At 44.8% G+C, this 69332-nt stretch overlaps 2 protein-coding genes across 4 annotated transcripts in view; both read left to right on the forward strand.

Annotated features, from left to right (window-relative positions):
• The window catches only part of LOC144110399 (uncharacterized), a 10679-nt gene extending 4658 nt beyond the window's left edge, over positions 1-6021 (forward strand). For all 3 annotated transcript variants that reach the window (XR_013309831.1, XM_077643252.1, XM_077643251.1), the window contains exons 3-4: positions 74-122; positions 5833-6021. Coding sequence is in view for 2 of the 3 variants with exons in the window: in XM_077643252.1 (XP_077499378.1) it covers positions 74-122; positions 5833-6015 (232 nt within the window). In the remaining variant the exon portion in view is untranslated. The remainder of the gene's footprint in view (positions 1-73; positions 123-5832) is intronic.
• Positions 6022-43112: 37091 nt separating this feature from the next.
• Positions 43113-57185, forward strand: LOC144110284 (uncharacterized). Its single transcript, XM_077643125.1, has 4 exons — positions 43113-43312; positions 52866-52895; positions 53224-53272; positions 56966-57185. The coding sequence occupies exons 1-4, from the start codon at positions 43257-43259 to the stop codon at positions 57146-57148; spliced, it is 318 nt and encodes a 105-aa protein (XP_077499251.1). The 5' UTR covers positions 43113-43256; the 3' UTR covers positions 57149-57185.
• The last annotated feature ends 12147 nt before the right edge of the window (positions 57186-69332 follow it).

Here is a 69332-nt window from a genome sequence, read left to right on the forward strand (position 1 = left end):
CATCAGTACTATTTTGCTTTCACAGCACCGTCAGCACTCTTACTGTAGCCTTTTTCTTTCTTTCTTTTTTCAGGATACGCCTTCCTTCGGTGGTACCACGTAAGCCTTACTGTCCTCACTGGGTAAAGCGATTTCAAGATACTTTTTGGGAAAAACATTTCTGTAAACAGCATTCAATATGAATAATACGCGAGTTGTCTTGCACACGCATTCCACTCTGCAATCGCAGTTCCTGCTTCTAATTTGTGTATTGATAAGACCGGGAGAAAAATTCTCGTTCAGCCAACCGAAAGTGCCGCTTAGTCCTGGCACGGATCCTGTCCAGCTTCATGTGGAACTCACAGCTCAGTTCTTCACTACGGCGTCCCTCATAGCCGTAGTCGCTTCGGGACGTTAAACCCCCTAAACCACACCATACAAAACTAATTCTGAAATGTAATAATAATAATAATTGGTTCTTGGGGGAAAGGAAATGGCGCAGTATCTGTCTCATATATCGTTGGACACCTGAACCGCGCCGTAAGGGAAGGGTAAAGGAGGGAGTCAAAGAAGAAAGGAAGAGAGGTGCCGTAGTAGAGGGCTCCGGAATAATTTCGACCACCTGGGGATCTTTAACGTGCACTGACATCGCACAGCACACGGGCACCTTAGCGTTTTTCCTCCATAAAAACGCAGCCGCCGCGGTCGGGTTCGAACCCGGGAACTCCGTATCAGTAGTCCAGCGCCCTAACCACTGAGCCACCGCGGCGTAACAGTGGCAACTATGCAGCCGGTACACATGCACCATGAATAACAACGGCTCACTCACATGCTAAATTAGTTTTTCTGCAAGCAATAAGGGATGAATACAAACCTCCAAAAACTTACTAAGGTGGCTATAATCCCTAAATCAGGCGTAATGTAAAAACTTGGCAATTTGCCTGCACATCTATATTCAGAGTAGATTAAATGTAGCCGTATGACTCAGCTTGGGTGGATGCCGATGAGCATTACTCCCTTATTATTACTAAATAAAAACATTCTTCATTTTCGAATGTACAAGGCAGTGCATAAAAAAATATTTGGACCGATAGGCGTGTGGCTAGTGAAATGATCCAGAGCAGAATAGAAAAAAATTCACCAGGCAGCCGCAATGAGCAAAAATGTTTTAATAAAAAATAAAAGGAGCAAACAGGAATAAAAATGGCTCGTAACAAAACTACGCTCTTGAAGTAACACTTCATACTAAAAGAATTTTAAAAAGCCAGGAAAAATAGAACCACAGTGTGGTAAGAAACAAGAAGGAAAAGTTCACGAAGGTCAACAAACAGTCGAAAAAGGTGGGGGTCAGGGTCCTTCCTGGTTGCTGATTAAGAAACATGTGCAGCAGAGCTTAAAGCTTTTTGCAAGCTTCACATTAATAGGCACTGTGTTCCAGACTTTTGCTCTAGAAAATTGAACATTACATTGCAACATGCACGCAAACTGAAATTTGCACTTAATCCATGTCTTGTGCTACGGCACGGCAATAAGAATAAACTTAGTGGTGGAGAAGTATTATTATTGCTAATATTATTTACAAATACATACAGTTTGTAATAAAGCATAGAGTACTTTTATTCGGAGCTCTTCGCGCCGTATAAATACAAAGTCTATGTCACGGTCAAGCTTATCGACTCTGGAACACCAGTCGATCCCAACTGAAAAATATGTATAGGTTTGAATAGGTTGGCAAACAGGATTATGGCACACCTTGTTTGAATTTATACGATTAAGCTCCCAGCGCGACTGAGGCTTTGAGGGATGCCTGGAGTGCTCCGAATAATTTCTACCGCCCATCGCTATTTAACGTGCACTAACACGACACAGTGCACGGCAGTCGCGGGTTCGTAACCTCCCGCTGGGGCAGAATTTCGATGGAGGAAAAATGTTAGAGGTCTGTGTACTTTGCTGTGTCAGTGCTGGTTAAGATCCCCAGGTGCTCGAAATTAACCGCAGCCCTCCACCACGGTGTCCCCATAGCCTGAGCTGCTTCGGGACATTCATCCTATAAAGCCAAACCAAATGTGCCATAATCCTATTTGCTGACCCATTCAAACCTATATACATTTTTCAGTGGGGATATCTTTGAGCTCTTGTGCGGACCGTTTACCCCGGACTACAAGACGGAAGATAAAGTAGTTTTCGAACTGAATTGTTAAGGGTGAAGAATGCTAAGCAGAGGCGCGGATTGTCTTGTGCATGCTCAAGAAAATATTTTGTCCGCATTATAGGAGAAAATAAAACATTAACATTAACGTAAGGAAAAAGCAGCCTGAGAGAAAAATACATTCAGAAGCAATCTACTTCAGCAGGGCACTCCGAGCACCAAGGCGGAGCATTTTCGAAACAGTTATTCGTAGGATTGGAAACTGGTGGGTAAGCGAGTACTTTTCTTGAAGACCCCGAAAAGGGAGGGAGAGTATTAGATGCGAAATGGCGGTTGGCTAAAACCACAATTCACCAGCATGGTATTTTGCCATGGGCGCTCATGAAGACTGTGGACTGTGAATAGAAGTATTGAGAGACCCAAAACGCTCAATAATGAGAGTATAAATGCGGCAGCATTACAAGAATGTCAAGGGAGTTACCGGACGCAGGTTATCGAGTAACTTTTCCAACTCCGCGATGATTAAAGCTTAAAGCATCTCCGAGTCTTTCAGCCATAAGCCTTGAGAGTTTCTTGCAATGAAAACCCAGTAAGTTGCTAGGACTGTATATTTCCAAGTAATTGATATCCCAATTATACATATATTGTTAGAAAACTGTTTTCATGCTCCCCTGCATTTGGCGTGTTTCAGTTTGGGAGGCACTGTGCATCCAGTTTCGCAGTATTCCCAAGGTAGCTGTCTGGCGAGATGACCGACTTGCGCGTAGTCGGATGCAACAGGCTCCACACAGGGGCCCGGGGCGGAGAGCACTAATGAGAGTAAGAATACGTGGTGCCCTAGAACGGATAGGCAATACGTGAAAAGGCTCGTTTGCGCAGTGGTCTTGGATGGGTGTCTGTATGGCGATCGGTGGAGGAGAGAATACAGGCTGGTGTCTTGGGGGAAATTGAAGTCGATCGTCTGCATGGCAGGAAGTCCCGCAAAAGAACGTACCCATAGACTATGCGGAATAACGTCACGATGGAACCCATTCCCCGGATGCGGCCTGTAAGCGAGACGCACGAGGTGGAAAGCGTGTTCCAGGTCAGTGGGAAAATGGTTTGGCGCCTGCCGTTGCTAACGTATACAGACATCAATGCGAAGCGAAACGCGAACGCCCGTGCATCACGATCTCGAGGATCCGATACCGTGATCCGGCTCCGCGGGGCACCACTACGTACGCGCTGATTGGTCCTGACGCGGAAGGCGCGCACGCAGCTGACAGGAACGTGGCGCCATCTGGCGACCCCAAGGCGTTCTCAGCACGCGCAGTGACACCTCGGAAAAACGAATCATGGTAGCGGATTGCGGATCGCGCTACGCTCTAACTCTCTATCGTCCCTAATCTGGATCCGCGTAGCTCGTCCTTCCTGTCGGTGATTCTGATTACAGGGTAAGAAAACGTCTTTAAACGACCTTCTACGACGTTGTGTTCTAGGCAAATTCTGAGTTAGCGTTGCGTCCCGCAACACAAAACCTTATTTGTTCAGGCAGCGGTCGTGTGTGAAAGCAGTCACCAAGTGAACGTCTACTTCCTTTGATCACATAGCCGCCGTCTCTCCTACTGAATGAACCGAAGGCCTCACCTACAACACGGCAATTCACAGAGCACCTATAGGCTCGTATATACAGCAGTGCACAGCAATGAGTCATCCCGCCAGTAACAAAACATGAAGTAAAGAAATCCTTAGAAGCAATGAAAAGGGGAAAAGCAGCTAGGGAGGATCGGGTAACAGCAGATCTGTTGAAGGATGGAGGGGACATCGTACTAGAAAAACTAGCCACCCTGTATACTCAATGCCTTCTGACCTCGACTGTACCAGAAACTTGGAAGAATGCAAACATTATCTTAATTCATAAGAAGGGAGACGCCAAGGACTTGAAAAATTACAGGCCGATCAGCTTACTATCCGTTGCCTACAAAGTTTTTACTAAAGTAATCGCTAATAGAGTCAAGGCAACGTTAGACTTTAATCAACCAAATGATCAGGCAGGCTTTCGTAAAGGATATTACACAATAGATCATATTCACACTATCAATCAGGTGATAGAGAAATGCGCAGAATATAACACACCTCTATATATAGCTTCCATTGATTACGAGAAAGCATTCGACTTGGTGGAAACCTCAGCAGTCATACAGGCATTGCGTAATCAGGGGGTAGAAGAGCCTTATGTCAAAATACAGGAAGATATATATAGCAACTGCACAGCTACTATAGTCCTCCATAAAGTCAGCAATAAAATTCCAATAAGGAAGGGCGTCAGGCAAGGAGACACGATCTCGCCAATGCTGTTCACCGCAAGTTTACAGGAGATATTCCGAGGACTGAATTGGGAACAGTTGGGAATAAGAATAAATGGAGAATACCTAAATAATCTGCGATTTGCTGATGACATTGCCTTGCTGAGTCACACAGGAGGTGAACTGCAAATCATGATCAATGAGTTAGACAGGCAGAGCAGATCGATGGGTCTAAAAATTAACATGCAGAAGACAAAGGTAATGTCCAACAGCCTATCAAGGGAACAACAGTTCACAATTGGCAGCGAGAGCCTAGAAATTGTGACGGAATACGTCTACTTAGGGCAGGTAGTGACAGCTGATCCGGATCATGAGAGGGAGATAACTAGAAGGATAAGAATGGGGTGGAGCGCATATGGCAAATTCTGGCAGATCATGAGTGGCAGTTTACCAATTTCCCTCAAGAGAAAAGTGTACAACAGCTTTATCTTACCGGTACTCACCTACGAGGTAGAAACGTGGAGGCTAACGAAAAGAGTTCAGCTTAAGTTAAGGACAACGCAGAGAGCCATGGAAAGAAAAATGATAGGTGTAACGTTAAGAGACCGTAAGCGGGCAGAGTGGGTGAGGGAACAAACCCGGGTTAATGACACCCTAGTCGAAATCAAGAGAAAGAAATGAGCTTGGGCAGGGCATTTAATGCGAAGGCAAGGTAACCGCAGGTAAGGGTAACGGATTGGATTCCAAGAGAAAGTAAGCGTAGCAGGGGGCGGCAGAAGGTTAGGTGGGCGGATGAGATTAAGAAGTTTGCAGGCAAAGGGTGGATGCAGCTGGCAAAGGACAGGGTTAATTATAGAGTCATGGGAGAGGCCTTTGCCCTGCAGTGGGTGTAGTAAGGCTGATGATGACGATGATGATGATGATGATGATGATGCTTCGGCTTAGCTTCATGTTTGTTTTTTATACATGTACATACTGAGGGCATGACTAGGGGCAAGCATGAAGGGCATCTCACACAGTGAAGAAAGAGTACGGAAAAATTGAATGAAAACTTGAGACTTACACGGTTCTTATGACGCACAGTGAGCTACAACATAGCCAGCAACATTCTTAGTGGTCATCGGATAACAATATCTACAGGCTATTTCGCTCATCTTGGGCGCTTTTCGCGGCAATATTCGTTGCAAAATTCTTAATTTTTTTCAATTTGGATATGACCTAAACATTCATTTTCTCAGCACCTTCTTGCTATTTTATTATCGGCACGGTTAACGCGAACACTGCGTACTAATGGCCATGTCGATTAAAACGTTGAGCGATCAGACGTCAGTTCAACTTTTTGATTACTTTTAGCGATGTATGTTTTATTCGAAACATTACGCTCCTAACTTGCTACTCGGATTTATACTCTCCCTTTAGTGCGATGTTGGATCAAGAGTGGGCGTTCATTGCGGACCCGACTGCAAGTGCGTGGAGCCCGCCCCCGGAGCTCCCCCACGGCCGCTTCCTTGCATATGGTCTCCAGCAATGGAACACATCCGAAACCAACGCGGTCGCAAACGGCAAGCACGTCTAAGGATGGCAATAAACCAGGGACTATAACAAAAAGATATCCTTTTTTTTGCCCATATAACCAAAATGGCTGGGACTTAACTGAGCTGTACCTATGAGACGAGCGAAAGATCGGGCTTCTTCGCACCGCCAACTCGAGCCTCCAAAGGCAACGACTGAAGAGAGCGCAGTGAGGCGCACGCTGTATGCTGCTAATCACGTGATCATGTCACGTGGTACGGTGTAGGCTCTGCGCAGGCGAAGCTCGGCTCCAGCTGCGGCCAGTCACGTGGCATGACGCCAGGCGTGTGAAGCATGGCTTTAGGGCAAAGTGAAACCTTGTTCACCTTGAAAGTTGAAGCCCGGAGATTAGAGCTTTCGCTGCGAAAGAAAATCAACCCAGTTGCATAAAACAATAAAAAGCAGAGTGATATTTTGCACTCACCTTCCTGCGCCTTCCGGCACTCATTTCTTAATTGCGAAAGATATGAGGCATACTCGATCTCTCGCGGGCTACAGCGTTTGTCGTCTGGTGGCCGAGTGCAAAATTGTGGTGAAACGAACATGTGTCTACTCATCGTGAATACGAAAGCCAGTCGTGCTTTACATTTTACAGCTGAAAAATCAACTGCTCCCATGCTGAGCCTGAAAGTCATCTGGCTCTTGGATTTGACCTCTAACGGGAGGCGCGCCACATGTGCAATATCGCGCATGGCAGGCCCCTCGATCTTCATCTTCACCTTCGCCACCACACCTGCGCGCTTGGCAGTCACGTCCGCCGCCGCGTCGACCACTGCTCTTTCACTCGCACTTGTGGAACGTGATGCGTCGCTTGATTTGCTTGAAAAAATAAAGACGAACCAAAGCTAAACCGTGTCTAACCATGGTTAACAGAGATCTCGCTCTGTACACACCCTGGCTGAGGTGAGTTGAGCCATAGCCATGCTTCCAACTGAGCTGTATGTAGAGCTACAGACAAAAAATTTGCGAGATGTGGGTTCACAGAAAAAAAAAAGATGATGTCTCTGCGGTCCGGAAAGGAAGGCAAATGAAAAGTATTGAATCAGGAGAGGACACGCGCGCTCCAGTCAAAGGAAAAATATCAGGTGAACTAGTGGCGAGGCAACGCGGAAAGAAATTTTTTTCTTTTTTCCATGAATCGCCAACCCACAAACTTTTGTCCCTGGCTATACTTTTATGTGGCTGCGATGCTCATCGGTGCAGACAAAAGGCTATAATTCCTGGTGACCGTGTAGATACACTCTATGAAAGGTGCAAGGGCGTTGTTCACGCTAACCAAGCTTCCAATACAGTAAAACCTCGTCCGTTGAACCTGACTGCTTGAGAAAAATGTCTCGGATTAACCAAATGTCCAGTTCCTAGGACGTCTAACAAAAAAACACCGAAAAAACAACACCAACAGGGTGAAGAAGAGTTCTACGTAGGGTACAATAAATTTTTTCTGTTTTTTTGAAGCGGCCGTTGGTCAACAACGTGAGCTAACAGAGAGCTTTCTAACGATCGAAATTGGTCTTTACATATTGTCACCGAAAGCCGGCAGAAAGAGCAGAAGGGAACACCAGGAATAGCCTGGCAGACACACTCAGCGAACCAACGCACGAGCCGGGGAAGACAAAGAAGACCAGCGGGTGCTGTCCCACCGCATGGCGGCGCCAGTAAATGGCTAACTTTGTGGCATTGCCCCTCCTCTTGGAAAGGGCATCGCCGCGATGCCGCGGAGTCACGGAAATCCGGAATAAAGTCTGCGGCTCCGGACTTGGCAGAATAAGTCCTAGCGGGCGTGGTAGGGCTTCATCCTGGCAACGTGGACGATTTCGGATTCCGACTGCCGCCTGGAGGAGCGAACAGACTCTTACGGGAACACTTCGTAGTTAACGTCACTAAGTTTGCGCAGTACGTCGTAGTGGCCGAAGTATCGGCGCAGAAGTTTTTCGGTGCGACCCCGCAGACGGATTGGGGTCCAAACCCAAACTTGATCGCCAGGGTGGTAAAGCACCGCCCGGTGATGAGGGTTGTAACGTTGAGCGTCGCTTTCCTGCTGGGTACGGGTTCGCTGTCTAGCTAGCTGGCGGGCGGCTTCTGCGTGCCGAATGAACTGTTCAGCGCCAGCGTCGGAGCGACGTGCAGCGTCTGGCTGTAAAAATGCGTCCAGCATAGTCGTGGCTTCGCGACCGTGCACTAAACGGAACGGCGTGAAGCGCGTCGTCTCTTGAAAAGCAGTGTTATATGCGAACGTGACGTAAGGCAAGATCTGGTCCCGGTTCTTATGGTAGGTGTCGACGTGCATGGAAAGCATGGAAAGAAGCTTTTCGCTTCAAAAAGAACGCGCAGTAGACTATTCAAGCCTTACGAGCGGTGGTGCAGAGCAAAACCCCGAAGACATTTGTGCGCTCATCTTAATGGCTATGCTTATTTGTGGCGCCCACGCAGGTGCTGCACCAAAGGTCAGTCATACCAGCGACAGAGCAATGGCGAAATACCCCGTGCTCGCACACGCTGCCATTCAGCACCCCCTACTTGGTAACTCGCTCCTGCTACCTCTCTCCACCGACCACCTTCTCTCCCGTTCATATCTCGGCGCTCGACGAATGCGTTCCATGCTGTGACGCCCTAAACAGCGCACCAAGATCTCTCGCTGTAAAACTGGCCTGGCATTTCGCCCACATCAGAAAAACCATCAGATATTAAGCGGTTCGTTTCCCTTGGTTAAGTCATGCCCTTCCAGCCAGCTGCAAAAGCTGACTGGGGTTGTTGTTAGGAAAGAAATTTGCAAATAAAAGCATGATACAGAAATTTCACCGTTAATCTTATTTACGGTCGCTTAGTGGCCGATGTGACCGAGAAACGACTGCTGCCGAGGCAAAACGTAGCGCTCGTATCAACCGTACGTATCGTAAATTTTGAATTACGAGATTTAAATCTCTCAGCTATCGGTTTTTGTTAGTATCATTGAAACTTTCTGTCTGCTTATTTAGCTTCTTTACGGCCAAACTTGCAGACCGATCAGCTTACAGTCCGATTCCTACCAGGTTGCCATTAAGGTAATCGCTAATAGGATGAGAAAAAGCTTAGGCTCATTCAACTAAAGGAACAGGCCGCCTTTCGCAAAGGAATATACCATATGTTAACAGAGAATTTGTTCATGGAAAATTGCGCAGAACAAACCCACACCCAACATATAGCCACCACATCTTAAGAGAAAGAATTTCAATAAGTGGAGAAATCACAACAGTTAAACACGCATTAAGGAATCAGGGTGTAGAAGAACATTAAGTCAAAATGTTAGAAGCTGTATACAGCGGCTTCACATCGACTATAGCTGTTCAAAAAGTCAGAAACAAATTTCTAATAAAAAACGGCGTCAGGCAGAGTGACAGTATCTCACCAATGCTATTCACTACCTATGAAGACCACGTATCCAGAGACCTGCACTGAATACACTTGAGGATTGGAGTAAATGGAGAATACCTTAGTAATCTGCGATTCTGATGGCATCGCCTTGCTGAGTCAGTATGGAGGTGAATTGCAAAGCATGATCAATGACTAAACAGGCAGAGCAGAGCGGTACATCTAAAAATCATTATGATGAAAACAAAATTAATATTCAACAGTCTCAGAAGGGAACAGCAGTTTACAGATGGTAGCGAGACGCTGGAAGTGCTAAGATACATCTTTTGAGGAGAAGTTGCAACCACAGATCCGGATTGCGAAGGTGAAATAAATAGAAAATTAAGAATGGGGCACAGCGCATTTGCAAAGTGCTCTCGGATCAAGAATGTCAGTTTACGAATATACCACAAGAGAAAAGATTATAACACGCGACCATCCGTTACTACGACCGGTACTCCCGTATAAAGCAGAACCTCGGAGGCTATCCAAAAGGGTTCAACGTAAATTTGGAAAACCGCAGCGAGGACTGAAAAGAAAGATGCTAGGTGTAGCCTTAAGAAGCAAGAGAGAAGAGTGTGTAAGGAAACAATTTATAAATAATTTTAAAATTAGAAATAATTTTAAAAAACCGCTGCTCGCAGTAGCTCGCAACCGATTAGGGCGACACATAGATCACGTCAGTGGGCAGAAGGGCCAGCCTTCAAGCTGGCCCCGTCTGCCCACTGACGTCATCGGGGCAGGGGACGCGCGGTGAGGTGTGTCGCCCTAATCGGTTTCCAGCTACTATGAGCAGTTATTTGCAAAAATTCTAAATTATAGGATCTACGCAGACATTTCATATATGGCTCAAATTCCCACAAAGACCACCTCTCCAGATAGAAAGACTCGACGTAGTATTTTTTTTATAGTTCCTGAAGCGTCTGTACAAAATATCGCTATTGAAAGCATTTGAGGGTCCCTTTAATGACGCCCTAAACAAAATTAAGGAGAAGCCAGCGGCATTATCAGCACATGAAACACGAAGGCAAGACAACCAAAGGTCTTTAAGTGCAACGGACTGGACACGAAGAAAAAGCAAGCTAGCAGAGAACGGCAGAGGTGGGTGAATGACAGCAGGAAGCAGGTCGGGATAAGGTGGCCGCCGCTTAAACAGCACCGGGTGAATCTGTGAGATGCGGGAGAAACTGAAAATTGAAAATTGGTTTTTGGGGAAAGGAAGTGGCGCAGTGTCTGTCTCGCATATCGGTGGAAGGAATAAAGGAGGGAGTGAAAGAAGGAAGAAAGAGGTGCTGTAGTGGAGGGCCCTTGAATAATTTCGACCACATGGAGTTCTTTAACGTGCACTGACATCGCACAGCACACGAGCGGCTTTAGCGTTTATAACCAGTTTTATCCTGAAATGGGCGTAGTCAGGCAGACGATGATGATGATTCATGTAGCAGAAAACACAGATGTCACGCTCATGCGCTAGTGCTGATAAATGGGGTTGTGCACTCATGCGAGGACGCCAGAGCAGACCACATGATCCTTTATAGATGTCTTGGTTTGGTTTACTGCGGTTTGACGTCCCAAAGCGACTCCCGCTATAAGGGACGTCGTAGTGAAGGGCTCCGGAAATTTCCACCGCCTGGGGTTCTTTAACGTGCACTCACATATCGCAGAGTACACGGGCCTCAAGAATTTCGCCTCCATCGAAATTCGACCGCCGCGGCCGGGATCGAACCCGCGTGTTTCGGGTCAGCAGCCGAGCGCCAAAACCACTGCGCCACCGCGGCAGTCTTTATATATGGATGTATGGATGTTTCTCAACGCAAAAACAGTTCCGTGGAATAAAACCGACGTCTCGATAAAAAGGAACAGAAAAGAAGCCTAGAGAATCAGCGAAGCACATGAAAAGATTCGACGTAGTCCTTTTTTTTAGTTGCTGAAGCGTCTCTCTCTCTCTCTCTCTATATATATATATATATATATATATATATATATATATATATATATATATATATATATTCCTATTCATCCTGAATGTTTCGTAGAAACCTGTAGCTTGTAATGTTTCCGCTTCGTTACTACTAATATCAAGTAGCGGGTTTCCTCGTAGCGAACATCCTCCACTGTTGACAGCTTAGGAAAGCTTGGACATTTCTGTGGGCTATGGGTGTATTTAGGAGCATGATCCCTTTCTGATCAACCTTAGACGACAGCTACGGCTAGGTTGATGCAGTGCCTCCGTTATACTCGCGTTAAATGCCAACAAACGTAAAATTCGACATTTCTTTCATTTTCAAAGCGGCATGTAAATATACGGCCTCTCAACTTTTATACGAACCCTGTTTATTCAATGTTGGTCAAACGTTCAGGGGAAATCTCCGAGGTGGTGCAGATTTTTAAAACGGAAGCAATTACTCATTGGCTACCGCCCAAGCGCAAGCCATACGACTACCAATGAAAGCGATGCAGTTTACACAGAAACTTAGCAGTCAAAGAAAAATTCGATTTGGTCCGGTGTTCGAACCCGAGACCACCGCATCAGCGAAGCAGTCGCTCTACCATCAGCTTACCTGGACATATTGCATATCGTAGATCAAAGGCGAATTGCTCTATACCTCGAAGTGGGAACAGTGTCGGTCTTATGTTTACGGAAAACCCCCAAGGTAGAGTTGAAATGTAATAAGGAAGTAATCACTCATTGGCATCCACCCAAGCCGATGACGATTACGAATTTTTTTATGGCGCAAGGGTGTCTAGATCAAAGAGCGCCATTGAACAAGGCATTCTTCGATTACTCAAGGTGGGGTCAAAGACCCTTTTTCCAAGCATTTCACCCCTTACTAGCCCAGCAAAAGGCTAGGGGAAAGCTTGTACCGATTGTATCACCGATGGGTACCCGGCGGCACTGGGGATCGAACCTCGCACCTCCCGCATACGAGGCGGATGCTCAACCACTCGGCCACAGCTGCGGTCGCATCCACCCAAGCGCTGCCATACGGTTACAAAAGAAAGCTTACAGCTTCCACAGAAACTTCCTAGTCAAAGAAAAATTACTTATCCGGATTAAACCGGTGTATTTTATGCTGACTTTTGGTGCGTCCCTCGTCGGCGACACCATGGATGGTGGACCCCATTCTCTGGAAGGCGAGGTCTTCAGTTTCAAATCAAAAACTGCCGCCAAACACAGAAACGTTTCTTTGTACGAGAACAGGGGCATCATTCTGCTGGTCGGTGGACTTTCAGCGCATTATATTTTTTCTCAAAGGTAAAAAAAATTATCAGTGAATCGACGTCTTCCTTAACTCCCCAAGAAGATCAGCTAATTGGCACAATAATGGACATGTATTGGCAGATGCCGCTCTTGCAAAGTGCCAGAGTGAAACCATTCATTTCCACTACCGGTTACCTGTGCTGCTCGGCTCCTGCTTTTTTTCTCCATGTACTCGTACATCTAGTGCTAATTCTGCTCCTTCTGAAACTTCTACTTCGGTAAAACCACGCCAAGACAATCTCACACATAAAATGATAGGGAGTGCAGCCTTCATGTTTTAAATAACATAAACAGCCTAAGGAGAGGACTTTTCCTAGCTACACTTGATTTGAGAGGCTAGCCAAAAAGCTTCGATGTGCTAATATCCGGACATATAAGGAATCGTGATTATTGTTATCAGAGAAAAATATTTCAGTTTACAGCCTCCAATAAAGCATATTCAATGTTGCGCAACACAAGACTGCTGACCATGCACTTCTGGCTGAAATAAATCAAGGACTCGTTTTTTGTCTGATTCTTACAGGATACGTTTCTCATTATATCTACACACTTAGCGCCTGTCCTGTACCCCTCGCAGTTTTTTTTTTTATAGAGAAGTCGGCCATCTTGTCTTTGGGAACATAGTTATGTGGGAAAGCGCACTTGTGGAATTTTGAATATCCCATATTAACTCGAAAAATGCTACAAAATAATGGTTACATCTAAAAAAGAGCTAAGAAAATAAAAAAAACCATGACAGCTTCTATGTCCTGTGCTGCCCTCGATTAATGTCGTGAGTGACCTTCGCCCAGCCGAACAGCTCCAGCCGAACACTCAGCCCCACTGATGGCGAGAATGTCGAGTACTCCTTCTGAGAACCCTTATTAGACTTTATCCTAATGTGTACCATCGGTTGTCATAGATGTGCGTTTATTGTATGTCCCGTAATAAAATCAGAATGAGCTGCTAAGCCTGTAGAATTTCATTGTTCGATTGCCCCGTTCTATAAAGTACAAAACCTTAACATGATTCTCTGATACACACACACTTAAGGTTGTAAGTCACTGCGTATTCAATTCGGTAATTTTACAGTTTAATACGGACCTACCTCGCGTTCTCCTGTCTTCGTGCAATCGGATGCGAAGGGGTGTGTATGCGTCCGACGGCGAGATCGGCCGTAAAATGAGAAATATGCCTCTGCGCAGCCAGAAAAGATCAGCAGGAAGATGAAATCCAGGCGAGTGCAGGAGAGCTCCTCAGCTCTCCCATCTGGCGAACATGGACGCTGGAAGCTTTGGAGCAGTACAAGCAGGGTGCTGGTTCCCGCGTCAACGTGGTAAGAAGTCGATGTGGACCAGCCTCCTGATGATGATGAACTATATAGGCGCAAGGGTTGCTTTGACAAAATACTGTCATGGCACAACGTATTATTCTGTACACAAGGCGGGTCAATGACCTGGCCACGCGAAATCGTGTGTTCATTGTAAACCGTTACTAACGTTACAGTGTAAAACCCCACACCTCCCGCATATGAGGCTGATGCCCAAACAACTAGGCTATACACCGTCGCAGAAGACCATTCTCCCCATTCGCAGCACTTAAGATATGCGCACCCATACTCTCTTAAGAGCATGGGGGGGGGGGGGGGGGTATTTTTTTGGGTCACTCAGGAGATGCCTTTATTCAGCCTTTTCCACAGCCGATTGTGCATGAGGGCCTCTTCTCTAGCTCGAGTGGTTGCAAACAAAACAGCCAGTTCCTACTGCGCCAGCGCAGTTCATGTTATTGACAGGCGCGTGCGATAGATGGCGGCAGCTGTCAAGCTCATACCTGCCATTTCGCCGGTGCACTTGGCTTCTCGTGGAACAGGATAGCGCCTACGTCTCCCACGTGCGTTTGTTTTCAACCAGTAGAAGAGTTTTCGCCACTCCCTAGATGGCGCCACATTTCGTGAAAAATGTGGATTTGCCGTGCAATGTAAGCCGGAACCCAATTGTCATCTCTCGGCAAAAAGGGGTATTAGCTTGGAGCCTGCTTCAGAGAATTTAAGTCGGAAGGTTCATGGATAAACGTTTTTGCAGGAGCAAGGCGATATAATGTGTGTACTCTCAAAACAGAGGAACACAAGCAAAGCAGTAAACTTGAAGGCGGCCACAATATACAAAGAGAACTCCTAGGACGGTTTCACGAGAGAGGAAAACAAAAGAAAAAAATCGTACCCGTTTTCTTGGCACCCCTGGCTTTCATCGTACTGCCATCTTTACTGTGGACTAATAGCAGACGCCATACAACGTTCATAGTTGAGAGTAACGTTTTGTAGCATTTCCAGCATTCTTTGACAATATTTGTTATAAAACCAAACATTTTAGGTGCTGTTAAAGGAATATTGAAATCTACTGTCCATTCCTCCAATGCATAGCAAAATCTTTCCTTTAAAATTTTTCCATCGCCCGCTTCGAGCCTTTAACGTTCTCAGAAATAGAATGGGGAAAGTTTTTTGACGACCGCAGAAAAGTTAACTGTAAACAAAATAAAGCCTGCCGAAGGAACATCTGCGGGTATGATGATTTTGCAGTGAAATCATACACACACACACACATATATATATATATATATATATATATATATATATATATATATATATATATATATATATATATATATATATATATATATATATATATATATATATATATATATTGAAAAATTTTCGTATTAAACTATTTCCCGTTCAGAACAAACGTTTTTGTCCGGAATTGCAGGGTATGATCTACACTTACAAAATTTAGACAAAAACTTTCACACTTATCTCCCTGCTCATCCTGTTCCTAGTTTCCAGCGCAAGCTCATAATTCCTATTTATTTCCAACATTTAGTGCCATCCTTTCGCAAGAGTTGGAATTCATTGCGCTGCTGACTGTTTGTGCGTACCGCCAGCCTTTGGAATGCCTCCAAGTCCGCTTCCTTGCATATGGTCCCCCGCAAGCGAACACAGCCGATACCAACCCGCAAAGCGACCATACCCGTATTAAGGAGGGAATAAAGTTGTGGTTTTGAAGAAAAATCGTTTTCTCGCGTCTACTTACGACACTCACAACAAACACCCATTTGTTAAGATGATGATGATGATGAATTTTTATGGCGCAAGGACTGCTTTGGCCAAAGAGCGCCTGGCACAAGGTAGGTTCCATTGAACTAAGTGGGGCCGGAGACCCATTTCCCAAGCACTTCACCCTAATGAAGCCGTGCACCATTCTTGTACCCAGTGTATCACCGGTGGCACTGGGGATCCAACCCCGCACCTCCCGCATACGAGGAGGATGCTCAAACCACTAGTCCACCCCTGCGGTCCTAGTTGTTAAGAAAAGCACATGAAAAGTGTACAAACCTGTTCCTGCACAATGCGGTATCATCGTATTTGTTATACAGATATGAGGTACATTTGATTTCTAGTGTATGCAGCTCGCAGCGGATGATGGACAGTTTGTAGACTGATGGATAAAAGTAGACCTATTCATTATCCAAGACCACGCTTCGTGGCTTGCTTAAAACTCTGCCCATCCCCTCCTATCCCTGCTTTTCTTTTGATGCCTCATAAAACCAAGCAGTCGAGGTGGTTGCAAAGTGTGGATGCCAGCGTTTATCTCCGTGCACTAAGTACTTTGATGCCTACTGTAATGATCAGCTGTGCGTGCAGAAAGCTATAATCATTGCCAGTCTGCAGTGGCCCAATTACGGGCGCTACGCCGCCACAGAATTTATCCCAGCTTTCAATACCAGGGAGGTTCCACCACACACAAAAAGAACACTCAGACGTTTTTCCCACACAGCTTCCTATATGTGTGCTTTCGAAGACAACTTGCGCTCAACAAATTGAAGGTCGTACGAAACAAATATGTTAAAATTTTTCTTGTTTCCTACAGGGAGTAACATAGATCAGCAAGGAGTGTAAATGTACGTGCACATCTGGAGAAGCTCTCGCCGCTTCACCACCGTCGCTGTACTGTAACTTTGGTAAGGGCCAACAGGTGGCGGCACTGCCGCTTCCCACGTGACCATGGGAGGCGCCGTCATTGGTCTCCCTGCTCCACGGCACGTGACAAGCCGCCTAAAATCATAGAGGAAGGAAAAATTAGTTTTCACGGAAACCGTCTTGGCGCCGCCGATTAATAACTGGACGCCCCACTCCAGTTGTAGCTAACACAGTGCTGTGCGCGTGTGTGATTTAATTCCTCTAAAATGAACTAATCACGCGCACAACCTGGACACATTTCTTATTGTGTAAATAGTTTGTACATATTACTTCTCCACCCATCCTCTCTTCCTGTCCCCTCACCTCTTTCATTTAATTTCTTCATTCTGCCTGCTATCGTTTATTTCCGCTGCCCCAGCTCAGGTGCTTCAGTATCGATGGCAGATGCCGGGGCTAGCAAATATATTTTTCTTCCTTTTACTATTAATTTAATAAACAACCACTACCACCACCACGGCCGGTGCGACGTTCATGGTTTCCCGCTGTCGTGCCGGTACATTAATCGATCAAACATCTCAAGAAAAGCGATTTTTTATGTATTGTACTCTACGTGCTTTTTGTGATTCTGAACAGACACGTGGGCTTTGAAGGACGCAGGAGTGAAGGTTTCTGGAAATAGTGGGACCGCCTGGTTATTTTAGCGTCGTCTGAAATGACACGGCACACGGCATATTTTGCATTTTTATTCCGTCAAGATTCGGCTGAGTTAGATACGGTGACCTTAGAATCAACAGCCGAGCGCCGCACACACTTAGCCACCACGGCCGGTGCTCCCTACAATATTTGGCCCTCTTAAACAACAAGACGGTGAATAAGCACTTGATTCACATGAATAACATGTTGCAGCCGTATGCGAATTACCGCTCAGCTCAACGCTTGTCATTAAATGCAACGTGTGTGCATATATTGACGCTGAAATTATCGTTAAACAAAACCGGTTGTGCACGCAGGAAAAGGAAAGGAAGGTACTCATGGTTCACGGGCAAAGTGACTAACCTATGAACAAGGGCAACACGTACTCAGTACATTGACTCTAAAATTATGTTTCGACGAAGCTGGCAGTGTACACAGGAAAAGGAAAGGAAAGTACTCTTGGTTCACGGGCATAGCGACGAAAGTATGAACGAGGGCAACACTCCGTGTGAACGGGATCCCCTCAACTTGTGTAGTAACGTCGCAGTGAGCGTAAGTACTGATCAAACAAACGAGAAGGTGACGTACTCTGCGGCTTCAAGTACAAGCCGGGAAAACCCGTCAATACAGAGAAAGTGCAAGACGTAGGAAGCGCAACTGTGCATGAAGAAGAAGTTTGTTCAGAACGGACGTCAAGGCGAACGGTAATGCAGTGCCGGTCGTATTTTAGAAAGGTCAACCGCACGTTTGTATGCGGGTCACAGATCTTGACAAGAGATGGCCACTGTTTGACAGCTGAGGCGTCGCTAAGTCCGCTGCATAGGACAACGACTCTTGGATTAGACGTCAAAGTTTTCCTCAGGCTTCGGCTGAGGTTGGATAAACGACAGAAGGGTGCGCTTTTGTATCTGATAAGCACCGTAACGGGGACACAGCCTATGCGGACGGCAAGCGAATTACTTTTTGTGGGAGAACCAAACAGGAAGGTTTTAGAAGGGTTCGTAATGAGAAATCACCTCCAACACAAGAACGCCAAATTCTTTTGCGGACAGCGTACGTAGGAGCCTGGAGATGAGAAGCGAGGGCATTTGGAGAAGTTCGACTGGCGGATCAGACAGAGGTGAGCAACTGAGGAGAAGAATCTGAATGTCGTCGCTTGAGCTTGGAGGGTCCTGAGGGGTGAGAAGGCATGAGCGCGAGAGCTGGAAAAACAGGACCTTTCATCTATGCAACAATCGACAGCGGTTGCATCTGGCGGTGTTAACAACGCGGGAGCAGTAGAAAGCAATGGGCCGTCGTGGAGTATTCCGCTGCCTGATGGCTTGCGTTACGCTGACACGGGGAGATTTAAGATGGTAGGAGAAGACTGATAGAAAAAGCTTTTTTCTGTAGGGGGAGGCCTCATCATATTGGAAGAATGCTGACATCTCCTTAAGACAGGTATTGACAGCTTCGGTTCATGAGAGTGAAATAACTAGGAGGGTAAGAATGGGGTGGAGTGCATAGGGCAGGTTCTCTCAGATTATGAATGGCAGTTTAGCAATATGCCTCAAGAGAAAAGTGTACAACAGCTGTATCTTACCGGTACTTACCTTCGGGGCAGAAACGCGGAGGCTAAAGAAAAGGGTTTAGCTCAAGTTGCTATGGAAACAAAAATGACAGATGTAACGTTAAGAGACCGGAAGCGGGCAGAGTGGGTGAGGGAACAAACGCTGGTTAATGTCATCCTAGTCGAAATTAATAGGAAGAAATTGGCTTGGGCAGGGCATTTATACGAAGGCAAGATTGGTTACTGGGACGGATGAGATTAAGAAGCTTGCAGGCATACGGAGGGTGCCCCTGGCAAAGGACGGGGTTATTTCGAGAGACATGGGAGAGGCCTTTGCCCTGCAGTGGGCGTAGTCAGGCTGATGATGATGATGATGAATCAAGTATTGTAAATATTTGGTGGACAACAGGTTCGATGAAAGGAACAACGGAAACAGGTCGGACACCACAAAATGCAGCTGCAGGATAGCAACAGACATGGCCATGAGTTGTGGGGAGGGGGGGGCGGGGAGGTTTCATGCGCGTCACGTCAGAAGGAGAATACGACGGCTTGGTGAGTATATTTTCGCGGACATATTAGTGAGCCGGCAGACTGGTGACTAATGGGTCGGCTGTTAGCGTCGTTAAGGCGTCGACATTCCTTTATAGTAACGACAACTGTTGCGCAGGTTTTGTAGACCCCCATGTTGAAGCATTGTCCGCTATACCTTTGAACGCGTAGACGACTTTGTCCAATTGAGGCATCTTAGTGTCCTCATTTTGGTAAAGGGCCCGCAAATCTATAACATGCGCGATGTTAGATTCCGCTGAAATGCAAACGCGCCTTGCAAGGCCCCGATTGGAGTCAAGCTGCCGAACAAAATGTTTTTCAATGAGGTCACGAGTCATTGGTTGCAGATGTCTTAATTTCCTAACTCTTCCTTGAGAGTGTCGTACCACTTTAGGTGTGCCTTCGAGATAAAAATTTGTTAGTAAACATTGAAAGGGGGGGGGGGGGGGGGCAGTACGCCATCGCAGTGCAACGATAACGTAGAGGTAGAGCATCCGCCCCAAGAGGACCGTGGTTGGTATCTCTGTGCCGCGCAATTCTCCACTGGATTGAAAAGAATAAAGCCGCGTGTCAATGCAATTGCACAACCAGGCCTGATGTGCGGCCTGATCTCGGTGACCAGAACTGACAACGGACTCTCTCACTAGAACAGGATTTGGCCACACTAGTTTGGCGCTTAGCGACAACCTCCTACACGATTAAACTAATTAACCGTGGGCCCCTCAGTCCCTAGCGGGTGCGGACCAACTGACATAAGCGGCAGACATGGGTCATTGCATGCCAAACGTACCAGAGTTTGCACTCGACTTTCTCCAACCATGTTGGTAAAATTCATGACTTTTTTTTGAACCGGCTAAAGAAACTACCCTTAAGAACTTTGGCGAAAACAATTTTCTGCTCATGTGACAACCCTTCGAATTTTTTGAAAGTGCAAAATTTGGTCTCATTGAAAAAATTACAGAAAAGCTAATATTTAACTGTTGCGCTTGAAAATATGTTGACATAATGAATATGCGTTGTGGGTTTTAATGGCACAGCGAAAAATTTCTAGCGAAAAGTTATTGTGTTGCTTAATGTCATCTTTCCCGAAAACATCGATTTTGATATTTTTTTATTACTTTTTCGCTACATTGGCGAGCCACCATCACAAGTTTCGCCGCTTCTCTATAACACTTACTATTTCATAAATGGTTTAAAGTATGATACACAAGTATCTTTCAGAAAAAAGATGTCTAACTTAAAAAATGTGCTGTGAAACGTTTCAAGGCGTAAACTTCTTAGAGCCATTTCTAGTAAAAATATAAATTGTAGCTCAAATATTAGCAAGCTGCAATGAAATTTTTCTCGCGCTTTTTTATCGGGAGTATTTTGTTTTAAGTAAGAAAAAAAATTGAACTGCATCGCTGCAACCCGCGCCACAGTACCTCAACTGCACTGCAGAACACGGCCGTATTAGTGGTCGCCGCGGCCACGATAGAACCTGCTTCTGTACAATCAGCAACTGACCACCCTAACCACTCGACCAGCGTGGCGGCTAATAGAAAGAGAAAAGCTACATTGACCTAGACCTATCGAGTATTAGTTATTAATATCATCAGCGACTTAAATATAGTTAGCGCCACTGCGCTTGTTATAGTTAAAATATAGTTAGCGCCACTGCCACGAACGCCGAGCGCGCTCTTTGCTACGCCGCCGCCGAGTGATTCAGTCCATTATGGGCGCAAGTCAGCCCAAATAGAGTTTTGTTTAGACACCATTTTCGCAGCCTCTCTGCTCTCCGGACTGCAGTCACCACATCGTGACAATATTATCAAAGAGAGATTTTCATCATTGATTTTATCAACCCTCATGAGGTACTAGTGGGGTCATACATTCTTCATAACGCGAGACGCATGAACGTTGCAGCAGCAGCAACAAATGCTACAGTGAAAACGCGCTGATTTGTAGCCAAGGCTCTTCGCTTCGTGGCGTGTGCCAGCAGCACACGGGCACCATCGTACATGGCGTCGCGAGGAGCATAGCCTCATGCAATTCCCGTTTAATGTACAGTCTAAAGTACGCTTACACCTGGAGGGTAATCGAAATAAGTGGCTCACCTCCTGGCGAAATTCAAGGGCCGCCGATTGACTTGCTTGCATTCGTTATTGAGTCGTCTCCATAACCCCTGCCGAAGTCACGAAGTAGCTGATGTCTTAGCGCACAGACTACTAAAGCTACCTAGGGTTCGGCCCATGTAGCAGCGGTGAAGACAAAATTTAGTTTCCCTACGTCATGCGTACTCAGCCACTGCGGCTAAGCCGTCGCGACACTAGTCATGGCACCGTGGACCGGTTTTGAGTTTCCAGCAGGCCAACACACAGGCGTCCGCTGACGACACAGAGCCCCTGGAGCACTCTTATCTCTTTTTACTGCGTGCTGAAGCGCGTTTGCCAGGCGGCGTACGACTCTCGGGAACCGCAAAAGCATGCCGAGCAGTGCTGTGGCGTAACGGGGCAACCATGGCTCGAAGTGCAGCGCTGAAATTCAAGGTCGTTTTCCCCTTTAAAAAAAGGAAGACTCCGATAAAAATTGCGGAGAAAAATTTCAATGCAACTAGCTATCGATTGAGCTATAATTTATAATTTTACTAGGAACGCCTCTATAAGAAAGTCATGCCCGAAAACGCTGCACAGCACACTTTCCTCTAAGCTCGCCATTTTTTTTTATTGAAATGAACTTTGTTATGTCATAATTTCAACCATTTAATGAGATGTTACGCATTATAGAGAAGCGGCGAAACATGTGATGTTGCTTTCCAATGTCCGAAAAGGGTATAATGACTATTGCAAGAAACGGCGTTTTGGGGGAATGTAATGGAATAAAGCGACACAAAAATTTTGCGATACAAATTTTTTTACTGTACGAATAAAAACCACAATGAATATCCAGTATCTTTGAAAACTTTTCAAGCCCAAAAGTGAGATAATTGATTTTTTGTAATATTTCTTTTCTGACACCAACTTTTGCACTCCACTGAGAAATTCGAAGGGCTGTCACATCATCAGGAAACTTTTTTCGCTAGTTATTCAGGGTAATTACTTTAGCTGGTTCAATAAACAGCCACAAATTTTATCGAGACGATCGGAGGGGGTCGAGTGCAAACTATGGCACTCTGGAAATGACCCCATGTGACGCCGCGGAGGGTGCTAAGAATATCTGGCTCCGGTTATACCTCCTCTGAAAACTGAACCTGACAATGCTTAATGCTAGCACCGTACTAGTGAGTCCATCTAGCAGTGCTGCTCGAGGCACTAGAACGTATTAAATGAGATGTCATATAGGGCATAGTGAGGTTAGGGGGACCAATCAGTGGCCTGCAGTATTCTGAAATAAATAAATACAGTGCTAAATGGTGAGGGGGACGTACTGCGCTTTCGTGGATTAGTGGGTAGACGAAAACTAGGTGTGGGATTCCTCATCAACGAAGACAGAGCTTGCAACATAGTGGAATTGAATAGTATTACCGAGGTAGTGGTAGTTATCGTAGTTAGCCCTAATAAAAGGTACAAACCGAAGGTGGTACAGGAAATGCGCCTACATCCAGCCATAACGACAAGATAATAATAATAATAATAATAATAATAATAATAATAATAATAATAATAATAATAATAATAATAATAATAATAATAATAATAATAATAATAAGCAGCAGCAGCAGCAGTACTAGTAGCAGTTCCTTTTTCCTTGGTACAAGGAAAGGAGGAATGGCAAAAAGCTGCTTCTAAGAGCAGCTTGAAGGGGTGGCTTACCCCATATTTGACGACATTTGGAAGCACGAGACAAGACATCGCGCAGAAAGAAAGCATAATTAGTTAATTATTGAAATTTAAATCAAAGCACAAAAAAAGCGCGACGAGTGGTTCAGGCAAAACCGATGGCATTCATACAAAGAAGCACACGAAAGAGAACAGGAGTTCGGACTAGAGGAGTTCGGACTAGAGGAAATACAGCGTATAAAACATCGTCAGTAGGTCTGGGACAGTTTAATTGCCCTTTGGAATAGTTTATTTAGTAATTTATTATTGTAATAGTGGGAAAGTATAAAACCGGCGCGAAATCAACGTTGAAAACATATGCTCAAAGAAACGTTTTGCGGATTGATTTGAAGGAAACAAGTAAAAAATCTTTACCACTATTGCATGAGCAATGGTTCATTAAGGTAGGAAGCCTGAAATGAAGCATTTACTTGCCATAGCACGTACGGCAGCCAGTAACGTGGCAACGTTCGGGGTTACTGGTGCAGTAAGTACTTGCGTTTACTTGAATCGCCGATAGTAGTGTTAGTGAGTTGTCCTTTTTGATAATGCCTTGCTTATATACTAGGGAGGAGACTCTATAGTTATACAAAGATGTTATGTTAACGATTTTGAGCTCCCTAAATAATGGCCCTGTGTGCGCGAGGTAAGAAGCATTAGTAATTAGTATTATGAATCTTTTTTGAAGCTTTATAATTTTGTGATGTTTTCTCCAGTTGTAGGCCCACACTAATGAACGATAGCTTAAAATAGAGAAAAAAGTGCATTGTTAAGGAGAACATTGACTGAAACTGGACCTACTGATCAATGACGGCGAATATAACCAATTGTTCCTGACAGCTTGCTGACTAAATATTCTACGTGAGCATCCCACGTCCTGTGCTCTGAAAAGTGAACGCCTAAGGTTTTATAGAGTTGACAGCTTCGCTCCAAGTGTCACTGAGTACCAGAGGGGGAAGCTCGAAGGCTTTGTTTCTGAGGAGGAAGAGCATGGCATTAGTTCTATTTACAGTTAGTTTTAAACTGTTTTTATGCGCCCAATCTTCAATTTTGGCCAAAGTTGAGTTAGCACGGCTCTATAGTTCAATGCCTGAATAACCAGAGAAAAACAGGCTACTGTCGTCCGGCTAAATAATTCATTTTTCAAACGTCTCTAAGCTACTGATATCATTAATGGAAAGAATAAAAAGGAAGGACCGTAATAGGCTTCCTCGCGGAACTCCCGACGTGACGGGCGTGACTGCGGAGGAAATACCATTTATTGTGTTGTGTTCTAGTGCTTATGCAAGACGACGTTAAAGAGTGAGAAGCACCACGTTTTCTATAGCGGTCTAATTTACTGAGTAACATTTTATGATTAATGCTGTCAAAAGCATTTCAGAAGTCTAATAATATTCCTGTGACTAGTTTCTTTACTTCAAAATTATAGAAAATATTCTCTTTTTGAGTAACAAGGGCGAGCTCCGTACATAATTTTTCATAGACCCAAATTGAGCGGGATTTAAAATATTGGGAATGCAATGAAGGATGAAAGATGTGTGATAGTTAATTTTTCAAATCCTTTTCAGCAGGTAAATAGGACAGAAATTGGGCTATAGTTGAAAAGGTCGCTGTTATCACCTTTTTTAATTAATACTACGACCTTCGCAGTCTGCAGGTTGCGTGGAAGTGACCCTGATAATAAACATAAGTTAAAGATAGGAGTGAAACAGCTTGATGTATTATAAATATCAAATTTCACTGGCTTCATTTTAACACCCGTGCGGTCTACAGATTTACTATTATCAAGGCTATTGAAATAAGCAACCACTTTGCCTTCTAAAACGGGATTATAAAAAATGGTAGGGCTATCACGAGAATAAGTGCAATCCATTCGCAAGGTGACGAAGATTGAGTTATAGAAGTGAAAAGTCATTGACTACGCGTTAGGCAGTTAAGATCCGTCGAGTTCTATTCCACCGATATTATTTTGGTTAACGGTTCTGCCATACGTCCTATGACAGTTTAATTTCTTTCAAGTCATCTCAGAGCTACTACTGGATGAAGCAAAAAGATTCTGATAATACAATTTTTTGGCAGCGCGAAGCTTTTTTGTCAATTTGTTTCTAAAAGATTTGAAGCCTTTCAATGCTTCCAGACATTTGGTATTCAAAAAGTGGTTGAACATTTGGTCATATCTTTTTATGTGACTAAATGATTGAGTATTTAGTCATGGTTTGCGTGCTTGTCGTGGATGACTGTGTACTTTGTAAGGGAAACAGGTAGAATATGTTTGCTCAAATCTTAGCTTAATATTTGCCTAAATCATTGTATGTTTCACTTAAAACATCGCTCCAATTCGCGCAAGCTATGTGCTCACAAAAGTTGGAAAGCGTAAAAAGATTAATGTCCCTATAAGTATATTGTTTAGACCTTTTAAGCTGGAGTAGCATTCCAGGCCAACAACCATAGGCAGACCTCTTCTGTTTCATTAAAGTATCCCTCCTCCTCCTCCTCCTCCTCCTCCTCCTCCTCCTCCTCCTCCTCCTCCTCCCCCCCCCCCTTTTAAGGTTAATTCTATGGTTCACTGATAGAAATATAGGTAGGTAATCGCTGATCTGTAGACTGTTAGGTGACCAGGATCATGATTTGCAGTGAAAACATTTAATAATGTGTCTGTTTCTTCTGTTATTCTCATTGGCGCATTTACAGCATTCAGACAGCAGTGAACATTTAACGCTGTATCTAGATCACGCTTCCAACGCTCTTTGATATGATATTTATATTTAGCTAACAGAGAGTACAATATTGTACCTGTTTTGTTTACAAATTAAAGAAGAGAATCCAAAAAAGAAAGTAATACACTCGTATCGCCTGAAAGAGGTCGATGGCACACAGCAAAAAAATATTTGAGCGTAGGTATACCTCGTGATGGGCGTTAATAACACAAAATTCATCCAGCAGTTGGCATTATATTTCTAAGACCAACAGCGATAGGCCACCCCTTCGTTTACCCCGGCGGTTGAAGCAGTAACTCTTAAATGTCGGTACGTAAATGCATCGTCATCTGTACGAAACTAAGATTCTGAGAACATGAACACATGAATCGGCAGCTTCACTTGAGCAAGAAAACGGTCCATGTCATCCTGCTTCCTTCTTCCTGAGCACAGATTAAAATGAACAAATTTTAAACATTGCCGCGAACTGCTGCAGAAAAAAGCGAGGTCCGATGTACAGACCACATTTTGGAGAAAATTAGAATTGAAAAAAGAGAACAGAAAATAACTGGACAAAAGTCAAAATGGCGCTTACTTCCCGAGTCCACCAGTATATTGAGATCATCTGTGCCATGAGTGATAACTGCACTCTCCCACTATTCTAATAAATGCACAACCACCGGCGTGCCACGCGAAGCGATAGCTGTTTTCTGTTGGCCGGTCCCGCGGGTGAACTTCAAAACGATTCTGCTGCACTTCGTCAGGTTTTAAGACATGGAAAAGAAAGAGTTCGCAGTTTCCAAAGCTTCCCGCCCCTCGAGGCACTTTGTCGGGAAGCGCCTGACGTGAGAAAAACAAGAATTATTTGAACTTTCCCCATTTTGGCACGGAGTCGGTGAACATTATCAATGCCACTCGATTGGAGTTCTGCAAATCTGCGTGTTTCAGTGAATTCGCTCAGTTTTGTTAGCAAATCTTCATCCGGAGAAACGGGAATAGCGTGCGCTTCAATGTTGCTTTTCCTGCTATATATCTCCAGCTCTTTTAACGACATTTTCAACTGTTCGGCTGCGCTTCTATCATAGCTTTTCTCTTCTAGCTTCTGGACACGCTTTTTAAAGTTGCCTACACCCTTGTTCCATTTTTCTTGCTTCTCTAAGATCCTATCAAATTTTTCTGACATAATTTAGATAAATTCCGTTACTTCGTCAACCTAAAACACCAAACGCCCAAGTGCGTCCCACTTTTGAACAATATCTGCGAGATTTGCCGCGAGGTCTACACCGACGGACAATCTGCCTCTTTATTTTTGCCCTCTAGTTGCGGCAAGAAGCGCATCGCCACGATTTACGACTGGTTTCACGTTTAGATCTCTGGCCATGCCGAGAAAGTAACAACATGTTAGCTGCACTTACATTCGACGCACAGCAGGAACGGGCCGTCAGCAGTTACGGCTTCGTCGCAAGATGGGCACATCTCAAACGTACTGGGCACAATGCACGAATGAGCGCAGGAAACGAACAAGCTGTTTGGCAGCAGCGACAGCACCATCCTTGTAAACGATGTAGGAGCCGATTAGGTGGGCGTCCTCGCACTACCGCCGCTGCCGCCAGAATGCCTCGACCGCGATTGCAGCCACCAGGAGCACAGTACAAGCGCGCAGATAAGGTGACGTCAATCTTCAGTCCAAGTGGGGCTGAAGCAGTTCATGGTCGAAAAGGGCTTGGTTAGGCGCCGATTAGGTGGGCTTCCTCGTAATACCATCGCAGACGTCAGAATGCCTCGCCAGTTATTGCAGCCGCCAGAAGCACAGCACAAGCGCGAAGATAAGTGGACGACAGTCTTCAGTCGAAGTGGGGCTGAAGCAGTTCATGGTCGAAAAGGGCTTGGTTAGGAGCCGATTAGGTGGGCTTCCCCGCACTACCATCACTGCCGTCAGAATGCCTCGCCAGTTATTGCAGCCGCCAGAAGCACAGCACAAGCGCGAAGATAAGGGGACGACAGTCTTCAGTCGAAGTGGGGCTGAAGCAGTTCATGGTCGAAAAGGGCTTGGTAAGGAGCCGATTAGGTGGGCTTCTTCGCACTACCATCGCTGCCGTCAGAATGCCTCGCCTGTTATAGCAGCCGCCAGAAGCACAGCACAAGCGCGAAGATAAGGGGACGACAGTCTTCAGTCGAAGTGGGGCTGAAGCAGTTCATGGTGGAAAAGGGCTTGGTTAGGAGCCGATTAGGTGGGCTTCCTCGCACTACCATCGCTGCCGTCAGAATGCCTCGCCTGTTATAGCAGCCGCCAGAAGCACAGCACAAGCGCGAAGATAAGGGGACGACAGTCTTCAGTCGAAGTGGGGCTGAAGCAGTTCATGGTTGAAAAGGGCTTGGTTAGGAGCCGATTAGGTGGGCTTCCTCGCACTACCATCGCTGCCGTCAGAATGCCTCGCCTCTTATAGCAGCCGCCAGAAGCACAGCACAAGCGCGAAGATAAGGGGACGACAGCCTTCAGTCGAAGTGGGGCTGAAGCAGTTCTTAGTCGAAAAGGGCTTGGTTAGGAGCCGATTAGGTGGGCGTCCTCGCACTACCATCGCTGCCGTCAGAATGCCTCGCCAGTTATTGCAGCCGCCAGAAGCACAGCACAAGCGCGAAGATAAGGGGACGACAGTCTTCAGTTGAAGTGGGGCTGAAGCAGTTCATGGTCGAAAAGGGCTTGGTTAGGAGCCGATTAGGTGGGCTTCCTCGCACTACCATCGCTGCCGTCAGAATGCCTCGCCAGTTATTGCAGCCGCCAGAAGCACAGCACAAGCGCGAAGATAAGGGGACGACAGTCTTCAGTCGAAGTGGGGCTGAAGCAGTTCATGGTTGAAAAGGGCTTGGTTAGGAGCCGATTAGGTGGGCTTCCTCGCACTACCATCGCTGCCGTCAGAATGCCTCGCCTCTTATAGCAGCCGCCAGAAGCACAGCACAAGCGCGAAGATAAGGGGACGACAGCCTTCAGTCGAAGTGGGGCTGAAGCAGTTCTTAGTCGAAAAGGGCTTGGTTAGGAGCCGATTAGGTGGGCGTCCTCGCACTACCATCGCTGCCGTCAGAATGCCTCGCCAGTTATTGCAGCCGCCAGAAGCACAGCACAAGCGCGAAGATAAGGGGACGACAGTCTTCAGTTGAAGTGGGGCTGAAGCAGTTCATGGTCGAAAAGGGCTTGGTTAGGAGCCGATTAGGTGGGCTTCCTCGCACTACCATCGCTGCCGTCAGAATGCCTCGCCTGTTATAGCAGCCGCCAGAAGCACAGCACAAGCGCGAAGATAAGGGGACGACAGTCTTCAGTCGAAGTGGGGCTGAAGCAGTTCTTGGTCGACAAGGGCTTGGTTTTGTGGCCTAGAAAACGATGTGGGAGCCGATTAGGTGCCCGTCCTCACACTACCGCAGGAGCCGCAAAAATCGTTACGTTGTAAAAGGTTACATTGCAGTAACCGTAATGCAAGCGCTTTAATTGCCTTTTTTATAGATTCTGGGTACAGGGAGAAAAGATCATAAAAACTTTACATTCATTTTAAACTCCGGCCTTATGGAACAGTTTTAGAGCGACAATCACTCAAATCAATGGCTCAGGTGGAGCAATTCGCGAGAGGCCACTGTAAGGCTAATCCCGCCTATACTTTACCACCATCATCTCTAAAAGTCATGTTTGGCTTGGTTTTTGGGGGGTTCAACGTTCCTCAGCGATCCAAGGCAGGGGTGCGGTTAATTTCGACCATCTGGGTTTTTTTGCATGCACTGATATCGCACAGCATACGGGACTCTCGGATTTCGCCTCCATCAAAATGGGACCGCCGCTGCCGGGATCGAACTCACTTATTTCGGGTCATCAGGCTAGCACTACAATCACTGAACCTTCGCGGCGACTTGTAAGAGTGTGGATGCAGCTGAATAAATCAAGAGTAACTTCTCAATAAGATCATTAAGCTCCCGTCACTAAGAAACAACTGCGATGCCTTTTTGTAATGACTGCACTTTCAGAGTTGTTACTGCACTTTTTGTTTTTCAGAATGCACCTTCCTTCCATGATACCACGGGCACCTTACTGCCCTCGCTGGGTAAAGGCTTTTTTAGCTGTTCATTAAAACAGTGTAAAGTATGTAAAATACGCGAGTTCTTTCGAACACAATCTATCCACCATTTTTTGTTTGGCTACAAACATACGTATAGATGAGAGCGGGTACAAAATGCTACATTAGGAATCCCAATGTGCTTAGTCTACGGCCAGATCATTTCTAGCTTCATGCAGAGCTCATAACTCGTTTTTAAGCTAAAAAATGACGACTGCGTCAACCATAAACGCGACCCAAAGATAACGGTGGTTAATAACGATAAAGAAATTTTGCTTTCAATGGCAGCAACATTGGTTCACTCAATGTGGACATGTCCGATTGGGTACGATAGCTCGCGCACTATAGAATCCTGGAAGGCTTTGCTCTGCAGCCCAGACCCCAACGTCCAGCCGGACATCATCAGTCAAGCCACTGCTGCTGATGTGTCCCAAGGGATTCCGGCCGACGGCTATAGGGGCGACGGGGGAGGTGGACTTCTCTCATGGTGTTCATTGACTGCTGTTCCAATAAAGTTGTTTATCTCTCTCTCTCTCTCTCCACAGTGAATGAGAAACTATGCAATGCAACGTGCCTGCATTAAGTGTATTGTAGTAGCGTCCGGTAGTGTCGGTACCCTGAGTGTGGTGTCCGGTATCCGGACGGAGGGAACCGATAGGCCTAGGCGGCCGCTCAGCGTACACTGTTCATTCCCAGGAGAGAGCGTGGGTTCAGAGAAAAGAGAGAAGTGCTGATGATAGCACAGCTCGTAGAGTATAAGAAGCCAAGGACAATTGTCTGGGTAATGCTTGCGCCCTACGGAACACCAGCTCATATCTCATATAAGGCGGATTATCAATTCTCTTCCCAAGTGTATTCCGAAGCGGCTCAAACTTGATAAGCAGCGATGCGGATTTTGTGCTGCAGAGTTTTCCAAGAAAATGAAGGGCTAACAGTAAACCGAGGAAAGAGAGACCGAGTAGTAAGTTGTTTTGTTAAGAATAATAATAAACAAAGAAGGAAAAGATTTTTGCTAGCCCCGGCATCTGTCAACGATACTGAAGCACCTGAGCTGGTGCAGCGGAAGTAAAGGATAGCAGGCAGAATGGAGAAATGAAATTAAGGGGGTGAGGGGACAGGAAGAGAGGATAGGGGAAGAGGTGATGTATACAAAAACTATTTACACAATAATAAACATATACAGGTTGCACGTGTGATATGTTCATGCAAAAGGGATAAAAACACACGCGCACAAGCACACAACACTATGTACACAGCAGCTGGAGTGGGGCGTCCAGTGAGCACCCCGAGCAAAATGCGTTGTCAAGTAATCGGTGGTAGGAGGAAACTGCGGGCAGTGAGTCGCAGCAATATCTTTCCACAGGACGGAGGCATTCCTGCCATGTCTTGTCTAGCATTCTTGGGCAAAATATCCGAAACTGCAAAATTGTAAGGCATTGTTATGGAAATATTGAATGTAATGGTCCATTCTTCTGATATGTAGCGAAATATTTCTTTTAAAGTGTTTCCATGGATCTAATCGAACAGTTAAGATTGCTTCAGAAAACCAATGGCGAGCGCTTTTCACGACAGCAAAAACGTTAATAGACAAAAAATACAAGACTGCCCTCAGGTAATCTGCGGATATATTGACTGTTGTAATGAAATCTTACATTAGACCAAAAAATTGCGTTCATGAACGGTTTCCCGCTCAAAAATGCTTTTGTCCAGTATTTGTCGGTATGATCGGTACGTTTGCTGATTTGCATGTAAACTAGTGTCTTATTAGGTGACCCAAAGGACACAGGAGGGATTAGAGAGCAAAAAGAGTTCCGCAGTTCACCTGTAGGACCATTTGTCTAGGACAACCACGTTGGCTATAGAACATGAAGCCATTAAGAGAAATAAAAATAAGAAGAGTAAGAGCATAAATGGAAGGTACTAGAAAAATTCTAGAGGCGTTACAGAAGTGTCCTGTCATGTAACCTCTATGAGTGTGATTTTCGATTCAGAGTAGCGTTTCATTCAGGTCACGACTGTTCGTGCGTGGAGCCCGCCCCAGACCTCCTGTAAGCCCGCTTCCTTGCATATGACCTCCAGAACTCGAGCACTCCCGATACAAAACCAAACGCAAATTGCGACTACATCAAAGGAGGTCAATAAGAATAAGATTATGACGGAGAAAAAATATGCTTTATAGCCCATATGCTAACAAAAGAGAGTGAGGACCTTTGTAAAAAACAATAAAAGTGCACATATATATCTGAGCTTCAGGGCTGTCATTTTATTCGTACGAAATATATGAGGAATATTACATCTCACGATTGCTGTGGCATGCTTCGTACGGTTGTCGTTCTGCAAAAATTTGGCCAAGCTCACAACCCTCCATTGATGATGAAAATGAACGACTCTTTCCACCTGAGCATATTTGCTGTGCGGACGCTTTTCTAGATTTTAAGGCGAAAGCCTTTCTTCGCGGTTGAGTGGCGCCTACGGAAGTTGTAGACGAACGCTGTCAGAGAAATCGTTCGCACTTTTATGGTAATTACAATAACAAAAAAGGAAATTGGCCTTCACGCGTGAATCGAACCCGGGCCACAGGCGGGGACGCGGCCACTCCGCCGCGACACTTTTTTGTATGGGGTATTTATTACACGCATTTAGATGCAGGAAAGAGCTGTATACATTATTTACAAAATATTCAGCCAGTAGCCGAGCAAGTTAAATGGAAACACGTCACCACACAACAAAAACACACGTCTGAACACAACTGAAACAGTGGCAAGGAAAGACAAGACATCAATAACTGAAACCAGTCTGGTTGATAGTCCCTGTCTTCGTAAGAGTCTTTAAGCTGGTGCACCACCTGGCTTCGGCGAAGTATGCGCTCTGGCAGACGACAAGCTCAGCATTCCGGTCCAACATGCGCGTTTTCCACACAGGCTATGCAGTCCGAGCGGGAAAATCGTTTCAAAGGGTTCGTGATCATGTTGGTAACGCACACTGTGAGAATTCAAAACCAAGTGTTTCTTCAGTGTCCTTTGTAGAGTTATCCAAAATCGCGCCTTTGCAGCCAATAAAACAGTGGTGTCAGGTGCATCACATAGGCGACAATTAACACAAGAAAGAAAGGAATTTCATTTCTGTGAAGCCAAATTTTTACAGGTAGAACTTCGGCGTGAAGTTTGGAAAGAAAAATTGGCAGTGGTTTGGCTCTGGCTAAACATGAAGGGACGCGATAGCTACAGCTGACCGAGTAGAATGTTGTTCAGTTTAATGGCAAAGTCAGTCTTTCGCCGCTCCGTTTCGCTGGGCGTTCCTTCTTCATCTTCACCTCACTTGACACGGCTCATGCGCACAGCTTTGGCAGCTCGGTTTCGCTGGCTCGTCGTGCCGCCAGCAGCAGCAGCTGCTCCGCACACGTGGCTGGTCACTTGACCAACCACGTGATCAGCCACAGCGCGTGCCGCCGGCATCTGGTCCGAACCACGATAACAACCACGTGACAGCGTGGCGGCTCAGCCACAGGGTGGCGGCGCCGCCACCGCCACGGCGCCTCCACGCTCAAGGCTAGAAATGCTACCGTAATGTAGCTATCGCTACAAACCGTTTAATTACAAGGCGAGATCGGCATTTTCGGTACTCGTCTCAGCACGTGATGAACAATACAATTAGAGTAGAGAGAGCGATACAATGGAGGCGGAAGGAGCAGAGCTATCAATCCTCTGGGTTTCACGTTAAAATTTATCGGCCACAACACGTTCGAAGCTGAATAAATGCACGTTTAGTGAATGCAGTTCTTAAACACGTATCTTGGAGATGTGCACTGAGGCCTACATGAGTTATTATGAGCATGTTAATTACACATGTCGCAATCAAGGATGTAATAAATTCATCCGTTTCCGGTATATTTCCTCCGTGCTTGGCGTGCAGTTGTAGCCCCATCATGCGGCGCCCTCTGTAACTCCCCTCACAATGTACTGCGCAAGCCCAGGAGATGGCGCCAGTGGGGGATAAGTATGCGTGGTGACCTATAGGTGGGTCACCGTGCGCAACTTCCAACGGATCTTGCTTCCACGGGCGCGGCGTGACACACCTACGAACCCATCTCCGAGTCTTTTTTTCGGCCTAGTGAACGATGCAACTAGTGACATTTCTGCTCGTGCTTCGTGCATCCTTGAAACCGACAAATCAGACGTGTGGGGGCTATATACCGGCTGTACCAGCTAAATTTAGCCAGGGATTTAAATTACATTGAGGCACTCCAAGGCGACGCGACAGAGTGCATGCTGCTGGCTATTATATGGAGCAAGTCACTATTTTTGTATTGTGCTTATTTGCACAATTAGTCGATATTAGTTAATCAACTTCGCAAGCAACGAAGATGGGCGAAAAATGTGAATGTGAAAGTTACAGCCTGGTCCGCAAAGCTTCTTATTGAACAGTTTATAACTTACCATCTATTACGTATCAGCTTTTTTCTCACTCATTGCAAATGCCCGCGAAATACAAAAATATACTACGTGACATGTCCCCTTGCACGCCGCGATTACAGTGCTTTCAAACGTTCGGCGTAGGAATGAACCGATCATTTGCCCGGGTGTGCTGCCACTGAACTGGTGTCAAGGTTGTGAGGCAGGCACTGGCTAAGCGATTTACGCCAGAGTAAGCGATAAGGGCTGCGTCTGCTTATCGCTATCATGAAACGCCGGGAGGGAAGCATACCGCCGGCGTAAATTTGACAGCCAGCTGCTGCGTCGCTGCCCTGTCGCCTTTTAAGCGGCAGCATATCGGGATAAATGATCTGTTCATGCCTACGCGGAACATTTGAGAGCATGGTAATCGCAGCGCGCAAGCTGGCATGTCACGTGGTATTTTTCTGTATTTCGCGAGCATCTGCAGTGAGCGAAAAAGAGCTTATACATAATAGCTGGAAAGATAGAAACTGTTCATTTGGACGTTTTGCGGACAGTTCTACAGCTTACTCATTGGAATTTATCGTCTATCTTCATTGCTTGCGAAGATAGTTAATAATTCTGGATTATTTATGCAATTAAGCACAATACCAAAACATTGCGACTAGCTCCATACAATAGCCAGCAACATGCATCTGAACGCGTCGTCTTAGATTGCCGCGGCATCTTTTTAAATCTTGGCCAAAGTTATACTGGAACACCCTGCATAGTACACTTCCGCCGTGCTTTGCCAGGGAAGTTGCTTCACTCGAAGCAGCCGTGTTCTATCAGGATCATATATAAACAATTACTGATGAAAGATTGACTATTGTTTATTACTTGAGCTTAACTGCCTAAAAGTTGGTTACTTGCTTTTAATGCGACACAATTGACAGCTTCAGATTTTTTGATGATATTAGATTCTCTCCAAGCACTTACTCGCATAACACAGATAGTTTCGAATTTAGCCTTCAAAAAATGTAGCCGCTTCTGTCTTGATTCGATCCCTATTATTTGGCCTGAGTAGCCCATTCTCATTGTCGCTAAGCCACCGTTGCGCCTGAGTATGCAGTTTAGGAGGGCATATAGATAGGTCAGTTAGTAACATTCTAACCTCCGCATTGTGTTGCCCACTATCCCCATCTGATGTCTCTGGCAATTATCTGTCCCCCTTATGCCTGCTGAATTCAGTAACTTCATACGACGTGCCGGAATTTGTAAGAGCGCATTCATAACTGCGCATTAATAATTGATGTGCCACATATATTATTCCCGAAGAGGCTCAAATTATGCACCACATTATTCTAAGCTTTTAGCTCTCTTCCTGGGCCTGCAGAATTCGCTACGTGAGCATCAATTAACGGTGATGACGCATATCGCGCAGTATTATTCAATAATTGCAGCTTAAAATTGTGGAAAAAGCACTTTAGCTGTGAATATAAACGAGCATCTGGGGATCCCTTAGAGAAAGAAGGCTGTACTAAAAATCCATCTCGAACACATTTAATAATTAATTTTGAATTTTTGTCCCTATGCTTAAATTGCTATACAAATGCTTTCTAAATATGCTAGAGCAAATGACTGACCATTCTTAGAATTGAATCAAAAATACATTTTTGTCCGCTTAGTATATCTGTAATAAATAAAAATGTACTAAAACACATTAAATACTTTAACAAGGTGAAAAGTAGGGCCGGTTGATGCAAGATCTTGTTGCAGGAACAGCGCTGCGTCTTGTCCCACCTGTCCCTTCTTTGTCTCGTGCTTCGCTGTTCCTGCCACAAGAATATTAAACACTTTATAAATACACTAGAAATATACATTAAATACATAACTTTACATTTAAAATACACGAAAATATAAAACTAATTCATTAAAAGTATATGAACTTCGGCTCGGCTTCAATAAAGTGTTCCAGTCGGATTCACCGCATAATATTGATGAATGTCGTCATAATCATAAGTAATGACTGAACTAGCTATAAGAATCAGGTGACATGTAATCACAGAGAAAACGCGTTATCATCAAGAAGTCTATGACAATGGAAGGTCACATGACGAGGCCTGAACGGGAATGCTCTTGCCAGACAAGCAAATGCGGACGGAAAGTGACGTCAGCAAACAGGAACTGCTCCGACAAACGTGGTACTTGGATTGGCTTATATATAAAACCCGAGAGGAGACACATTATCTCGCCTGGTGAGGCGCTTTTTGCGCAAAGACTGTGGACCCCCCAAATTCACGAGCAAACTTCGGAGTGGTCGCGTACGAATCTGCGGTCTATCTAGAACCGATTTGCTAGTCGTAACTTCCGTCAGGCATCGGTCAGGAGTCGAACTGTCAACCAAGAAATACACAGGCGCCTATGGGAGCCGGTCGGCCTAGCCAGTCGGGGTCCTTTTCGCTGTCATGTTCGGGCCCGGAGGTGCGCATGGTACCGTTGCCGGCATAATGCTATCACGCTGTCCGCATGTAATTTATATAAGTGGTGATTGCCTTCCTGCTAGAAGTTACCATAAACGAATAGACGACAGGCAATGGAGAGTTTTCTTTTTTCCCGGAAACGTGATTTCGAGCACTAAGTTGTTCCATGGCAGCTTGAAGTGGGCTGAAAATATGCTGACGTGGGCTACCCATTTGTTAGAACTGTAGTATACTTTGCGGGAATTAATTTCGTATTTACTAAAGTACACTTGAAATTCCTTGCCAACATGTCGTTTCCCGAAACGTGATTTCGAGCACTAACTGTTCAACGGCAGCTTGAAGTGTGCTGCAAATACGTTTACGCGGTCAGCTCATTCGTCAGAATTGAAGTATACTTTGGTCGAATTAATGCCGTATTTACGAAAGTATACAGTTTCAATACATCGCCAACATGCAAAGGCCATTTCCCGAAACGTGACTTTGAGCACTAGATTGTTCTACGGCAGCTAAAAGTGTGCTTCAAATATGTTTAAAAGGACTGCCCGTTTGTTAAAATTGAAGTGTACTTCGGACGAATTAATTTCATATTTACGAAAGGACACTTTTAATACATTGCCAAGATGCTAAAACCGCATGCATATTTTTCACGTGTTTGAAACGTGCTCTAAACATGCTTTAAGTGACGTATACTTCAGACGAAATAATTTAATATTTACAAAAGTGCCCTTTAAAACATTGCCAAGATACTAAAACCGCATACATATTTTTTCGCGTGTTTTAAACGTGCTCGAAACATGCTTTAAATCACGTATACTTCAGACGAATTAGTTTTGTATTTACGAAAGTACACTTTTATTAAATTGAAGAGATGGTAAAACCGCATATATATTTTTGGTAAATTTTAAGAATATATTTCGAATAGGAAGCATAAAGTTTCTGGAACCTATCTTCAGCATATTTTAGTGCATTTATGAATACGAAATATGTTTAAAATACATTATAAATATCCCGCTGCATATTCCAAACGTATTAGATTTCGCTAAGAGCGTGTGCAGAAGAAATATAGGGACACATGAAAAGGTTGCGCGATTCGAGGAAACACCCAGCAGTTAGAGGCACTTTTAGGGAAATGTCCAGCTTCACAACATACATTAAAAAGATAGCTTCAAAATGATGTAGCATACTTTCTCACACTCTCCTTCTTTAAAGCACTCGCCAACGGTTAGCAGTCAGCCGCCTCCATGGGTACTCTGTTAAACGAGAAAGATGTTTCTGAAAGTTTTACTTGCATGTGTTCCCATGGGTTTCGCACCCGCCCCGTATCCCCAGCAGGGAATAACCAGCACGCGCAAATAACGGGGTGTTATAAAGTTACATTGCCCTCGAAATGACGCTTCATACTTTCACAACCTGTTATACGATGAACTTTGTTATTCTTCACAAAAGGGTGCCATCGTAGGTGAACTGAAAAATGAGGAAACTGCTTTGAACACTTCTGTTTCTATGTATTCCTTACGGCACTAAGCCTACTTCCTCCCCCCCCCCCCCCCCCCGTCGGGCCCGCCAGCCGCAAATCCTCCGATTTCTTTGTAAACATGGTGTTTGTCTATATACTACATGATAAAAGGGCCACAGACATTAAGAGAGTCAGTGTTATCGTTCGGAGAAACATGTGTAAATAACTTTAATGTTTTATGATAGGCTGCTTATGCGTCTACCGGCTTTGCCAAAAGTAACCAGAATGTTTAGTATGCATTTAAGTGGTATATTTGAGAACTTATGCCACGCTCCGAAGTCTAAATTCCTGCAAGTTAAGAGACTTCTTGTCCTAGTCTTTGAAGTTCTATTGATCTTTAAGGAATCCGGAGAGGCTCGATTAGCAGGGGAAAATAATGCGGCCTGTTTACTTAAGGCAAATAAAGGTACATTATGGGATAATGTATATTATTCGGAAAGACAAGATTTTTGCAGCCTTGATTTTGCACATATAAAAGGAACCTACCAACCGCGCCTGGGGTTTCCATAGCCAAATGATCATGGACACTTTTTATTCTAGCTTGGGCAACGGGCAACAGAAAGCGACACGATTATATTGAAGAACACAGGACAACGCTGTACTTCTTAGTTTGCACATTAAATTATCCAGACCCCGGATACGACAAGAAGTCTAATTTAGAGTCTGACGCCATCAGCGGAAAGAGAATATTCTAATGTCTGGAAAGTTAAATAGTCTGCGCATGCCTATTTGGCAAGTATCTGATTCAGAGGCGCTGGCACATGTTTAAAAGAAAGTTTTTTATAAGCGTGGCCTCGTCCCATCTCGCTTTTGCTTTCTCCTGCTTATGCTTTGTGTAGTGCCCATCTTAGATGTACTACACAACAGCAAGACTTTGATTTGAGATAGCTGGTTGTAGCATGACCAGGTTTGCTAAAAAGCGTACTGGCGTTTAAAAACGGAGACGACACACACAAGACAGGACTGGCGCCAACTTCCAAGTTTATTCATGGGAAAAACCGTTTAATAACCACACGAACAGGCAAAGATAAAAGCAAAACATATACAAGGGTAACTTAACAAAAGCACTCGTGCCAGAAGAACCAAACAATGATTATGACACTGATAATCACCCACTAAGAAAACTAATCTCTTTTTCTGACAGCGACACAGACGGCTTGCTTATGCAGATATGACTCCTCTGCTTGATGTATTATGCTTCGATTATTTCATGCTGTAACCTGTCTTTAGATCTTGCAATAAATTTAGTGTTTTCAAAATCTGGACGGCACTTGCAGCTTTTGCAGTGAGTGGCCATGTGGCTGCCATAACCATTGTATTGTAATCTTTTGCTGCATCACTCTTTCATTAAAGCACTGAACTGTCTGGCCGATTTACTCCTGACCGCAGCTTCGAAGCACAACGTACACAACGTTAGCCGTACAATCAATGGCGCGGATTTGGTGCTTCTTTTTGCACTGCCTAACCATTCTTACTTTGTCCGAGGCGCAAAGGCGCGACAGCTTGCAAGGAGCAAATAGAACCACATTGACCTTATAGCTGCTGGTCACTTTCTTTAGGTTGTGCGAAAGCCGATGAATTGAAAGAATCAGCACCATCGGTTGTTTTTCTTCATAGTTTTTTTTTTTTACCCTGTTCACCCTTTGACGTCGGCTTGCGCTCCTTGACAAGGTTCTCACTAATACTAGTGGTGAGGTGTTTTGGGTACCCGGCTTGGTGAATTCGTCAAGTTTGCGCATCAAAGCTCTATGCCATCTCATGCTCACAAGATTTTTCCATGGCTGCTTTCAGGCACGTCGCAGCGATTCCCCGCTTGATTACTTTGGAATGTGCACTACCCAAAGACTGTAGCTCTTTGCACGATCTTGAGTTGCAGAACCAACAAACAGTTGGAAGTTGGCGCCAGTCCTGTCGTGTGTGTGTCGTGTCCGTCTTTTAGCGCCAGTATACGCTTTTTGTGTAAACCATGTCATACTATACACAGCACTTTGTTCTGGCAAACAGAGGATTTTGGAGGTACTATATGAAAGAATCCACCAACAATGCCTACTGTTTCAGGAATATTGGATACCTTCATCCTCCCATAGAGTTGAAGCCCTCTCTTTGCAAGTCAACGTGAACTCTGCACAACTTCGCAATTACGGCAACGATAAAGCAGACGAAGCGGACGGCGAATGTCATAACCGCCGAATTACATTTCTTTATTTATTCATACGTCATCACTAATAGACCAAATATTTACTCATGATGAAAAGTCATGATCATCATCAGCCTGAGAGCACCCGCTGCAGAGCAAAGGCCTCTCCCAGGTCTTAGTGCGCCATTGTTAAGGATTCCTTTATTACTTAAACACCACCTATACGATGGACTTCCGCATGCATTTTCTCGCCATGTGTAGTGCTTTTTATAGGAACACCCTCAAAGACCCGTTCATAGTTATCTACAGGTAAACCACAGAGCAAGCAACCAGTCTCCACGGTGACAGCTATGCGATGCATGAAACTGTGAAAATCAGTTTGTTGGATTTCTCAAAATATACAGAAGAGCGCACGTGATACCAGTCCAAGACGAATATTCTAATACAAGATATGAGGAACCCGAACAAATTACAATTTATATGGTATACCATAAACATGGTTGGGCGCTGTGCATAGAATTTCGTTTCAGTATTTGTAGGACACAATACTTCTTCACTACAATAAGGCCTCATTGCCTTAGTGTATTCTTCCTGAAACCTATTAATACCTTGTAATATACTACAGCTTGCTTTCGTGTATCTTTTTTTCATTTCCAGTGCTTATTTTATTTAAAATTTCTGTACCAATTCTCGTGTGGGAGGATAAATTGCACGGCAAAGGGGACTTATGCGCATGGTTGCAAAGCAGTTTTAACTAAAGGCACTTTCCTCTTTTGCAAGGCATCTGAAGCGAATGTCCCATTCTTGCAGAGTACAGCTTTTAAGCGGGCGTTCTTAGGTTGAGCCGCGTCTCCGCCGTCGGTACAACCGAGCCAAACAATAAGTAGCTGAATAAAAATAAAATTTGATAGAGGGATTCCAACCCACGGCGCCGCGATGAGGTCATTTCGCTGGCCACTGCACGAGACCACAAGGCTATATCCGCTATTTTTTTCAACATTGCATTTATTACATTGACGCGATGTTTTATGAACGTGAGCTATCAACATACATTAACAAAACAGTGGCAAATCAACAGACAAGCAACGAAGCACGAGAAAAGAGTCAATTCGGAGCACATAGCTGATACATAATAACACGACACCTCTAAGAAGCAAAAAACTAGAAAAAGTCAACAACACAGCACTAATAGTGATTGCCACTCCGGTTCAAACTCGTTCTGCGCATACATTTCTATTAGGTTTACATTCATCTACAGAAATGGTTCTTAGAAGAAACAACAGATTCAGAATGTCGGTCCATCAAGCCCGTTTTCCACAGGCTGTGTAATCCCATTAAAAAAAACATATCCTTCATGCCTTTTGTTAAACTGCTACACATTTTCGCGGTCTGCACTGTACATCATCGTCGTCTTCATCTAATAATTGCTATCGAACATCGTCACCCGATGTGCCAACGACCCAGCAAAGTAAAACAATGAGCCTGCACAGCCTGAGACGTCGACAGAGCTGCGCTCAAATTTCGCATTCGGGAGAATCGTCATCGTCCTTAGGATTTCTTTTCAGATTTTCAGATTCAGACAATTTTATTTCCTTACAGTTGAAAGAGGAAGACGAGGCAAACAGCATGGAGCCTGACAAGGCCTCGACTCCCATCTTTAATTCGGAGCAGGCAAAATTTCAATACATTTGCAGAGATTTCTCCTGGTGAAACGGTGTACACATAGACATAAAATACAAAGTACATATGAACATAAAATGCTGGCTGTCGATTAACGCAACGTTCGTAAGCACATCAGAGGATCCGCGACAACACACTGGCGAGAAAAGAAAGCCGCTGGATAACATGTTAACAGATACATGGAAAAATCACTTTTTCCCAAGAGTGGTGATTTGCATGGGCATATGAGTGCAGCTATATACATAAGATATCATCAGGGATCATTAGGAATGCTTTGTACTGTAATTTGAAGTGTTTAAATGGTAGCGTAATATCGATGTAGGACTCATGGTGGTTAAATAACTTTGTTCTTTGATAATCAACATCCTGTCTCCCATAATTTGTTCTCGCTTTTCTTGTTTTATGTGTATGGGTTCGAAACCTATAGTGTGGCGATATATATATATGTAAATGTAGTGGAATGGTTTTTATGGATTAATTGCTTTTTAATAGAGGTGGTCGTGTCATGCAATTCATCTCTTATGGCACATGTTGTCATTGGCTTGGTTTTATGCCATCAGCCCCTAGGCTGTCCTGAGTAGGTTGCGTAATGACTCCTTATGAATTGAACTGAACAAAAAACATGGGTAGTTGAGAACTTGAAAGAAAAGTAATTACGTTGTGGACTTATGGAAACTCGAGAGAAATCGTCTAATTAGTCATCCCGAAAGAAGCAAATGCTTGTATGCTGCTGGCAAACTTTTAAAATTTCATCAAACTTCCTCGCGCGAATGACGACGAAATCCTGAAAAAAACATTGGAAAAGAAAAGCTCATGAAATACACGACATTGCTTTGATTAAGTTAGATGTAGTCGGCAAATACACAGTAAATTGTTCATTTTTAATTTTTTTGCGCAGTCTTTTTTCCTCTACATCGAACAGAAGCTCAGTGTCAAATATCAACTTTCCACAGCACACAAGCAAAAAGAAACTAGGAGGCGGCAGAATATTGAGACGCTGGTATTTATTGTCTATAAAAGTCTCGACAGATGTTAGAACCAGTGTCCCTCTCAGCTCCAACAAGAACCCTGCACTTCGGGAAGATTTGAGACCTCCTGAGATGCATTCGACATTGTTCTTCTTGTGCGTTATTTTGGCTTTGATTGCGACCGCAAAGTAAGCATTGTAATTGCTCATTTCATTCGTGAAATGCACTTTCAGTAGACCGAACCGCACTAATAGCGTAAAGCCAGGGAAAACCAGGCGCAAAATGCTGTGACGTTTTCTGTTTAATGCGCGAATTACAGGGGTTCCTCACTCCTAACCAGACTGTATGCTAACAAAATTCGTCACGAGAGATTCAGCTTGAAAGACTGCAAATACCAGGTGTTACAGGGAAGACTAAGTAATTTTGAAAAATGGTCGTTTTGGTTTAAAATATGGTTTTGCGGAATAATATTACAAGGGTTGCAGGTCACGAGAAAACCGGTGACACGTATTAACGAGTAAACTGGCTAAATAATTTTCAATAATTGATGATAGTGAATTTTTATGTCGCAAAAGCATCCGCGGCCAAAGAACGCCACGGCACATGGTATTTTCGTTCGCTCAAGGTAGGGTCAAATACCCATTTCCCAAACATTTCAACCTGATTAAGCCGAGTACCAGGCCAGGGGAAAGGTTGTACCCATTGTATCACCGGTGGGTACCCGGCGGCAGTGGGGATCGAACCCCACACCTCCCGAATGCGAGATGGATGCTCATACGACTAGGTCACCGCGGCGGTCATTTTTAATAATTAACTTTGTAACTTAAACGCCTAACTTTAATAGTCACAAAAAAGTTTTATAATAACTTTCTAACTATTACAGCTAGGTGCTCAGTCGCAATTAGAGATTTGTAGGCGGTTGTTAATGATAGCCATATCAGTTTCTAAAATTTTAATAACATGGTTACCCTTGGCGCTCGGTATCAACAAAATTTGGCTTTTTTGACTATTTACCCGCACTGGAAAGGTTTGTTTGCCTGCATGCTTTAGAAAGCGCATATATTTTGGCACGATGCAGCCAAATTTTGTCAAGCCACTGCGGTTGGGCAAACGCGTTTTCCAACGTCTAAAAACTCATATGGCTCTTAGTAACTACCGGCTACAAATATCTAATTGGAACTAGGTGCCTAACTCTAATAGTTTAAAAGTTAATTATTAAAAATTAGTTAACCAGCTTACCAATTAAAACGATTCACTGGTTTTCTGGTGTCCTCAAACACTGGTAATGCTATGCCGCAAAAGCCATATTTTTAACCCAAAAAGCCTTATTTTGAAAATACTTAGTCTTCCCGGCAACGCCTGGCACGTTTTGTAGCAGCTACAATCCGGGACATCGCCGGTGCAGCAAAATTTCTACGCTGATGCCTCGAGTGACCGCCGTCCACATGGAGCATCTGCGACTATTTGGCCTCCCAGTTCACTTTGCCCGTGTCTCGGGGATTGTGCGAACTTTGTCGCATATAGTATGAAGCAGAGTAGCAACACATCTTCACCTAACGTCTTGAAACGCCGCTAAGAGAAAAAATTTGAGGTACGTGGATGGCGAGGCAGTCTGTATGCATCAGTGGGGCTTCGGAAGAACTATGAATGTCGCTGTGGTGGACTGCCATACTTTGAAAGCTTCACGCAAACGGGAGACCAAAGTCATATAAGTGCGGCTCGGAAAAGCACATGACGTGCGCTCTCGAGACTGGTCTCAAAGGCGCTGCACAAAAAGGTATTGAAATCGTTGTGAAGTTGAGTTGAAATGAGTTGAGTTGAGTTGTATGCTACAGGTGGGATTAGCCTTGATTATTCTGACGGCAATTGCTCCACCATTTTTCAGCAGCGCAGGGGACAAAGGACGAGACAAGTGCACAGACACAGATACCTGCTGAAAAACAATGTCACACCAACTTGCCTAAGTTTCTACAGTAATTGCTCCACCGTAGCGTCACTTATATGTTAATAACGACCTAAAACCTGTCAGATCTGCCCCGCTATGCGCGCAGTCACTTATAATAGTACATATTCCACTCCCGCAGTTACCATCTATGCACACATTCTCCCACAGCAGAACATAGTCCATTCCAGAAGTCACCGTCTATGAACATATTCGGTCACAGAGAACGTTGTCCATTGCAGTGCCACCATCTATGCATTCATTCACTCACAGTATCAGATACTATTTCGTTGTGAACTCATTGCTGAGTCCACTTCTTTTCTGTTTTATTTCCTTGAAGGCCTCTTCAACTGAGATAATTAGAAAAAAAAGGTGATCTGCTCTTATAGCCACTGCTCAAACAGACATTTATGTCGTTGTGAAGTCATTACTGAGTCCATTTTTGTGGTGTTTTATCCCTTCTTCGGCTGGAAGAATGTAAAAAAAAAGGGCGGTCTGCTTTTAAAGCATCTGCTCAAAAAGATTTTTCAGTCGTTTTTCACTTATTACTGAGTCCATTACAGTTATGTTTTATTTTACAGAAAGGCCTCCTCTGCTTGATTTATTAGAGGAAAGGGTGGCGTTTTATTTCGATTAACGGAAAATAGCGAGAATTATTTAGCATTGAAGGTCATCGGCAACATGTTCAAGATCAAAAGTGGATTGTGAAGCAATGCCGATGATGTCAAGCGGCCGTTCCAGCCTGTAGCTAGCAAAAAAAAAAAATCTATGAAGATACTTAACACACCTGAAAAGTAAAATGGGAGAGCATAAAAGTCCCTATTGTAATCTGTTTATTACCTTTTTCTGAAATTATTGCTAAGACGATGATCATTCTCTGCAAGCGGGAGATACAGATGGGCATTATTCTCTGGATGGAGCCAACAACAGTTTCTGACCAGAGTTTACTACCACTTTTTCTTGGTTCTTTTCCTCTCATCTCTCTGTTCTCTTTCTTGCCTCCCTTCTTTATTCCTTGAGCTAGTTGTGAGCGCGTCACTAAGCCACGCGACCTCCGTCTACCAATCAATAATTCAGTTCCCACCCTACAACGGTGGTCAGGCTGTTCAAATTCTAGTGGGCCGGTTAACAACTGCCCTTGTGGCGAGTTTTGATGACGTCACAAGGTCATCATCATCATTTGTTGTCTCTTAAGGGCCCCTAGGTGGGATATTACATAAGGGAGGAGCAAGAAACAAAAGTACAATGCGATCACATAGCAATGTAATAAGGCGAACATAAGTTATTACAGGGCATTGCATTGCAAAAGGACAAGAAGATAAATTGGTAAGCTATGGCCATACGAAAATACAAGATCAAAAAGGCTAAGCATAATACGGATAAGGATGCAACAAGTAACTCGGGAGAAAAAGTTAAGAAATACAGTTGTGGTACATGAGGAGTAGTGGACAATGTGCTTTAATTGCGGCTAAAAAAAAATACGCTCTAAGAGAAGATTCTTAAATTAATACGAACTGCGCTCAGTATCTACGGACTCCGGTAGCAGATTCTATTGTTCTATGCCTGATGGCAAGAAAGATTTATGGAAGGCATTTGTGGAGCCATGTGAACGCTGTAGATTTAAACTGTTAAAAAGAAGGCGCGATGTCCTGTTTGGTGGAAGTTGAAGTGTGTTGTGCAAGTGAGGGTGTCGCGAATTGGTAGCGCGTCTCCGATTTGCCGAAGGGGAACGCTCTCGCGTGCAGGTTCGAACAACAGAACAAAGAGATCAAACAAAACAAAATGAAGCCGTATTTATACTTTAACGGAAAAGGGCCAATAAGAAACGGAAACGAAAACAAGAAAAGATCACACTCAACACGCGTACAACACTGCAAGAATAAAGGAAAGAGTTCACCCGGTACTGAGCGTCCCAGATGAAGCGGGGATGTCTTGTAGACAGGACGGAACGCGGGTGGTTTTATTGTGACGCGCCGCTGCCTTTGCGTCGAACGAGGCGGAGGGGAAAAGAGCCCGGTGGTAGTAGGAGCGGAGAGGAACACTGGGAGACGCCGGTGCTCTCCCGTCAAGAGCCCGGAGAACTTGGCAGCAGCAGGAGGTTCATAGCCAAATCCCGTCGACGGCAGCTCGAAACGCCAGAGGCTTAAAGCAGGCTATCCAAGAGTGCCTTTCGGCAGCACGGTCCTTTTGTCCATTGGCTGCCACCTCCACGCTTGCAAGGAACGCAGGAGGGTTGCGTCGGTGATCCAAGGGAGGTCACGGCCGCACGGACCCAACGTCCGACGGCTGCCACCTCCACGCTTGAGTGACCCGATCTCCGCTGCACTGTATTCCTTCGCACCTCGGTTTCTGACACATCAACTGTTAGCTCCTCGTGCCCGCCACGCTCTTTGTCGCCGTCGCCTCGCACACACACTTCGCACGCGCACACGCCCAACGCTGGGCTGGCACGCGCAGCGCTCCGCTGTCCTACGCACCACTGTCGACGCACCGCGTTCACCAGTCATCCGAGAATCTTTTGTACACCTCAGAGAGAGAAATTGTATTATTATTTTTCGAAAAACAGTGTTGGGCAATACTAGGACGAAAAGACAGAGTCAATATGCCGAGCGATGATTTTATGCTTGAAACACTTGGCCTAAGGTCGTAACGCGATGTTATAAACGTGCCCACCGTACCAGGTGACAACATGCTTTCTTGATTGAGAGGTCGCGACCTCTCAATCAAGTGAGCATGCTGACATGTTGTGATGATGTAAACAAGAAAATTTTACATCTTTCTACTGATCAGCGATTTCGTTACACACGTCGCCATTTTTGCTCAATGGGGAGCCTAAATCTATCGCCTTACTAAAGCAGAAAATTAAGTACTGCATGGTGCTGGAGGCTAACTTAAGGCGACGATCGGTGCTGTGAGACATGCCTCCTGTCACTGTGATATACAGTGCTTGACGACGTGAAGAATAAAAAAGTGGTGGTAAAGTGCAGGACTCGCAATGCGGTCACGCAGAAAAGGGGTAAGTAGTCCGTATATATCTTCCAAAGATTAAATGCTGATGTGGTACGAATATGAAGAGTAGAGTAATTTAGCGGAATAATTTTGAATTGTTTTTGATGCGTTGAATCAATACCCATGAGAACTCACTAAGGAGAATCATAATCCTATTTAGGCTCTACACGGGAATCGTGCGCAAGCAGACCCACGTGCCGAGAAGCAAGGTGGAGATGCGTTGTGAGACCATGTTACCGATATGAGTGTGCCATGATCAATTGTATGTCAGGATGACGGGCTTCGCATGACACTGATGGCATGTTTTTTCTCCTACTTTCTAGTGGATTCTTTTTCAGGAATAAAATTATGGTACTGCTACTTTGCCATTGGCCAACAATACTATTTAAAAGGAATTCGCCTAAGGTTTCCACGGGTTCAGTCACTGTTGGCTTCATTCATATCAATGTCATGCCGACGCGCCACCTTTCCTGCCTTTGTAGGCTTATACTTTTAATAGGGCCACAAGGTACCCGCAAAACATTCGCCTTTTCCGTTCAATCAGGTTGCACGTCACACTTGCGGTAGCACCGAACGTTGTATGTCCGCCGCTATGTACTACGGTGACCCTGGTGAACGGATTCAAGTTTAGGTTACACGGAGCATAAAAACTGCCTTAAGTTGAAGAGTGGTTAAGACGCTCGTCCACTGAGCCGGAGTACCCGGATTCGAACCCGACATCAGCGGCCACATTTCGATGAAGCTGAAACGCAAAAGGCGCCCGTGTGCTGAGCGATGTCAGTGCAGGTTAAAGATCCCCAGGTGGTCGAAATTATTCTGGAGGCCTCCACTACGGCACCTCTTTCTTCCTTTTTCTTTCACTCTCTCCTTTATCCCTTCCTTTAGGGCGCAGTTCAGGTGTACAACGATATATGAGACAAATACTGCTCCATTTCCTTTCCCCAAAAACCAATTAATATTATTATTATTATTATTATTATTATTATTATTATTATTAGTAGTAGTAGTAGTAGTAGTAGTAGTAGTAGTAGTAGTAGTAGTATTATTATTATTATTATTATTATTATTATTATTATTATTATTATTATTATTATTATTATTATTATTATTATTAAATTTACCAAAGCCGCTATACCTAAGTTTGTACAGGACCGTATGCGACATACGGAGGCCGTGTGTTCAAATGCTACTGGAGGCATGTGATTGTTTGTTCTACTTTTTAATTGACTTTTTCTTATGCACAAAATGATCACGCTTGTCAATACGCATAATTAAATAATATAAATGTTTAAAAATTACCTATGCTTTTCCTGTATTCAGATACTGGTCGATACCTCCATATGAATGTTTATAAACGAGCCCCTCCATTTTCTTATACTTGTCTTCCCAAACGCTCTGAGCATACTCAGCATTTCCGGACAAAAGCATTTTTGGGAAGGAAACCGTTTATGAGCACATTTTTTTCATATAATTTAAGATTTCACTGTAACTATCCATACAGCCACAGATCACCCGACGGCAGCCTTGTTTTTTTTTTTTAATTCACGTGTTTGCTATCGTCTAAAGCGCTCCCCATTGGTTTTCTATGGCAGTCTGAACTGTTAGACGCGATCGATGGAAAAACTTCAAAAGGAAGATTTTGCTACATATAAAAATAATTGACTTTTACCTTAAATATTTCCATAACGGCGTCTTACATTTTTCAAATTTTCAAAATCATTGCCCGCGAAAGCTGGACATGAACCGCGTTCTCGAGCAGCAGTCGCCCTCAGCATTCCATCGCGTTTCACGCTGCACTTAGCTTAGCGGTGACGCTTAGTAAGATTGAAGGAGATTCGTAAGTTGTGAAACCAGTTAGGGACGCAGTTACAGTCGCAAGATTGTAACAGTCGCAAGAGTACGGTAGAGCGAACTGCTGGCAATACACATGTAATAGCTTACCATGTCAACAGTCAGTTGCGGCAGCAGTGTACTTGAGGCCGGATAGGGACGTCAGAAAAGAACCCACGACGTCTAGTCAAAACTACAATACGGTTAAGAACCCAGGGCGTCTAGTTGAAAACTACAAAATGATTCCATGGGTACGTCCATGGGTTCTGCAGACCCGCATGTAACTTGAATGTCCTCTTCAGACGTTGGCAGATTTTGCAAGCGGCGACGTAGCGCTAAATAGTGCGGTAAACACTAGGCAAAAAAAAATGATAAACGTTTTAGCGAAGTCAGACCAAATGCCAATTTGATGACCAGAACGTTGGTTTTCACTTCATTTTCGATTTCAAGTAGAGGCTCGGTTTTGAAGGTCAGTCAAGCTTCAGACAAAGATCGGAAAAATGTGTCTTCAGCTCCGCCGTACGGGTCCGACGCGATAGCGTTAATGAGTTAATGCCCATATATAAGGAAATGGGCATTCTAAATACATTCATAAACAGCTGGTAAATCTCATACCATTCTGGCTCAGTGGTTCAGCAGTTAAGCGATGCGCCTAGCAGTGTGGCTGCCCTAAAAAAAAAGGAGTAGGACCCGATTATACGTGCAGAACACTACATGATGTAAGGCTCTCAGAAGACCGTGCAGTTTTTCAAGGAATGACGAGCAGTAGAGGCGGCCCGTTGTGAAGGAGGCTGGAGTGATAGATAATGCCATCCTGAGGAACAACGAGTTCTATGGAAGCATGTGGTTTTGCAGAGCAGCGGTCATCAATGAAGGGTCGCAAGCATGAGTCCTAGCACTGCGTTGGTCACCAGTGCTTAGCAGATCAAAGATAGCGAACATGCCAGATACTGTACCACATTCTCCAGGATCAGACCACTCTTTGGCCTGGGTATGCAGAGAGGCTCAGTATTGGTGAAGACAGCCTTCTCTGTACATGAGCCTGTACGAATACATTTGGAGGCACAATGCTGAACGTCCAAGACGTCAAATAGGGTATTTCGTTGAAAAGAGCCAACAAAGAGCATAATGGTCAGTGATAACTGAGGAAGGAAGGTCGAACAGATAGGACCAGAGTTTAGTAACACCCAAGACAAGGGCTTGACACCCACGGTCGGAAGTTGTATATTTGTGCGCTAAGGTGGCAAGAAAGTTGTCGGCGTAAGCGAACACTCTGTCCTGATCTCGTTCACGTTGGCCTAGTTCGGCACAAGGCGTCCGTGCAAATTTCCCTGGTAGCTTAGGGGTCGAAATAGGACAAAGCACGGGAGGTGGTGAGGAAATAAATAAGTGTTTAAATTCGTCCTACTGAACAAGGCCCCGGATGATAGACGTGTCGGTAGTAAAGAAACAGGCGAGGATACGAGTGATTCCGACGACATCTTTGAACGGCCACGGCAACGGAAACTTTTTGAAAGCTTGAATTTTAGCTGGATATAGTTCGTACACTAGAGACCTCGGCCAGGTGTTCGAGAATTGTCAGTTGTGAGTGCCACATCATTTTGATGAGTTGGATTGGAGCCCCGGCTCTGGAGAACACATCGAGATTAATTTGAGCTATGCAAGATGCGTGCCACACCTTGGTAAAAAAACATTCACGGCTTCGAGCTAACAGAGATAATCAGGACTTCAATGCCACCAAGAAGTGAGTCCATCATTCTTTGAAAGGTATCCAGCAAATTTGATTAGGGGAGAGATGAATTTATATTTAATCAGCCATCAGACGCGCCAAAGCCCGTCTTTTCACGGTCCTTGTCAGCGACAGCAATTTGCAAATACACCCACCAGAGATAAACGGTAAAGAACTATTTTTTTACTTTATGGTAATGCAAAACTTCAGTACGCAAAGAGATGAGAAGTCTTGTGTCGTTATGCAAGTGAGGCGCGGATAATCGAAACAGAAATACCTGCTCACGTCCAATCATTTTACGAGGACGACTGGTGATGCCAAAAGGCTCGAGGGCTCAATGATGTCTTAAACTTCCTGCTTTAAAATGCTGCGCTGGGTGCAAGAAATTTTATATTCATGCCTGTGAGGACTAGCGGCATTTCTGATGTTTATACAATGCATCTAGGATGCTTATTTGGTGTTTATACGGGCTACTAGACCCAGTACGGTCACCAGAGGCAAATATATCTCAAAGGAAAACAGAATACAGCTTATGGCATGGTCATCTGCTGCTAAGAGATCGGAAGCAATCAATTTTGGGGTGCGTGTCTCTCGTCAAGGTGGCAGGCAGGCGGCAGTTGTAATTACATTAGAGGTGGACAATATTTTTCCACCGTCGATCTGAAACATACAGCTTCAGATTACAGCTTGGCGACCGACATAGTCACTGTCACTGCTAGCTGCAGGGTTTCTTGAGGATTTTCTTTCTTTTCTGTGTGTTGCTTGCTAGAGGTTATTTCTAGTCTGGCTTCAGATCGGTTTGCGTTGTCCTAGAGCTGATGTCACGAAGGCTTAACTATAACTTCATTTTTTTTCTGTGGTGACTTCGTATGCGTTCTTTTTTTCTTAGTGAGATGCAGTACATTTAAAAACAGATTGTATGCCAACTTCACTGCTTTAACTTGGATCACACAAGAAGCCATGATAAGGCCATGAAGTTTTATTATCGAACGCACGTATTGTAAACCAAACCAGTTGCGCTGACTAATTGTCATACATCTACGTGATCCTTTACATTCAGTTAAAATTTTTGGGGCTTCGAAATGAGTGGAAACAGTATCAACCAGTTTTATTTAGACAAGCCATGATAAGAAGCTGATTTTTCAGTAACCAACAGGAAACAACTCTATTGACACAGTATACTGTAAACATAATGGAAGCGCTTTTATTGCCGTATTGTTTTTTTTTTCAGCTCCCAGACTAAAAAACCAAGAACAAAAAAGTAAGAGTCTTTACGTTCAATATTTCCCGCGGTTTACTGAATACAGTGGGTGTACACAAATACATGTTTCATACTTCAGAAAAAAAAACGGCAGAAACACGGTACGAGAAAGGACAACGTATGGTCCAGTCCCGTGTAGTTTGCTGTTTTCCCTTCTTAAGCAGGATGTGCTAACTTGCCATTGTCTCCGCTTTAGAACACATTTCATCAAGATAAGATTGTTAATTCGCCCATTTGACTATCGCCGCAAAAAGCAACATCAGTACTATTTTGCATTCACAACACCGTCAGCACTATTAATGTAGCCTTTTCCTTTCTTTTTTTTTAGGATACGCTTTCCTTCGGTGGTACCACGTCAGCCTTACTGTCCTCACTGGGTAAAGCGATTTCAAGATACTTTTAGGGAAAAAAAATTTCTGTAAACAGCATTCAATATGAAAAATACGCGAGTTGTCTTGCACACGCATTCCACTCTGCAACCGCAGTTCCTGCTTCTAATTTGCGTATTGTTAAGACCGGGAGAAAAATTCTCGTTCAGCAAACCGAAAGGGCCGCTTAGTCTTGGCACAGATCCTGTCCAGCTTCATGTGGAACTCACCGCTCAGTTCTTCACTACGGCGTCCCTCATAACCGGAGTAGCTTTGGGACGTTAAACCCCCTAAACCACACCATACAATACTAATTCTGAAATGTAACAGTGGCAACTATGCAGCCGGTACACATGTACCATGAATAACAACGGCTCACTCACATGCTAAATTAGTCTTTCTGCAAGGAATAAAGGATGAATACGAACCTCCATACACTTATTAAGGTGGCTATGATACCTATATCACGTGTATTCTAAAAACTTGGCAATTTGCCTGCACATCTATTTTCCGAGTAAATTAAATGTAGCCGTATGACTCAGCTTGGGTGAGTGCCGATGAGCATTACTCCCTTATTATTACTAAATCAAAACATTCTTTGCTCATGGCTCGGAACGAAATACGCGCTTGAAGTAACACTTCATAGCAAAGCAATTTAAAAAAAGGGGGAAAAAGAACCACGGAGAGATAAGAAACAAGGAGGAAAAGTTCACGAAGGTAAACAAACAGTAAAAGAAGGAGGGGGTCAGGGTCCTTCCTGGTTGCTGATAAAGGAAAATGTGCAGCAGAGCTTAAAGCTTTTTGCAAGCTTCACGTTAATAGGCACTGCGTTCCAAACTTTTGCTCCAGAAAATTGAACGTTACATTGCATTATGCACGCAAACTGAAATTCCCACTTAATGCAGGTCTTGTGCTATGGTATGGCAATAAGAAAAAACTTAGTGGTAAAGAAGTACTAGTATTGATAATACTATTTACAAATACATACAGTTTGTAATAAAGCATAGAGTACTTTTATTCGAAGCTCTTCGCGCCGTAGAAATCAAAAGTCTATGTCACGATCAAGCTTATTCAATCTGGAACACTAGTCCGCCAAATTGAAGAGTGTATAGGTTTGAACAGGTCGGCCAATAGGATTATGGCACATTTTGTTTGAATTTATACGATTAAGCTCCGATCGCGACTGAGGCTTTGAGGGACGCCTGGACGGCTCCGAATAATTTCGACCACACATCGCAAATTAACGTACACTGATATGACACAGTGCATGGCAGTCGCGGGTTCGAACCCGCCCGCTGCGGTAGACTTTCGATGGAGGAAGAATATTAGAGGTCAATGTACTTTGCTGTGTCAGTGCTGGTTAAGATCCCCAGGTGTTCGAAATTTCCCGCAGCCCTCCACCACGGCTCCCTCATAGCCTGAGCCGCTTCGGGACATCCATCCTATAAAGCCAAACCAAACGTGCCATTATCCTATTTGCCGGCCCATTCAAACCTATATACATTTTTTCAGTAGGGATATCTTCGAGCTCTTGTGCGGACCATTCACCCCCGACTACAAGGCGGAAGATCAAGTAGTTTTCGAACTGAGTTTTTAAGGGTGAAGCAGGCTAGGCAGAGGCTCGGATTGTGTTGTGCATGCTCAAGGAAGTATGTTGTCAGCATTATAGAAGAAAATAAAATATTAACATTAATGTGAGGAAAACGCAGTCTGAGAGGAAAATACATTTAGGAGCAATCTACTTCACCAGGGCACTCCGAGCACAAAGGCGGAACTTTTTCGAAAGAGTTATTCGTAGGATTGGCAACTGGTGGGCAAGCAAGTACTTTCCTTGAAGGCCCCGAGAAGGGAGAGAGAGAGAGTATTAGACCGCGAATAGCAGTTGGCTAAACCCACAATTCTCCAGCAGGAAGGTTTTTTCCATGGGCGCTCATGATGACTGTGGGCCGCGAATAGAAGAAGTATTGACAGAACCAAAACGCTCATTATTGAGAGTATAAACGCGGAAGCATTACAAGAATGTAAAGGGAGTTACCGGAGGTAGGTTATCGAGTAACTTTTCCAACTCCGCGATGATTAAAGCTTAAAGCATCTCCGAGTCTTTCAGTCATAAGCTTCGAGAATGTCTTGGAATGAAAACCCAGTAAGTTGTTAGGACTGTAGAATTCCAAGTAATTGATATCCCCATTATACATATATTGTGAACAAGTTGTCATCATGGTCCCTTGCTTCTGGCGAGCTTCAGTTTGGGAGGCACTGTGCATCCAGTTCTGCAGTATTTCTAAGTCTGGCGTGATGACTCACTTGCGCGTAGTCAGATGAAACAGGCTCCACACAGGCGCCCGGGGCGGAGAGCGCTAATGAGAGTGTAAGAATAAGTGGTGCGCTATAACGGATGGGCAATACGTGAAAAAGCTCGTTTGCGCAGTGGTCTTGGATGGGTGTCAGTATGGCGATCGGTGGAGGAGCGAATATAGGCCGGTGTCTAGGGGAAATTGAAGTCGATCGTCTACATGGCAGAGAGTCCCGGAAAGAACGTACCCATAGACTATGCGGAATAACGTCACGCTGGAACCAATTCCCCGGATGCGGCCTGTAAGCGAGACGCACGAGGTGGAAAGCGTGTTGCAGGTCAGTGGGAAAATGGTTTGGCGCCTGCCGTTGCTAACGTATACAGGCACCAATGCGAAGCGAAACGCGAACGCCCGTGCATCAAGATCTCGAGGATCCGATACCGTGATCCGGCTCCGCGGGGCACCACTACGTACGCGCTGATTGGTCCTGACGCGGAAGGCGTGCACGCAGCTGACAGGAACGTGGCGCCATCTGGCGCCCCCCAGGGCGTTCTCAGCACGCGCAGTGACACCTCGGAAAAACTAATCATGGTAGCGGATTGCGGATTGCGCTACGCTATAACTCTCTACCGTCCCTAATCTGGATCCGCGTAGTTCGTCCTTCCTGTCGGTGATTCTGATTACAGGGTAAGAAAACGTCTTTAAACGACCTTCTACGACGTTGTGTTCTAGGCAAATTCTGAGTTAGCGTTGCGTCCCGCAACACAAAACCTTATTTGTTCAGGCAGCGGTCGTGTGTGAAAGCAGTCACCAAGTGAACGTCTACTTCCTTTGATCACATAGCCGCCGTCTCTCCTACTGAATGAACCGAAGGCCTCACCTACAACACAGCAATTCACAGAGCACCTATAGGCTTGTATATTCGGCTTAGCTTAATGTTTGTTTTTTATATATGTACATACTGAGGGCATCGTTAGGTGCAGGCACGAAGAGCACTTCACACAGGGAAGGAAGAGTAAGGAAAAATTGAATGGAAACTTGAGACTTACACGGTTCTTATGCCGTGCAGTGAACTGCAACATAGTGATCAACATCCTTAGTGGTCATCGGAGAACAATATCTACAGGCTATTTCGCAGATCTTGGGCGCTTTTCGCGGCAATATTCATTGTGAAATTCTTAATTTTTTCTATTTGTATATGACCTAAACATTCATTTTCTCGGCGCCTTCTTGCTGTTTTATTATTGACACGGTTAACGCGAACACTGCATACTAATGGCCGCGTCGATTTAAATATTGAGCGATCAGACGTCAGTTTAATTAACTTTTTGATTACTTTTAGCGATGTCTGTTTTATTCGAAACATTACGGTCCTAACTTGCTGCTCGGATTTATACTCTCCCTTTAGTGCGATCATCGATCAGGAGTGGGCTTTCATTGCGGACCCGACTGCTTGTGCGTGGAGCCCGCCCCCGGAGCTCCACGACGGCCGCTTCCTTGCATATGGTCTCCAGCAAGCGAACACACCCGATACCATAAGAAACGCCGACGGCAAGCACGTCTAAGGATGGCAATAAACCAAGGGCATTAACAAAAAGATATCCTTTTTGTTGCCCATATAACAAAAATGGCTGGGATTTAACTCAGTTGTACCTATGAGACGAGCGCAAGATCGGCCTCCTTCGCTCCGCCAACTCGAGCCCCCAAAGGCCCCGACTAAAGCGAGCACAGCGAGGCGCACGCTGTATGCTGCTAATCACGTGGTCATGTCACGTGGTACGCAGGCGAAGCTCGACTCCAGCTGCGGCCAGTCACGTGGCGCGATGTCAGGCGTGTGAAGCATGGCTTAAGGGCAAAGTGAAACCTTGTTCACCTTGAAAGTTGCAGCTCGGAGATTTGAGCTTTCGCTGTGAAATAAAATCATCCCAGTTGTATAAAACAATAAAAAGCAGAGTGATATTTTGCACGCGCCTTCCTGCGCCTTAGGGCACTCATTTCTTTATTGCGAAATATTATGAGGCATACTCGATCTTTCGCGTGCTGCAGCGTTTGCTGTGTTGTGGCAGTAGTGCAAAATTATGGACAAACGAACACATGTCTACTGACCGTGAATACTAACGCTAGTCGTACCTTTAATTTCTTGTCGCCTTTCACTTATGCACTTTCAGTGGTAGCAAACTGAGGCCTCCAACTGCGATCACTGGGCTTTGTGCACAGCCATGGGTAAAAGTTTGCGAGATGCGTGTTCGCGCAAAAAAAAAAATATTTCTCTGCGTTCGGGAAAAGATGGCCAATAAAAAGTACTGAATCACGAGAAGACTTGCTTGCTCCATTCAGAAAAGATGCATCAGCTAAATCAGTGGCGAGGCAACGTAGAAACTTTTTTTTCATGAATAATTAACCCGCAAACTTTTGTCCTTAACTACACATTTATGCAGCTGCGATGCTCATCCGTACATACAAAAGGTAATAATTCCTGGTCACCGTGTAGTACCAGAATCAAGGGTGCAGGGTGCACTGTTCACTTTATCTAATCTTCCAACGCAGTAAACCTCGTCATTTGGACCTGACTGCTTAGGAAACGATGGTTGAATTAACCGAATGTCCGAATGTCGAAACGGCTTAAAGAAATTTCGTTCAGCATCAAACATTTTCTTTACCGAAAAAAAAATTTGCAACACTTTCTGTACCGATGCGAGAAAATTGCGAAGAAATTAATCTTTTCAGCAGTTCCACCAAAATAGTGCATTGTGCGAACAGTGCCATCTCACTGATCACCTATATCTTCTACGACCGGCAAAGAATGAACAGCCACAGCAGAAAAAACACACCCCGCAGAAAAGCAAACCTGGCAAATGCACATACAGCGTAATGTAAAATGGTCGCAGGTACCGCGATAACAAGAATACTGTGAAAGCAGTATCCGTGGAGCACACGAAACGAAAGCAAGGGAGAACTTGCAGACTGGAGCACAAAATTAGAGTGATCTATTGCAGGATACAACGACGTCTTTTAGTACTCCGCTGGCCAGTCACAACAGTAAACGATATCAGCATTTTAAAGTATTACAATATTAAACAAAGCAAGCATCAGAATTCTAGAGCTTTTAACTTTTCCTTGTGATAAGCATCTTGATTAGGTAAAACGAAAAGTTTTAACAAGGAACTAGTTTTTTGTCGTGGAGCAATTATATGCACCTGTCCTGAATATGGGCTGAGATATCGGTATGGCAAGACACGCTCACATCTCCACACAGCAGAGTGCACCGCAAAGCGGTTGGCCTATACCGTTCTAACGAATAGAATTGAAATATTTAACCCGGTGTGGCGATAGGACACTGGCAGACTAGGAAACCTTTAAAAATGAGAATGATCGCATTGGCTTTGTTACTTCGAAACTATGCCACCTCGGGCACCGATCGAGGCGCATCGAACGGCTTTGTATCGGAGGTGTCCCGCAGCGTGAAATCCACCGCCGCATCGGTGAGCCGCATTATTAGAGCGTATAGGGATGAAGATGGAAAATTGCTGATGCTCAGCGCAGTGGGCCGCCACTGCTTACAACATCGGAGGAGGACGAATTGATTGTGTGCTACCACTGCTGTCGACCTCTTTCTGGACGCCAGGGAGATCCGCGACGCATTGTACCTCAGTTGCTGCTCGAGACTATTAGGAGCAAATTGCGAGAGGCGGGTCTCATGAATAGCCTGAACGCTCAGAAGCCGCACCTACGAAGCTAAGGGGAGAACGACTGAACTTCGCCCGAGCTTTCGGCTAGTGCTCGGCAGAGGGGTGAATAATAATAATTGGTTTTTGGGGAAAAGAAATGGCGCAGTATCTGTCTCAGATATCGTTGGACACCTGAACCGAGCCGTAAGGGAAGGGATAAAGAGAGTGAAAGGAGAAAGGAAGAAAGAGGTACCGCTGTGAAGGGCTCCGGAATAATTTCGACCACCTGGGGATCTTTAACATGCACTGACATCGCACAGCATACGGGCGCCTTAGCGTTTTGCCTCTATAAAAACGCAGCCGCCGCGGTTGGGGTGGCGGGAAATGAGGGGTGGCGGGAAATGATTTTCTCGGACGAGTACACTTTCTATACACGCAAGACCAACAGCAGCATGTGTGGCGTCCGTTGAACAGCAGGTATGACCTGGCATCCTTAGAGATAACGAAAATCCCGGGTAAAGTTCGATTAACTTGTCAGTACTAAGACATAAGGATAGTTTCCAACGCGTCGTAGTCTTAAGAATGCTGTGCAGCCTCATTTCTCCCTTTACCGCTTGTTTTTACATATGTGCAGTATTGAATGCCTAGGGCTTCATTTGCGCGTATTGTACATTAGCGTGCGTTGAATGTCCAAATTTGTGTAAGTTCAGCCTCCATCTTTACTTTCTTCCTGCAGCGGTGTGAGGCAGCTGCACGCTTTTACACCCAACATATCTTAATTCTTGCTCTCTCATATTCACATGTATATCCCCGGTAACATCCACAGCGTGCTCAGAAGCGGCCGCCGCTCGGCGAGTGTCTGCCTAGTCAAAGAAATAATAATAATGGGTCCAATTCGCCGAAAACCAATTGTGTTTTTCCCCATTGCCTTGACTAATACAGCCCAACTGCTTCCAATTAGGAATAATTGGTCAACCTACCAGACAAAGTGGCCCACCAATTGAACTCAAACGGCATACCTATTGGACTCAAATGGCCCTAAATGCCCAGCAAAATAATAAGAATTCGATTTGGTACGCGATTCGCGCCTTTATTCTATGACTTCTGCCAGACTTCTGCTGACATTTCTACAAGGGGAATTGAAATTATGATTGCACGCTTTTATAAATGTCAAGCGAGACCAACAAGCATGTATTACACACAGGAACATTATAGTCAGGCACTTTATACCAACACAAGATTTCAACACATATGCACTGAACACGCTTTTTCAATCACTAATATACCCCACTGATGAGACCCTCTAGCTGTAGCCAGGGGCGTTTGAGCATTAAGCAGCGAAGTAATGTAATTTTATAATGCCCGCGGTGATGGTGGAACTGATGAAAACAATTCAAGAGATTAACCTGCTAATATCCCTTTCATTAGAACGTAGTTAGTCTAGTGTTTTGTATTATAGAGGGCTATAAGATATATATTCACTCGATATATATATATATATATATATATATATATATATATATATATATATATATATATATATATATATATATATATAACGAGTGAAGGACACCACTCACGTTAAATAAATTTTGCAATTGGTTCGCCCAATTGGAACCAACTGGAACTTCCACTGGGTGATTAGCTTTCAACTGGTTTCCTGGGTTCCAATCCAAATGGTCTGAAATGGTTCCAATTGGGCGATCAAACTGGGAGTTTCGAAACCAATCGGAACCTCACGAACAAGTTGAGTAATACAATTGGAAACGCAGAACCAATTGGAATACTCAACTGGAAATAGGGAATACAAATGGACTACCCAATTGGATTCATGAGCCCAATTGGTCACTAATTGGGTTCAGCTGGTTCCAAATGGAACGAAAGACTGTGCCCAATTGGACCTATTGGTTTGTTTGTTTTTGACGGGGTGGGGCGCATCAGTCGGGGCGGCCTGGACCACTAGTGCAGATCGAGGGCTCATTCACCGGGACGACGTATTGTGAAGTCCTAACCGATAACCTTATTCTGAACGTCCTGGACGGGCCGCTCCAGGATGGCTGCTGCCTGTTCCAGCACGACCGCAGCCCTCTGCACACAACATGCGCTGCTAGCGCCCTTCCGGAGCGCTAATTCAAACACGAAAGCCTTCATATGATTGGTAAAGTGCGGCTTAGGTGTGACCAGGATACGCATTTAACCATACATTAGACTCTAATCATGGTACATGAGTTGAATTAAAGGTTCACAGCTACCCTTTCCGTCAGCTCACCTATTTCCGTCTGCTATAGAAGGCTGTCTCCAAGCCACTGTCTACAATCCCTCGCGTTCCGCGAGCGCTCCAAGTAAAATAGCAAGTTCCACGTCGTCCGTAGGGTTGTTTGTAGAACTGGTGAACATTCTCAAGCTTAATATACATATAACCTAAATGTAGCTTAGAATTCTTCTTATTATTATTATAAGATGTGGAAGGGGATCGCCCTTCTAGGACCCAACACCGCAGTTAAAATTAGGAACAAATGATGGCGTGCAAATGCGCATGACCGGCTGTGGGTACTGCATATATGTTCTCTAATTATTGTTCATTGTACTCTTTTTTCCGCTTTATAGTCAAATAACTGCGGTTTATAAGTGCCGAAATTTTGACTTCTCACTGATGCCTTCGGGAAAACATGCTGTGAAATTCGTCAGCGTCAGCAGATATTCCATTTTCAGAAAATAACTGTAGCACGCGCCTGACTAGATAATATTGAGAAAATTTAATGACGGCCAACTAAGAAATGGCTGTAGGATGAAACGTTGACCGCTGACGTGTGCTATCTTTTCTTTGAGCAGCCTTACCAAGCACGATAATAACGCAACACAGACGATACAGCGCTAAAGGGTAGGCGAGCCTGTGTTCGTCATTAAAGTGGCTTTGTCAATTGTTTCTCGAATCACTCACTCAGTGGCCGAAATTTTTTTTAAATTTCTTTTTTTTGGGGGGGGGGGGGGATTGGCGCAGTATCTGTCTCACATCACGGCAGACACCTCAACCGCGCTGTAAGGGAAGGGAAGAGGAGGGAGTGAAAGAAGGAAGGAAGAAAGTGGTGCCGTAGTGGAGGGCTCCAGAATAATTTCGACCACCTGGGGATCTTTAACGTGCACTGACATCGCACAGTACACGGGCCCCTTAGCGTTTCGACTCCATCGAAACACGGCTGCCGTGGTCAGGTTCGAACCCGGGAACTCCGGATCAGTAGCCGAGTGCTCTAACCACTGAGCCACCGCGGCGCCAAGAGAGTTTTAAAGCAACAGTAATGATCGTAAATAGAATCAAGAAATATTCTGCTAAGAGCAACTTCTAGTTTTATTTTCCTGCTCAGATGGCCTACTCTTTTTTCTGTGTTCCTCTGACCAGTTATACTGCACGAGTAAAACTCAGCCCCCATTATCTTTGTTAAAGATTGAACATTGAATGTATTAAAGAAAATTCTGAAGAATAATTTCATACTAATGTTATAATAATTTTTTTGTTAGAGGTAGTCATAAATATTTCAAGTCCCAAAAATAAGAACAAGCAGAACAATAATTTATAACACAAAAATCATAATTTTGCTGTGGAGAAAGTCTGATTTTCGCTTTAGTTCAGGGTTTCGAGTCCTTCATGCAGTCATTAATATTTGCTAATCCCTATTCTCAAGAAATATTGCCTCGTATTGGAATAAAAAGTAATTTAATGCACGGCGGAGCTTATAAACAGATATTCGCTCTTATATTCCATTGCATAAATTTTTATGCCGTTCGCATGAGCCCTAGCAGCCTGCTGTAAAATATATTAACGCCTACGTCACATTTTGAAACCCGTGGCTGTCTTACGGAAATAATGTCGCCCTCTAGTGCACACAGTGATCTCGCAACATCGAACCAAATGCTTCAGCTGTGAAGGATCTGCCCTGCCTTACAAAATGCGCTGAAAAGAAAGCATTGAACCGAACATTACCAAGATGTAGCGAATATGTAGCTTAGTAATAGATCATTCCTGTGGCGCTTTGGTTCGAGACTTCTGTGAGAATCGAAACCGTTAAACATTCGTTCGTTTAGCAAGATCTCTCTAAGCCTTGTGCACAATATTATTTTTTGTTTGCGAGAAACCCATATCTATTTAGCGAAAAAAAATGCTTGAGTGGCAAACTCAATCGTGTGTAGAAATTATAGAAATAGAAATGAAACTCATATCCTGGTACTCTCGACAGGACGAAATTTCAATCAGATTTACACATCTTAACCTAACGTTATTAAAGTTAGTCATAACTCTTCACAGTTCAAGACGGAGGTTAGAGTCGTCAAAATTCTTCATTATTGCATAAAGTTCCTCTAGCATATTAAAAGACCGCATGAAAGTTTTAGACTCTGTGCGAGTGGTGGCGATTGGCAGATCACCAAGTGCCGCGCATAGGACTGTCGAATGATTTGCCTTATGCCATACATATACTACTGTCAGTTCCAATCGCGAACTGCCTGAAGGCCATGGCAATGGCGGCTGCCGATTTATTGGCGTGTTTGCTGTTGGGTTACTTCTTACGGCTTATTATCGGCGCCGAGTTCAGCTTCGCTCACCGAAAAGTAAAATTGTAAATTAGTTTTTGGGGAAAGCAAATGGCGCAGTATCTGTCTCACGTATCGGCGGACACCTGAACCGCGTCGTAAGGGAAGGGATAATGAGTGGAGTGAAAGAAGAAAAGAAGAAACAGGTGCCGTAGTGGAGGGCACCAGAATAATTTCGATCACTTGGGGATCTTTAACGTGCACTGACATAGCACAGCATACGGGCGCCTTAGCGTTTCGCCTCCGTCGAAACGCGGCCGCCGCGGTAGGGTTCGGACGCGGGTTCTCCGGATCAGTAGCCGAGCGCCCTAACCACTAAGCGACCACGGCGGGTTCTGAGAGGCATTTGTAAGTATTTTACGGCCCCATGCGCTAGCGCGTTCTTTCTGATAACGACTCCCATTCCAGAAACCACGAGGACCGGGATGCTGGCCAGGAATAGTCACGTGACCAGGAGTGTTAGCGCACCTCGCAAGAAAACGACAAAGGTAACGCGAGGTTATTGTGCACAAAGGCAATGCCAGCTATGCCTCATCGACGCTGATGCACTTTGTCAGCTTAGTAACGTGTCTCATGGAATGTCAGAAGGTTGCACTATTGCCCCACTTCTCTCTAACATTTATACAAATGACCTTAGTTTCGTTATGCTGTCATCGCTCCTCTTTAAGCATGCCGATGACACTGTGTTAGTTCTTGTAGAAAGGGCATACAAATGAGATGCACTTGCGCAGCGCAGTGGTAATCCTAGTGAATATGAGATCTCGAATTTTTGCACGATAAGTAGCACCCTGTACTGCTTTTATCTAGCACTGGATCTGATTTCTCTTTACGTCTAGCAGAGTAAAGCCTTAACTGCAATGTGAAACAATATGTGAGAGAATAAAAAAATACTAATCACTAATTTGTATTCGCTGTATTACTTTCCAGAAGCTATGCTTTATGGTGCTGACCACATTGCTTTCTTGTTCTCCGCCTAAAGCGCATTGCTTTCACGGGGAACCCGCACTTCATCAAGTACTTCTATTTCTTGGGCTTGCTTATACTAATGAAATAATCACTGGCATTACTACAAAACAATTGGACGGCTTGGCACTATTGTTTGAACGCTACAAAACCCTGGTCTGGTATCTTCCTGGTACTGCCGTCCATGCGGCCCCTTCAAGAGCTTTGTAGCCTATGTCGCTGTTGAGCGTGCAGCTGATATTCAAATGTTGACAACCGGTCATGGCCAAGGCCATAGCTCCACGCAGCCTCACGTTAGCGTGTCTTCAAAGTTGCCGAAACCGCTTACGCAAATAACGTATTTTATTCACCAAATTAATAAAAATACGAGCCGCAAAACAAATTTGAATTTTATAAGATCACCTATACAGTTGAAGTTTCGATAATACAAACGAAAATATGAATTTATTTTCCGTCTTTTGGTTTAGTTTGGTTCGGTTTGGTTGGTGGAGATTTAATGTCCCAAAGTACCTCAGACTATGAGGGACGCCGTAGTGAAGGGCTCCGGAAATTTCTACCACTCGGAGTTCTTTAACGTGCACTGTCATCGCACAGTACACGGGCCTCTAGAATTTCGCCTCCATCGAAACTTAACCGCCGTGGCCGGGATCGAACCCGCGTCTTTCGGGTCAGCAGCCGATCGCCATAACCACTGAGCCACCGCGGCGGCTATTTTGCGTCTTTTGAATGACGGATAAATACATGGGGATTTTACATGAAACGTACAAAAATTAATTAAACACTTTATCTAACGAAGTACAGCTCATCTGCATGCGTCCCCTGTATTATGCGCCAATAACTCAGCATAATAGTAGTGCCCATACTATACCAAACGGGAAAAGAAAGTGCGGCGCGCGATTAATCTTACAGCTTCTTGCTTAGCCGCTCGTTGCGGTTGATGTGACATTCCTCTGTATGCCCGCCATTTTTGGAGCCGAAACTTAAAACTGTCGTAATTAGTGTCGTGACTACACAATTTGTGTATCATCAGCTGTTGCAGCAGCTCGAGAAGTAAGCAGTTCCCGGTAATTACGCATGCGTGTTTTCATGCAGACTAGAAGACTTTAGTGACAGAAGCAAGACCTGTTTTTCTTCAGCGGAGTTTAAACCCCCCTCCCCCCCCCCCCCTAGACAGCTGGCCAATACTACATACACTGGGACTAACTATCTCGCTCTATCAGTCGTTTATGCCACCTCTGGACACTCAATTTTCAAAAACTTTTCTTTCAGTTTTTGGCCACCAAAATGCAGGCATCGTAAACGTTTTTGTACCGTAACGTGACCTCATCTTTCCATAGCTGTAACGGCATATGATTTTACCAAAAAAAAATATGTTGCACACGTGTCTACTGACTAATCACATGTTTCTCAATCGCAAACAGCTTTACTGGTCTATATCTTATATGTAATTTTTGCTGTAGATTGACCAGCGTGCTCAAGAAATGTAGGCTCTCTTATGCTAGAAATTTCTCATAAAAAAGCCTATTTGTAGTCAGCTACCTGTTATCAATTATTCAGAGGCCAGCCTTTGGGCGCGCTGAAAGTTCGCGCGAGCAAGTGTACCGCTCTACTTCATAGCCTTCATCGCCAAACACAAATGCAGTGCCGAAATACGTTGCTGTATGCTCGACTGCATTCGCCGAAATGGGCTTGAAGTTATGCGACATTTGTAGAGAATTTCGAGAATGGCCCTTTTATTTATAAAAAGCAAATCGCTCGTTTCATCTTCCCTGTTAGAATTACCCTGATTCTGTTTCTGCAACTTACATGGACATATGCACCCCGCTGAGATAGCACCACGCATTCGCGCGGTTCGGTTACGCAAGCATGCACACCTTTAAATTCTCGAATGACACCACAGCAGCTGACGGTGAATATTAAGCTGCGACACAAAAACTGTTCTTCGCATTCATGTATTCTGAAGCACCGCTGTCAGACCGCTCAGCTAAGAACTTCAAAAAAAAAAGAAACACAACAGCATCTCCTGCCAACATTTGTTAGGTTGGGGAAGCCTAAAAGAATAAAAGAATATAATAATCCCCTGCATGCACCACTAACAAATAACAGGCGTAATCTAATCTGAAAAAAAATGAAAAGGCCCTAAGGCAATGATATAATTTTACCACCCGTAGGTGGGGAAAGTGGCAAACAATTATGGGAGTAAAAAGCTACATAGCGGCCCACAGCCGGGGGAGCGGGCCCTGGGAGACTCCCCTGATCTCCCCTGGGACGTAGCGGACGGGGTTGGATGAACGGGTTATGGGAATTTGGATGGGAATGTGGACAGCGAGTTTTTCGTTAAGATCCTTCGAATGTCTCGACTCCAATACTGGCCTACCTGGCCAGGACAGGGAGAGAGTCAAGATTGCCCAATGGTGCGGCACCGCTCACGGGATGCCCGACCACCCACAAACGCAACGGGCTCCGACAGCCGGAGACCGGAAAACCTGACCCGGGCACAGCTACCTCGGGCCCCTCCACGACTTTCAGGATTTGTTTCGGACCTGCCAGCTACTCGCCTTCGAGTGCTTTACGCGGTTTTTCAGACAGAAGTAAGTGTGGTGTGGTCCAGCCAGTAAAGGCTTAAATCGTCAGCCTATCGACCCTCCGGCCCTCGGCGCCATGACCTAACACCTCCGGCGGTACCCACCTGTGCTTCCAACCAACCAACCATGCACTTATTTTCTCTCCTAGCTTGCTCCACGCCTACTGAGGAAGGAGTGTTCAAGGATGGGCAGACCGGGCCACAAACCAAGAACGTGGCTTAGGGCTAGATGACCCGGGCCTACTCCGCCGTTACTCAACATCAATGGTTTTTGCACTGGTCGTACCACGCCCCCCTACCTGGGCGTCCCTCGATGGCCACTACAGCCCTGCGGTTAGCCGTGAGGCCGCTTCCCAGAGGCATCGATTCCGAGAAGCCTGGCTGCTGTGAACCCCTGCCGCGGACCTGGCCTCTCCGTAGACAGAAACCGGTGCGTCGGTCGCCAGACGCGCACGCCCCCGCGTGCGGAAGCGAGTAGCATGTATTTGAAAACCTTTTGATCTTTTCACATGCCTTCCGTGCCTGATTTCGTGCGTCCAGCCTGGTGTGTCTCCAGGCCTGCCTCCGCTCAGGCATCAAACCACACGAGCGCGACTGGCCCTCACAGTCGCTTTGGAGTCGCTGCCACTCCCATAGGGTTTCGCCTCCCCAAAGGACGGGCCCGGCCAAACCCATCCCCACCGCTGGCGTTGCACCGGAACAAAGCCTAGTAGCCGAAACTACACCGGCCCGTATCTGGTGGCGAGGGGGGGGGGTGAACGAGCCTGCCACAAAGTCGGATTTCCCCCCACTGCCAACAACAATTGGTAGAAAACTACAATACAAGAGGCAATTCATGTTTCGTTCCAATTCAATCATGCTTTGGACTTCATCCTTAACTGAAGCACGCCATCGCTCCATTTAATCCATCACAGTATATTCGCTCTTTCGATTTTGCACAACTAGTGAGAACCGTCACTTTGCTTAAGCGTGCTTATTGACCACTCGCACATTAGGATTTGTACTGGAATGTCTGTTAAAGTACTGCGAATGTGATTAGCTTCGAACCGGAATATTATGCAGCGCCTCGACTTTCGCTATTATCCTTCTTCTGGGTACAAAGAAACACGTGATGAAAATACAGATGATTGATGTGCGCAAAACATAAGACGAACCACGTACACAGGAGAAGCACAAGGACTTAATTAACACTTCTGTTGGGCCTAGTTGGTTCATGATGAAAATACAGATGATTGATGTGCGCAAAACATAAGACGAACCATGGTTCGTCTTACGTACACGGGTACGTGGGTACACGGGTACACGGGTACGTGTACGTGGTTCGTCTTATGTTTTGCGCACATCAATCATCAGTATTTTCATCATGAACCAACTAGGCCCAACAGAAGTGTTAATGAAGTCCTTGTGCTTCTCCTGTGTACGTGGTTCGTCGTATGTTTTGCGCACATCAATCATCTGTATTTTCATCCTGCACCAACTAGGCCCAACAGAAGTGTTAGAGAAAAGCGTGACATTTTTTTTAGAGCGCATCTCTTAAGCTTTCGTTCGTGGGTTCAGCTGCGTCGCCGCCGCCGGTGTAACCAAGTTAAACCGGAAATAAAAATAAACATTGCCGCCACTAGGATTCGAACCCGCGGCGCCGTGAACTGCTCAGCTACGCTGGCCACTGCACGAGAGCACTAGGCTCTAGCCCCAGTCGATCACGCCGCGTGTTAAACTGCAACACACTCTCCCTCTGTGCATAGCACACTGCCGTCTTCTTGAACTAATACCTCAATCGAACTAATTTCCACATTCTCGCGTGCTGAGCATTGCACATCATCGCCTTCTTCAGCTGATTCTAATATAGAACTAATATCGTAGCCAGACGTGCCCACTACTCAGCAAAGCAAAACAACTAGCCTATGGAGACTGAGACAACGGCAGAGCTCCACTCAAATTTCGCTTTAGGGAGAATCATAATAGTCCTTAGAATT

The sequence above is a fragment of the Amblyomma americanum genome, chromosome 11 (genome assembly GCF_052857255.1).
Source record: "Amblyomma americanum isolate KBUSLIRL-KWMA chromosome 11, ASM5285725v1, whole genome shotgun sequence".
Lineage (NCBI taxonomy): Eukaryota > Metazoa > Arthropoda > Arachnida > Ixodida > Ixodidae > Amblyomma > Amblyomma americanum.

Excerpts from the sequence above, each read along its gene's own strand:
- LOC144110284 (XM_077643125.1), top strand. The coding sequence starts at position 43,257 with ATGCATTCGACATTGTTCTTCTTGTGCGTTATTTTGGCTTTGATTGCG. Across the intron at positions 43,313-52,865 it reads GCTTTGATTGCGACCGCAAA|CTCCCAGACTAAAAAACCAA; the intron begins GTAAGCATTGTA and ends TTTTTTTTTCAG. Across the intron at positions 53,273-56,965 it reads AGCCTTACTGTCCTCACTGG|TGCGATCATCGATCAGGAGT; the intron begins GTAAAGCGATTT and ends CTCTCCCTTTAG.